The following is a 72089-nucleotide window of genomic DNA, read 5'->3' on the forward strand; positions in this document are numbered from 1 at the left end:
GACAAACTCATTACGGAAACACTTAGTCTAACACAGACATTACATATTAATGCATGACCTAATATTGCCGAAGTGTAGACATTAACACCTAATTCACACTTAAATCGGCAATCTCAGAGTTTGAATAATCCGAAAGCTCAGTGTCAGAGACAAGTTCAGGATCCTCCATGATACCCTTGATAGCCACAACATTTGGTTCTGTTCTGTTCTTCTGGGCATCCTTCTTAACTATGTATAGTTGCATATCGCGTGCTAACCTACGGCGCATTTGAGAAATCTCACGTTGTAGTGTTTCACATAGTCGATCAACATTATCAGGATTTTCCTTTTGGATCTCAACAGAACGTGCTTTTGGCACCTTAAGTTTATTTTCCCGACTTAAGGTTTCTAGCTGTACCCGCTCTATAAACAGTGCGGGCCACTTGAGACGAGCAGCGTCAGATAAACCATATCCTGTTTGATTGTCAGATGAGTCCATACATGAACCTCCTTGAACTGGATAATACTTGGGTATCAAAAAATGTCGCTTCCCAAACCTATCATGGTAACCACAAGCATAATATAAAACAGGTATTGTTGTTTCATCTTCAGCATCGCCACGTCCCCTTCTCCCTTCTCCCTTCTCCTCGTGAACTGTCACCCCTTTGCAAGTTCCTACCACCTCTGCGATTCCCACTCCCTCCCATGAATCGTGTAGCCATGCTAATTTTTTTAAACAAATGAATGATAATTTCGTAGGGCGAAATGAGTTGTAAGGTTGTGTCTTCACCTTTAGTCGTTTAAATAGTTGGTTATGAACGGCTTTAGAAAGATGCCTCTGCATGACAATCCCACATATACGAAGAAGGTATGAGTTGTCACTAGAATGACAGAATAGAGAAAAGCAAATACTGTGTACCAAGTCACGTGACTTGACAATCCATCTGCATATACCGAAAAAATAAGGGTATGCTCACTGTAAGGTAAATCAGTGAATTTACTGTTGTCATGTGACTTTCTGAATTGACAATCCCACATATATCAATAGCAGATGAGTTGACACTGTAATCAGAAAATAGAGAAAGGCAATGCCTGTGCACCAAGTCATGTGACTTGACAATCCATCTGCATATACCGACAACATAAGGGCATGCTCACTGTAAGCTAAATTAGTGAATTCACTGTTGCCATGTGACTTTCTGAATTGACAATCCCACATATATCAATAACAGATGAGTTATCACTGTAATAAAAAAATCGAGAAAACCAAAGCCTGTGCACCAAGTCACATGACTTGACAATCCATCTGCATATACCAACAACATAAGGGCATGCTCACTGTAAGCTAAATCAGTGAATTCACTGTTGCCATGTGACTTTCTAAATTGACAATCCCACATATATCAATAACAGATGAATTGTCATTGTAATCAGAAAATAGAGAAAAGCAATGCCTGTGCACCAAGTCAGATGACTTGACAATCCATCTGCATATACCGACAACATAAGGGCATGCTCACTGTAAGCTAAATTAGTGAATTCACTGTTGCCATATGACTTTCTGAATTGACAATCCCACATATATCAATAACAGATGAGTTATCACTATAATAAAAAAATCGAGAAAACCAAAGCCTGTGCACCAAGTCAAATAGTGATCCTCTAGGTAAAATTTTTTTACAGTTTATTAATTACATATTCAATTGCATATCAGAATTTTCTCATAATTTTTGGGAGTCAAAATCTATATTAACTGGTGCATTCAAATATGTCCAGAAAATTGGTGTTAAATAGTAATTTCGGAAGTGTTGTTCTCTTTGGGTATAAATCTGGAAAATCTCAAATCAGCGTCATTAGAACTACTTAGGTGTCTAGTTTCTTAAATTTTTGGCCTTGCGTTGATGGCTATTCTATACTAAAAGAATCGTCAATTTCTTTAAAGAGGTGCATAACACAATCTGTTTCGGTATAATTAATTGTAAATAAATATTTTGACAAGCAAATCAAGTAAAACCAATTGGGTTTTAAATTTAGTCCCCCAATTGAACCAACCATTTGGCTTTGAGCTTGTTTGTCCAGCCCCAAAGTTTATTTTCTGTCAACCCCCCATTCCTTACCAGAGTCATCATTTTGACTGGACTTCCAAGAATTGGAAGGCGACTCTTTCTTCTTTCCTGATGGAGATTGAAATTCTTTAACTAGCGGATCACTATTTGACGAGCCCCGGTTAAGGGAAGCTTTTCACTGAGCTACTCCCAATCTGTTTTATGTATTGTTGAAGGCGGTAGTTCATTTGTCTGAACTTTATTACTCCCCTAACTGGACCAACCACTTGGCTTTGAGCTTGTTTGTGCAGCCCCCAAGTTTAGTTTTCTGTCAAACCCCCATTCCTTACTAGAGTCATTATTTTGACTGGACTTCCAAGAATTGGAAGGCGACTCTTTCTTCTTTCCTTATGGAGATTGAAATTCTTTACCTAGCAGATCAATATTTGACGAGCCCCAGTTAAAGGAAGCTTTTCACTGAGCTACTCCGAATCTATTTTATGTGTTGTTAAAGGCGGTAGTTCGTTTGTCTGAACTTTATTACTCCCCCAACTAGACCAACCACTTGGCTTTGAGCTTGTTTGTCCAGCCCCCAAGTTTAGTTTTCTGTCAACCCCTCATTCCTTACTAGGGTCATCATGTTGACTGGACTTCCAGGAATTGGAAGGCGACTCTTTCTTCTTTCCTGATGGAGATTGAAATTCTTTACCTAGAGGATCACTATTTGACGAGCCCCGGTTAGGGGAAGCTTTTCACTAAGCTACTCCCAAACTATTTTATGTGTTGTTGAAGGCGGTAGTTCGTTTGTCTGAACTTTATTAGTCCCCTAACTAGACCAACCACTTGGTTTTGAGCTTGTTTGTTCAGCCCCCAAGTTTAGTTTTTTGTCAACCCCCCATTCCTTACCAGAGTCATCTTTTTTACTGGACTTCCAAGAATTGGAAGGCGACTCTTTCTTCTTTCCTGATGGAGATTGAAATTCTTTACCTAGAGGATCACTATTTGACGGGCCCCAGTTAAGGAAAGCTTTTGACTGAGCTACCTGTTCTGTTTTTTGTGCTGTTGAATGTGACAGTTCGTCTGTCGTAACTTTATTAGTCCCCTAATTAGACCAACCACTTGGCTTTGAGATTATTTCTCCAGCTAACAAATTCTGTTTTATCTGTCAAAATGCATTTGGTTTCCTCTCCCTATCATTTTCCATGTTCTATTAGAATAGATGGTGCATTAAGTTTTGTATGTTTGTAATGTGAACTTGTACAATATATTGTTGTTATACAATGCAGCATTGTTGTGATTTTGTGTTTACTTGTATTCATGATATTATATTTCTATTTTAATTTCATTTTGTGGGATAATTAGTAGGGGTAAATTTTCATGACACTCCTAGTGTCTACAATTTTGAAAGCACAAACCTTAATTTTGTTTTCTCTATCTGTCTCTCTCTCTCCCGAGTTGGGTTTCATAAAATACTCTCATAAAAATCATAAAAAAAATTATTACCACAAATTTTTGAAATAAGTTTAAGTTTTTTTAAATGTCTTCATAAACATCTAACATGTAAATATTTGTTTGAAATACTTCAAAATTTTATAAATATGTCAAGAAGATGATTGGTTGATAATTAAATATTATTTGATTATCAACCAACCATCTTCTTCACACATAACTGAATCTATAAAGTGGGTACGAAAAATGGAGTTCTATATCATGTTTGAAAAAAATAAAAATAAATAAAAATAACCTTAAGTATTCACATAATTCAACATACATTAATCCATTCATTAATCCAGAACATTTATTAACTCATTGCAATTCAATAAAGAAAGTCATGAACTAATAAATAAAATACTTATAAATCTAGTTATTTCATAAACTTCAGGTTCATATAACAAATACTTGAAATACATCCGTAAGTTAGATGAACAATGTAACGCCCTCAAAATAATAACATTAAACCCATCAGATAAGACATGCATTTACATATAAACTAACCACATTCCTTTATTTCATTGAGTTTCATTACATAAGTATTACATGTTAACATCAAAACAAAATGCCCTACGGGCTTACAGCTTTCCAAGTCAACACTTGGTTTCAACAAAAGAGTACTAACTCGTTTACACATTAAGCCCTTGGCTTGAAGTTACATGTAATACATCAAAAGTAAAACAACTACACTATGTCCGCCTCTAGCCTCCCAAGCTATGTCCTTGGAGGTGGCATGCTTCCTGCACCTGAAAATGATATTCCCATATAGGGTGAGCCACAGCCCAGTAGAAATACACTAAACCAACCATGGACAATGACTAAAACATTAGCAATTGATAGTTGGTCAACACTGATACAATCACATAAATTACATATTTATGTCAACGACTTACAAGTCCCAATTACTTTTCATTTTCCCTTTAACAACAGATAAGCATACTAGCTCTATCATCATTTCCACAGATATGTATAAAAACTATATCTCACATTCAGATAAGCATAAAAGCTATATCCACATTCTCAACAGATATGTATATCATCAATATCCACAGATAAGCATACAAGCTGTATCCACACTTCACAACAGATATGTATATCAACAATATCCACAGATAAGCATACAAGCTGTATCCACACTTCACTTCACAAAGATAAGCATATGAGCTCTATCTTCACTTCTCTAGACAAGCATATGAGCTCTGTCTACGGAGTTCATCCCCTATCTCCTCCCAATACCTATCCGGTTTAGAGGTACATCCCCTATCTTCCCCTAAACCGCGGAGTACATCCCCTATCTCCTCCTCTACACATAACGTATATAAACACATTGGTTCTATATACAATCACACAATACACACAATTAATGTATTCTATCAACCGTCAAGTTCCATGACACATTCCATTGATTAGTTTCCGTTTACCTAATCATCATGCATTGTCTACAACAATCTCGACTATCCTCCACCGATAGCCCAAAGCAGTTATTTCTAAAACAGAAAATAAATGCACAAATGGATATTCAATCAACATTTCATTTCCTCATTTCTCACCAATTAATTATCCCAATTAATTAAACAATGTAATTAGGCCATTTTCCATAATTACCATTTCAACCCTTAGGTCCCATTTTCATCAATGATTCAACAATCATTCTATTTTTCTATGCCAAACATGCATCTAGGTTTATTATGAATAAAACCCCAACTTTTGTAAAATTACACAAAAGCCCCAAACTTTCACAAAATTACCAAACCAAGCCCAACATCTCAAAATACCAAAATTTAAAGACAAAACCCATAGAGAGGAGTAGGATATCCCTACCTTGAAGTTTAAGCCAAAAAGGAGATGAAGACTCCCAGATCAACTTGCTCCAAATCCAAACTTTTTCAGATTAAATCGAAGCTCTCAACGCCCTCTATCTTTTTAACAAAGGCCCTAGGCTAGATTTACACCTTAGGGAGATCAAATCTTAAAGAGAGTGCAAGTTTAGAGAGAGAGAGTGCCGGATTAAGGGTTTGCTCAAAGAAAAGAAGTGAAAAAGTGATGTTTTAGACGCTGCTGTCCGCTGATATAAAACACTCTCGCTCGAGCGAAGGATTGGTCGCTCGAGCGACCAGACACAGAAAACTCTCGCTCGAGCCAAGAAGTTCTCGATTGAGCGAAGAAAAACCCAGACCGCTCGAGCCACGAAAAGCTCGCTCGAGCCAGAAACTACAACTCTCAGGTCCAGAACCGGGGCAACACTACTCTCGCTCGAGCGACAAACTCCTCGCTCGAGCGAAGGACCAAAAATCTGGGCAGCAACACTAGGCTCCCAAGCACAACAAACCTGTAACAAACCTGCCCAACACATCCCATACTCAATATACAAAGTAAAAAGGATGCAAACAAGATAATAAACAACATCCAACATCCACGGACACATGTCCGGATCACTGTACAACAAGGGTAAACCCGGGATCGCTATAACCTCCCCCCCTTAAAGAATTTCGCCCCCGAAATTAAGCACAAGTTTTCAAAAAAACAGATTTTCCTCCATTTTAAACAATGTTACAATTTAACATTCAACAATTCGACCCATTACCGGTCATCCCATCCCTTTAACAAGAGACATATCACATACATATGTATTATTAACATGCACTAACATTATGCACTAACTTTCCAATGTCAACAATATACTTAACACATATAATGTTACATTCAACTTCCATATGAGGCAAGTTCCAAAACATACTTCCAATAACCAAAACATTTTCAATGTTTCACAACTTAAGACATATATATAAAAGCTCTTAAGTTCAACAAAATGTAAAGTTTTAAATACAAGATTACATATCAACAAACAAGTCCGGATATTTCTCTCGGACTTCCAACTCACGTTCCCAAGTGGCTTCCTCCACTCCGTGATGTTTCCACAAGACTTTCACCAAAGGAATGGTCTTGCCACGCAAGACCTGATCCCGCCTATCCAAGACCCGAACCGGTCTCTCCTCATACGAGGCATCCTCATCTACCTCTAAATCAGTCCAATCCAACACATGTGATGGATCTGGCTCATACTTCCGAAGCATACTCACATGAAACACGTCATGCACTCCGGACAACTGCGGTGGTAAGGCTAATCGATAAGCAACCTCACAAATCCTCTCAAGGATCTCAAAAGGACCAATAAACCGAGGGGATAACTTCCCACTCTTCCCAAACCTCATCAGGCCTCGCCTAGGTGATAATTTCAGAAAGACATGATCACCTACCTCAAACGCCAAAGGCCTCCTCCTACGGTCGGCATAACTCTTTTGTCGACTCTGGGCTGTAACAAGCCTCCTACGGATAAGTTCAACTTTCTCCGTCGTCTCCCTAACCAACTCCGGACCCAACAAAGGTGCATCACCCACCTCGGCCCAACAAACTGGAGACCTACACGGTCGGCCATACAAGGCCTCAAACGGTGCCATACCGATGCTAGACTGAAAACTGTTGTTGTAGGCAAACTCTACCAATGGCAAGTGCCTCTCCCACGTCCCACTGAAGTCCAGGACACAACCCCGAAGCATATCCTCGAGGATCTGAATAGTACGCTCGGACTGCCCGTCAGTCTGAGGATGATAAGCCGTACTAAAGGTCAACTTAGTGCCCAGTGCACTCTGCAAACTCTGCCACAACCTAGCAGTAAAACGAGGATCTCTATCTGAGACAATCGTCACTGGGACCCCGTGCAATCTCACTACGTCCCGAATATACAAGTCGGCAAGATGATCTACCGAATCTCTCACGCGCATAGGAATAAAGTGCGCCGACTTAGTCAACCGGTCTACAACCACCCAAATAGCATCACTACCCCGTTGAGTCCTCGGAAGACCTACAACGAAGTCCATAGTGACATGCTCCCACTTCCACTCGGCAATAGGCAAGGGTTGCAACAAACCCGCTGGCCTCTGATGCTCGGCCTTCACTTGCTGGCAAGTAAGGCATTTCGATACGAAAACAGCCACATCTCTCTTCATACCCCGCCACCAAAACTGGCGACCCAAATCCTGATACATCTTAGTACCTCCCGGATGCACCGCAAGGCGCGAATGGTGAAACTCTCGGAGTACTTCCTCTCGGCAAGACTCCGGTACAAACAAACGGTTTCGGTATCTCACACTCAGGTCGGGATACACCGTCAAACGCTTCTCAACTTTCCCACTGGAGATCTTCTCTCGGAGGGATTCTACCTCAAGGTCACCTCTCTGTGCCTCTAACACTCTAGTCACAAGTGTAGGCTGCGCAACAACAGAAAACAAGGCCGCAGCCTCAACAGATTCGCCCAGTAGCAAATCAAACTCGCCAAGTGCTCCCAACATCTCCCATTCCCGGATGGCTATACAAGCTACATCACTAATGGTTTTCCTACTAAGGGCATCGGCCACAACATTGGCCTTTTCCGGATGATAATGTAACTCAAAATCATAATCCTCGATGAACTCCATCCATCTCCTCTGCCTCAGATTCAAGTCTCTCTGTGTAAACAGATACTTCAAACTCTTATGATCCGAGAATACCTCGAACCTCTCACCATAAAGGTAGTGCCTCCAGATTTTCAAGGCAAAGATCACAGCTGCTAACTCTAGGTCATGTGTGGGGTAATTCTTCTCGTGTATTTTCAACTGACGTGAGCCGTAAGCTACCACTTTCCCCTCTTGCATCAACACACAACCCAAACCCTCTCGTGAGGCATCACAATAAACCGCATAACCCAACCCTCTCTCCGGAATAATCAACACCGGAGCGGTGGTCAATCTAACTTTCAGTTCTTGAAACGACTTTTCACAAGTCTCACTCCACACAAACTTGACTCCTTTCCGAGTCAGTCTAGTCAACGGTGACGCTAACCTGGAGAAATCTTTCACAAACCGACGGTAATACCCAGCTAATCCCAGAAAACTGCGGATCTCAAATACACTCTTAGGCTGTGCCCAATCTTGCACTGCCTCAACCTTGGATGTATCAACAGACACCCCTTCCCCGGATACCACATGGCCTAAGAATTTGACTTCCCCCAGCCAGAACTCACACTTCCCGAACTTGGCATACAGCCTATGAGCTCTAAGCAACTCAAGCACTACTCTCAAGTGTGCCTCGTGCTCCTTCTCAGAAGACGAATAGATAAGGATATCGTCCACGAAAACAACCACAAATCGGTCTAAGAACTCCCGGAAAATCCGGTTCATCAAGTCCATAAAGACTGCCGGTGCATTGGTAAGCCCAAATGGCATCACCAGAAACTCATAATGGCCATACCGCGTACGGAATGCCGTTTTCGGAATATCCTCATCCCTGACCCTCAACTGGTGGTAACCCGATCTCAAGTCTATCTTAGAGAAACAACGGGAACCCTTCAACTGGTCAAACAAATCATCTATACGGGGCATAGGATACTTATTCTTAACCGTAGCCCGATTCAACTTCCGGTAGTCTATACACAATCTCAAGGCACCATCTTTCTTTTTAACAAAGAGGGCCGGTGCTCCCCACGGTGAAACACTAGGGCGAACAAAGCCCTTATCGAGCAATTCCTGGAGCTGAACTTTCAACTCAACCAACTCTGCTGGAGCAAAACGGTAAGGTGCCATAGAAATCGGCGCCGTGCCGGGCACTAAATCAATAGAGAACTCTATCTCTCGGTGAGGTGGCAAACTAACAAGATCTTCGGGAAAAACATCCGAATACTCACAAACCACCCTCGGTAACACAGCCTGGGTCTCACCACTCTCACCACTCTCAAAGCTGACAAGTAGACTACTAAGCTCACTTCGCCCTCGCGAGTCATACCCCGGTGGCAAAACACTACCAACCCGGTCCCCCAAGAAATGGAACCACTCCCCGCTCAAGGTACATAACGTGACCCTCTGGCGGTAGCAATCAATAACAGCCCGGTATGACGATAACCAGTCCATACCCAAAATAACATCAAAACCCTTCATGGGCATGACAACAAACGGAAAAGGAAGCCTATAATCGGCGACCTCTATATCACATCCTCTAACACCCTGTTTCAGGATCAACTCACCACCCAAAGGCGATACCACACAAATAGGAGATGCTAACTGTGCTAACTCCAATTCCAAAACAGATGCAAATGCAGCAGATACAAAAGAATGAGATGCACCCGTGTCTATCAACACACTAGCAACTGAGTTGCAAAACAGAAAAGTACCTCTCACTACTGATGGAGCTGGTACTAAATCCTGCGCGGTAACAGCATACACGCGCCCCGTAGGCCCCTGGTCTACCTGCTCACCTCTCGGAGCAAAAGACTGCTGCACAGACTGGGATGACGAAGCTCCCGGATTGGCCCTCGAGGCCTGCACAGACTGAGCTGGCTGAAAACCCTGCGTCTGCCTAGAACCAAACGCTCCCGAAGTGGCACTCAACTGTGGGCAAAACCTCTTCATGTGCCCAGATTGTCCACACTGATAACAAGTCAAGAGCTGCCCCCTGCCCAAACTCTGACTCGGCGGTCTAGCTGAAGAAGAAGCAGCTTTCTGACCCCCACCCTTCTGCGGGCAGACCGAAACCTTGTGACCCAGCTGGCCACACTTGTAACAAGTGAATTCTCCCTGACTGCCTCTCCCCGAGCCTACACTAGGCACTGGAAAGGTCGATCTAGAGACTGCACCCTGAGACTGCTGAGGGTTATTACCCTTCTGTCTCCTGCCATCACTCTGACTATCCTGGCTCCTCTTGGAGCCTCTCTGACCCTCATCCTCCTCCTGCATCATAAGCTCCATATGAGCTGCAGCATCCACTAGGTGTCTATAGTCTCGAATATAAGACCCACCAACTCTCAACTTGAGGCCCCGCCTCAACTTCCGCTCAAACTCATAGCAACGGCGTTCCTCAGACGCCACCAGTTCAGGTGCAAACCTAGACAGACTGGTAAAAGTAGCCTCAAACTCGGCCACTGACAAGCCCTGCTGATTAAGCCGACTAAACTGATCCCTCAGCTTCTCCCTAGCTGCTGCTGATAAAAACCTCTCCTGAAAAGCATTTATAAACGCCTCCCAAGTACCACCAACACGAGCTTTCTCGTACTTCCACCATTGACCCGCATCTCCCTTCAGCTGGAAGGATGCCAAGGTCACTTTCAGTGCTCCGTCCTCGATGCCAAGCATCTCAAACGTCTTCGTTGTCTGTTCGAGCCATTCATCTGCCTTAAGCGGCTCTTTAGGATCCCCGATAAACTCGTCCGGATTACACCGAAAGAACTCCCTCTTCAAGAAGGAAGGCCCTGTCTCAGCTGCCTGATTCCCAGCTCTAAGAATACCCAAAGCTCCCGCTATCTCTCTGGCCAAGGCACCCATAGCCTGCTGACCCACTGGCTCGGCCACATTGGCCTGCCCAACTCCCTCCTGCACTGCCGGAATCTCACCCTGTGACGGTACTTCCTGCCTTGCAGGTCTACCACGCCTAGCACCTCTTCCTCGTCCTGACATCCTAATAAAGGTGACACAGAACGTTAGCACATTCATAGGTGTGCCGAAACTAAACACTCACGTCCTAATGCGTGGACAACTGTAATTCACTCCACATAAGCACATAAACACATAAGCACTCACGAATTTCATTTCCGGATAATGATAGTCCCGAGGCGTTACTAGAGTTCCGGTTAGAAATAGCATTGATCAAGTGCTTTTCCAACAAGACTCCCAGAAACTCAAGGATCCAATCAACATCCTAGAAATTAAATCCCATACCCACATAGTCACATAAGCATGTTAGCATTTAAGCACATAGCATATGATACTACATCTAAGTCTCTATCAAGCGAGACAAACCCATTGTGATCCTAATCACTTCCCACGTACCCAAAGTATTCGAACCCGGTACGCTCTGATACCAAGTTGTAACGCCCTCAAAATAATAACATTAAACCCATCAGATAAGACATGCATTTACATATAAACTAACCACATTCCTTTATTTCATTGAGTTTCATTACATAAGTATTACATGTTAACATCAAAACAAAATGCCCTACGGGCTTACAGCTTTCCAAGTCAACACTTGGTTTCAACAAAAGAGTACTAACTCGTTTACACATTAAGCCCTTGGCTTGAAGTTACATGTAATACATCAAAAGTAAAACAACTACACTATGTCCGCCTCTAGCCTCCCAAGCTATGTCCTTGGAGGTGGCATGCTTCCTGCACCTGAAAATGATATTCCCATATAGGGTGAGCCACAGCCCAGTAGAAATACACTAAACCAACCATGGACAATGACTAAAACATTAGCAATTGATAGTTGGTCAACACTGATACAATCACATAAATTACATATTTATGTCAACGACTTACAAGTCCCAATTACTTTTCATTTTCCCTTTAACAACAGATAAGCATACTAGCTCTATCATCATTTCCACAGATATGTATAAAAACTATATCTCACATTCAGATAAGCATAAAAGCTATATCCACATTCTCAACAGATATGTATATCATCAATATCCACAGATAAGCATACAAGCTGTATCCACACTTCACAACAGATATGTATATCAACAATATCCACAGATAAGCATACAAGCTGTATCCACACTTCACTTCACAAAGATAAGCATATGAGCTCTATCTTCACTTCTCTAGACAAGCATATGAGCTCTGTCTACGGAGTTCATCCCCTATCTCCTCCCAATACCTATCCGGTTTAGAGGTACATCCCCTATCTTCCCCTAAACCGCGGAGTACATCCCCTATCTCCTCCTCTACACATAACGTATATAAACACATTGGTTCTATATACAATCACACAATACACACAATTAATGTATTCTATCAACCGTCAAGTTCCATGACACATTCCATTGATTAGTTTCCGTTTACCTAATCATCATGCATTGTCTACAACAATCTCGACTATCCTCCACCGATAGCCCAAAGCAGTTATTTCTAAAACAGAAAATAAATGCACAAATGGATATTCAATCAACATTTCATTTCCTCATTTCTCACCAATTAATTATCCCAATTAATTAAACAATGTAATTAGGCCATTTTCCATAATTACCATTTCAACCCTTAGGTCCCATTTTCATCAATGATTCAACAATCATTCTATTTTTCTATGCCAAACATGCATCTAGGTTTATTATGAATAAAACCCCAACTTTTGTAAAATTACACAAAAGCCCCAAACTTTCACAAAATTACCAAACCAAGCCCAACATCTCAAAATACCAAAATTTAAAGACAAAACCCATAGAGAGGAGTAGGATATCCCTACCTTGAAGTTTAAGCCAAAAAGGAGATGAAGACTCCAAGATCAACTTGCTCCAAATCCAAACTTTTTCAGATTAAATCGAAGCTCTCAACGCCCTCTATCTTTTTAACAAAGGCCCTAGGCTAGATTTACACCTTAGGGAGATCAAATCTTAAAGAGAGTGCAAGTTTAGAGAGAGAGAGTGCCGGATTAAGGGTTTGCTCAAAGAAAAGAAGTGAAAAAGTGATGTTTTAGATGCTGCTGTCCGCTGATATAAAACACTCTCGCTCGAGCGAAGGATTGGTCGCTCGAGCGACCAGACACAGAAAACTCTCGCTCGAGCCAAGAAGTTCTCGATTGAGCGAAGAAAAACCCAGACCGCTCGAGCCACGAAAAGCTCGCTCGAGCCAGAAACTACAACTCTCAGGTCCAGAACCGGGGCAACACTACTCTCGCTCGAGCGACAAACTCCTCGCTCGAGCGAAGGACCAAAAATCTGGGCAGCAACACTAGGCTCCCAAGCACAACAAACCTGTAACAAACCTGCCCAACACATCCCATACTCAATATACAAAGTAAAAAGGATGCAAACAAGATAATAAACAACATCCAACATCCACGGACACATGTCCGGATCACTGTACAACAAGGGTAAACCCGGGATCGCTATAAACAACAACATTGTCTTACCCTCCAATAACAAAGATACGACACAACATACGAACATATATGAAAGATAAAGGTGTTTGATTTCTCATTCCTCATCTAACACGTAGTAGTCAGAGAGATATTTTTCATTGTTTAAGACATTATTTCGCTCAATCACTGTCAAATCTCTGTTGCTTGCTTCTGCCATTTCGGGGGCTAACTGAAGCATGAAATGTCGACATCTCCGCATCAACATTTTGTTGTTCTCCTCCTTAATTCTGCTAACTATTTTTTCATAGTCACTCACATTTCGTCTAGCCATGGTCAATGAACGACAATGAGGTACCGGTGCCCCAAAGTTACGTAGATCATTAAACAATCTTTCTTGCTCCGTTACCCTGAACGCCCATTCTGCTTGGATACAAGCATAATAATCCTTCGAACTCAAGTACTTTTCGCTCTTGTAGTCATAAGTAAATGGAGGTAGCAGCCACACTTTCAAATTTCTTTGCCGGCGTGAACTTCCTGCACCCCTTGAAGACATTGTTCATAAAATAAAAAAAAAATTAATAATAATAGTAATTGTAGGTATATTACTATTGTTATGACTTGAACAAATATCATATAGGGGGTAGTGCTATTTATAGACATCATACTGGGGGTTAACTACAGATGATCTGGTGACGATAATTGAGTTGGAGCACTATGGAAGAAGTGATACCCGTGATATTATTTGATCTTGTTCTCCTTCATGCAATCTTGAGTACCTGTGACTTTGTGTACCTGAATTGATGTAGTCACGGACGTGGTTGTCAGATAAAACCATAATTGTAGGCCATCCTTTTCACAATGCAATCCCTTCATATTCAAGCAGTGAGTTGTCAAATTAATCAGTAATGTAGTGAGTTGTCACATCGCCACATGAAACTATTTTTCGTGCTTACATTTTTTAATACAGTAAGTAGTCACTTCGAATTGACGATTTTAGTACAAATTGAGGTTTTCAAAAATTTATAAATGAAATCATAAAATGAAACAGCGGCTTTAATTTTCTTTGTTTTAAAATAATATTGTTCATAAACAACTATGAAACAGAGTGCAATGGTCACCTGATAAAAAGTAACAAGATTGGCACTGCAGCCTATATTTTATGTTATTTTCACTTAATGAACTTCACAGTCATCCCCTTTTCTCCTCTTTTCATTTTCTGCTTCTTTTTATATTCGGTAAATTACACTTAACTCCTTCAGTCCTTTATATAATTGTTTATCAACATTATTTCCATGTGGTCGTATTAATGTGACTTACATGAATTCAGAAATGTGAGGAAAAAACGAAGCATCTAAGTTGCGCTGCACAAAGTCGCATGCATCACGTAATGTGAGGAAAAAATTCACAAAGTATACAAGCATGCCAAAGTCAGAAAGTCATGTTCATCACTGCGTCACTGCATAAAGTGACATGCATCACTGCATCGCTGCACAAAGTCACATGCATCACTGTATCACTGCACAGTGTCACATGCATCACATGCATCACTGCATCGCTGCACAAAGTCACATAGCATCTGAGGGAAAAACAAAGCATACAAATTATTACGTCTGTTCAAGTCACTGACGAGCATCACTGAGAAATGTTGGATGTATTATTGCGCCGAGCTACAATTTATTATCGTACCATACCTACTGTGCCCATGTGAATTATGCAAAAAAATTTGAGGGGGTGTCAAAACAAAATAACAAAACAATTAGACCCTTTGTGTTTAAAAAGCCACCCTATGCAGCGCCAAATAGATTCATAAACGTTGAAGATAAAAAAAATTATACAGTTAGAATGTATTGAAGATTAATTTGTAGTAGAGTTAGAGTAAATGGGTTTTTCGTCATTTCGTAACTTGAAAGTGTTACAAATAAAACCTGGCCTAGTATGCAAATAAGAATAACATCGACTTAAATCAACACATAATTAACTTCAAATTAAATTGGTCAAATTTCTCCAATTAAATTAAATGAAATATGTAAGGTAAAAACTGAAATTAAATATGTTGTCAAGGCAAAATAAATTGAATTATATTTGTAAGCGGAAAAATTAAATTACATTTCCAAGAAGATTTGAACTTTGCTTATAACCTTCAGATATGCACTGAGTAGTAAATAAAAGTCGAACTGACAACTCCTATCAAGTTGATGCATAGTTGTTCAGGTCATAAAAGTTGACGTGACAACTCTGATGCATAGTTGTTTATTATAATTGCACACAAACAGCTACCATGTGTATACATGGTATAAATATCGCATCATACCACAACAAAAGTTTTATAGCTATTTCGAGTGATATCATCATGAGATATACGGTGGTTGATCAATATTCAGCAATGGGTCGCTATTGGATTGCAGATGGAGATGAGTTTCAATACCCATTAAATCCAAATTTGCGTTACTCACATGCCACCGTCAACACTATGAGAGCTGAGTGGGAATTTCGCATAACTCAAGCAAACGTTCTCGTTGAGTTATGTCATGAAGTTAATATTAAATTTCCTCGCTAGTTAGCCATGCGTATGCCAACTGACACTCCACAATTGTTGCAAAGGGCATTGCATCGTATCCGCGACGAAGTTAATTGCATAACCCAACGTTTGCAAAGGTCCTTACTAATGATGACCGCAAATGAGCGAGCCGAAGATGGGTTAATGGATGATGCACGCCAGTACTTCGCCTGGAGCATGGATGTTATATATGAATCAGATATTGAGATGTCAAATGATGATGATAATGAATGAAATTGTTTGGATGAATGACCAAACCATTTATCTTGTAATGGATTTGTAATGCTTATCCACGACTTATCAATGAAGGGAGATATTTCAATTGTTTTTGAAGAGTTCTTGTAATTTTACACACACATAATACCTTTGTTTTTTCTCCGTTATTGTTATTTTGAAGAACGCTTTCAGTACCAGCCACTCTACGTACTCACTCTTCTCTTCTCTCTCTCTCTCTCTCTCTCTCTCTTTCTGACACACAAACACTCATCCCACACACACACACCAAACCCCACACACACACACCAAACCAATATAATTTTTAATATATATAAATTTTATTTTATAAAATTAAGACCAATATTAAATATATATATATATATATATAATAAATTTTATAATAGCAAATAATAATCAACTATATGAAATTAAGACCAATATTTTCAAATAATTTTTTTTCAAATAATTTTTTTAAAAATTAATATTTCTTCAGTTAATCTTTTATTTCAATTATTTTTTTTTCAATTATAATATGTATGATCCCATTGTTACAAATAATAAAAATAAATATAAATATTTTAGGCCTGAACAAACATATTTTTTATTTTACGTTTTTAAATTTTTTTAAACATTTTGTTCAAACCAAACGCATTTGTAATTTATGTTTTTCTAAAAATAAACAAAAACCAGTTTATAAAATTCTTGTAAACATAAACAAAAAACGTAAACGTTACCAAACGCTACCTTAGTATTTAGGGATAAAATTTATTTTTTTTATTTTAGGGTTTAGGGTTTAATTCTTAAAATTTATTTATTTTTATTTTAGGGTTTAGGATTTAGGATTTATTTTTATTTTAGGATTTTTTAGCGTTTAGGATTTATAGTTTAATTCTTAAAATTTATTTTAACTTCAATTTTAAAAAAAATAAATCCTAAACCCTAAAAAATAAATTTTATACATTTTTTTTTTTTCCAGAAAACGTGATTAAGAACCGCGCTTTTAATGAAATCATAAAAACGTCTTTTGAAAACACGTTTTCACTGTTACACTCACTCTTCATTTTCATTCTCACACAAACACTCACACACACACACACACACACACACTCTCTCTCTCTGACACATACACACACACGCACCACACTCTCATTTTTTTAATATATATAAATTTTATTTTATAAATTTGGGACCAATATTAAATATATATAATAATAATCTATAATAGCAAATAATAATCAACTATATAATTTTAATAATTTTTGAATATATAAATCAATTTTATATAATTTTTATTTTTCGAGTGGTTAGAAATAATTTTTTACAAATTAATTTGAAACAACCATACATATATATATATATATATATAACCTGCCCAAAAGTTAAAAAAAATAATTATTTTTTACCCTTAAATTATAATGATTTTTTATTTTTTATTTGTTAACCAAATTAATTTTTAATTTTTTAAAAAAAATTATAAAAATCAAACCATACATAGCCTACAAATGTTTTGATAAGTCATTTCTTACGTTGGTAACTTATTTGATTATTTGTTAATTTGAAGACATTTTTACCAAATTTTAAAAACTATCATGAAAACTTGTTTGATAATTATTTTGGTTTATAAATGATTGTCTCAATTTGTAAATTTCAGGAAAAAACGTAAATTACTATAAATAATGCAGAGACTGCGGAGAATCAGAGAGAGATAGAGATGTGAAAGAGATTTGTGTGATTCATCAAAATAAGTAAGAATAAAAAATTGTGAAATTATATTTTCGAATCAGTAAGCATAACACATTTACATCATCTGTACAAGTTTGATTTACAAAAACTATAACAATTACTACAAATAAAAAAAAAAACTATACACTCCATATCACACCTGCTAATGCCCTAACCTACCCCCAGTCCCACAACCCCGACCGTGGACCTCTCTTCTCGGTCTCCTGCAGTAGACTCTCTGAATATCTGGCACTCCCTCCCCTGCATGTGACCCCCCTCTCCTGCATGTGCTAGCCCTGATCTTGTATCTGGCTGAAGATCGGATACTGCTGTGAGCTGTGAAACTCCCTCATCTGGTGCAACTGTATCATGATCTGCAGCTGGACCTCAACCTCTGCCTCTGTTCGCACCCCGACCTCGGCTGAGACGTTCGCCACGACCATAACCTCGGCCTCTACCTCGCGCTCTAGGGGGGCTCAATATGGGCCTCATCCTCAATGTGGGAGATGTCAGTGAGAACTGCATCATGTGTACTCATGGTCACGGTCGAACTAGTCTCCAGAAAAGCAAGTGGTAACTGGGTGGGTGAGGTAACAACGTCATGCATGTATCGGGGCAGTGTCCAATCAAGGTCAGCATGCTGGGTAGGATGTACGTGTGGGGAATCTGGAGAAATGTATGGGGTAACATGCGGTGGGGTGACTGAAGTCCAAGGACCTGCTATGGCTGGCGCTGACGTGGATGGGACTAATGTGTCTGGAGCAGTTGCTATACTGTGTACACCATAGTGGCCAAAATGCAGACGATCTAGTCGATGGGCATACTGGATCCCCTCGTACAATAACTCTCGGATCTCTTCAAGGGCCTACATCGCATGCTATCCACCACGTCCGAAAAGGGCGTCCTCAACCAAGTGATATGACCTCCCAGCTCGAGCCACCTAAACAAAAATTCAGATGTATTAGGTTATAGTTGACTGAAAGTAAATCAATTATGATCTTAACAATTATCTAACACATACTATGATGCTCACCAATGTCTCGAGAGAAGGCCCAAGTCCCTGATATCCGGACTCAGACAGGTGGCTTGGATTACCGACTAGTAGGTGTGTATGTCGCCGATACCACAACATGTAAGGGTCCGAAGAGGGGAGGACCTCATCGCTCCAGTCAGCCTGTACAATACTGTCGCGACAGGCATCCCACAGCTGTATATATCACATATGAAACAAACTCCAATCAGTGCCGGCTCGGCCACGTCTATCAGTCGCATGCAACCGCCACTCGGTGTCGCACCGATCCGGCACGGACTGGACCCGACCAAACTGTCAGAGGACATGATCAGGGAGATGCCACTCAACCATGTCAAAACAAATGAGTGGCACTCTCCCCATCCATATCTCCTCACCTAGTCGGCAATAGTCTGGAAGTGTACTGAGGACCCCAGCATAAGACTGCCAGATAAACTACAATAACAACAAGTCTATTAAAAATCGCTCATGAACATATACACTCTATATGACAATTAAAATTTAGGTATTTAAATTTCATACCTCGCCCTCTATCATCCGATCAAGCTGGTCTCTATACACGACAACTACGTGGGTCGATACGACCTCGTGGCCCATGTCAACCCTCCATCTGGTACCTCAAGATCCGGCTGGCAACTGCATGTCTCCCTAGCTGATGGGAACCTCACCAGAAGCAACCACTTGCCGCCTAGACGAGGCAATGCGAATCAATCTCTCCCACGCCCAAATCTGCAATAATTTGAACACAATTACAATACTGATATATGTCATACAATATGAATTGACATGTAATAAAATTCTTACTAACCTGTAGCAAGACAAAGGGTCCTCTGATCTCCTTCGCACCCACCCGAGATGCTCGACATAGCATCCTATACAAGCATGCCAAAGCCGCGACGCCCCAGCTATATTGGCCGATCGCATCAATGTCTCTCAACAGTGGCAAGTACATCAGCTTAAGCAGGTTCTGTGACCTATCAGGGAGAAGTACCCCCCCAATAAGCCACAAAATATATGCTCGGGCATGCTGCTGTACTAACTCATCTGGAGCTTGATCTGGAAGATGGCCCTGAAACTGCTCAGACAGCCACCTCACCCTCAGTCTACCTGCCTGTAAGTCTGCAGGTGTAGGTGCTACTCCCAATAGCTCAGCACATAGGGCTATCCACTGCTCCCTCGTCAATGATGGTTCAGCTCTAGTAACTGTTTGCCCATCAATCCAGAGACCATATAAGACAGATACGTCCTGCAATGTAACGATGGCCTCCCCGATCGGGAAATGAAATGTATGAGTCTCTGTGCGCCACCTCTCAACGAAAGCAGTGATGAGTGGGTGGTCCATTCTGATATGGCCTATACGATAGACACCATAGAATCCCGCACGTAGTAGACACTGCAAGACTCTATGGTCCAATGGATGCTCCCACAGGCCAGAATCTCCCCGCCGACATGTCACCACGGTACGTGCCTCGTCCTGCATAACCGAATGACTAGTTTAAATTATAGCATTATCACGTAATATAAAACAAAATGCAGGGTATTTTCATTATAAGCGTAAAGTCCAACAAACGTTATTGCATACCGGATCCTCTCATATACTGTCAGCCCGATTTAGATGACTGAATAGTGGGACCTCATCAGGTAGATGTGCCATAAAGCCTGTACAAGTGAAATAGTAGATCATAACAATAAAAGTCTCATTTAATCATAACAGTTATAACGATCCCGATTTTCCCTTCTTTGTTTAACAGTATTCTGGACTTAGGTTCCGTGGAGTTAGTTATTGTAGATGTCTTGTTGTCATCCTTCAATTTCATATATTGGGCGTATTTCAAACAGGTTGGTTGAGCTTTAGTCCCATTCCTTGTTGCCCAGTTTTTTGGTGGTTCGCTCAAGCGGGTCCCTTTGCGCTCGTGCAGAGTTTACACACTTTCAGCATTTTTTGCCTCTACAAAACTACTGCAGGGTTGTTTTTCACGCTCGAGCGGGTCACGCTCGAGCGGTTACCTTTGCGCTCGAGCGGGTGTTCGACGTCTGTAAAAGTACTAGAGGAGTGTAATCTACGCTCGAGCGGCTTTTCTTTTGCGCTCGAGCGGGTGTGTTTTGTAATTGTGTCTTGGTGCTTGAGCGGGCATTTTTGTGATCTAGCGGATCCAGTTATTTGTGCTTGACGCTCAAGCGTCCTATTCTCCGCTCGAGCGGACTAGTCGTATATCAGTTGGTAGCTGGGTGATTTTAAATCACTTTTTACATTTCTTTCTCTCTCTTACTTTTCAAAAACCCATTTTTGAGAGCTTCTCTCACTACATTTCACCTTCTGTCTAGGGTTTGATCTAGTTTGAGTGATCTCCCACCTTAGTCCCTTTGTAAAAAGTGTAGAGTTTGTTGAGGGCTTCCTATCAATCCGAAAATTTGTGGATTTGGAGCACTTTGGGTTTTGATCATCTTCTTCATTTGAGCTCTTCATTTCGAGGTAGGGATTCCTACTCATCTTTATGAGCTTTAACCTAAATATTGAGCTTTTTGTATAAATGGTTTGATTTGGGAAGTTAGGGTTTGTAATGTGTTATATTGGAAAGAGGGGTTTTTGCTCTTTTGATTCAAACATATGTGTTTTAGGTCTAAAAAGGAGGTTATTGATGTTGTTGATAATATTTGGACCTTTGGGTCAATATTGAGAAAAATGGAAGAAAATGCCATGTTTGGGTATATTTGGGTCATTAGTGTAATTAATGGCAATTGTTATGGAAATGTGAAATTGAGTTGGAAATATTGAAATTGGCTCATTATGCGATGGAATGGTGGAGTTGGATTTATTAATCGCTCACTTTGAAAATGTTGAAATTATATATCTGTTGAGGCATTTATTATCTGTTTAGAAATAGCTGCTTTGGGCTATTGGTGGAGGATAGTCTTGATTGTTATAGACAATGCATGATGATCAGGCAAACTAAAACTAATCAACTGAATATGTCATCGGATATGACGGTTGGAATAATACATCAAATTTATATATTGATTGATTATGTATATGATATGTGTTTATATACATTGCATTGTATACGAGGAGATAGGTGATGTACTCCACGGTTTAGGGGAAGATATGGGGATGGACTCCTAAACCGGATATTGTTTGGGAGGAGATAGGGGATGGACTCCATCAATACAGCAAAAATGTGTATCTATTGAAGTATTGATACAGCAAATCTGTGTATCATGTATGAAGTACGGAAGTGTTTTATTTGAGATTGACACAGCAATTATGTGTATCTAATTTAAAGTATGAAGTGTTTAATTTGAGTTGTTATCTCAATTAAAATGGAAGTACTGTTGATATGAGATGTAATCTCATTTAAATTGTTTGGCCAGGTTCTGAGCCATAGTTATGAATTGAGAAATTGGATAAGAAATGGAAAATGAAATGAAACATGGACACAATTGTCATGTAATTGAAATGGGTTGTGAATTGATTTATGTGAGTTAAACATTTATCAAATGCTAATGTTTTAGTTATTGCTCATATTATGCTTAGCATATCTTTACTGGGCGTTGGCTCACCCTATATGGGACATCATTTTCAGGTACAGGTAGCATGCCACCTCCAAGGACGTAGCTTGGGAGGCTTGAGGCTGTTTAACCTTGTTTTGTCGTTCTTTTTGTTGTATTACATGTATATCAAGCCAAGGGCTTATCTTGTGTAGAGTTAGTACTCTCCTTTTTGTAACCAAGTGTTGACTTGGAAAGTTGTAAGCCTATAGGGCATTTACTTTTGTTGTCAGCATGTAATACATTTTGTAATGAATACTGTGATGAAATGTAATTATGTTTCATTCTCTTATGTTTAAGCATGTCAAGAATGTATGATTTATGGGTTTATTTTGAGGGCGTTACAGTAAAACTGTAATTATTCCATAAATTACGATTTGTAAATGAAAAGTATGCTCAACTATTTACAAATTTATAGTTGTGTGACACCATATATGGAAACAATTCAGTAAAATGTAATTAATTTTTATTTCAAAAAACTGTATTGGTGAGCATGTAATTTAACTATAACAATTAAACTTTAATTATTCCATACATGACGACTTGAAAAACAAATGCGATCGATTATTTTAAAATTATCAATTTCTGTGCCACTAACATGGAAGCAATTCACTAAAATCTAAAAGTATCAATTTTTGTGCCATTAAATATGATAAGCAATTCAACAGAACCTACCATTATCTATACTATAACTAATATAGAAATCTTTTACAAAATAATTTTAGGGTCTCAGTTACATAAGCTTAATAATGAGTATAAACATGTGGATAGTTTTTGTACATAAATATTTGGGAAAAAATTTAATGAGAATTTTTTTTTCAATAAGAGGTTGCTAATTACATTTATGGCATATTTGACAAAACTTCATTATTGATTTTGTAATGGTAAAAGTTCCAATAAAGTATAAAATTTGTAAATTACGTAGATCTGATTGATAAATTGTAAATGTAAAAAATGCTTTCAGCATTCGAAAATATAAAATTTATTCATAAATAATAAATTTTAAAATGGTAGAAGAACTATGTGATTTTCACTAAAATTTTGTAATAGATATTTTCAATCAAGTAGAGAATAAAAAAACTTAGGCCTATGTGGTATAATTAAATGTTTTTGAATACATATTTTTAGTTTAATTTATTTGTTTAGTATGTTAGTTGTAAATTTTTTCAAGGAAATCAAACAATTACAATATATAAAGAATTAAAAATTAGAAATGATCTATTACAAATAAAAAATGATCTATTTAAATGTACGACCCCGTTTACAAATAAAGAATTAAAAAATAAAGAATTAAATGATCTATTACAAATCAAGAATTAAAAAATGATCTATTACAATATGTAAGTATTACATAGTCTTCATCGACCAAGTCACGCCGAACATGTTCGCCTGTCATGACCTGTCTGCTGGCATTCACTGCAACGAGCGGTCAAACGCCTATCTGATATATCCATCTCATTCGGAATACGAGACATAGATGTACGACCTCGTTTTACTTCTCGCAGACGAAGTACATTAGGCATTAAGGTCCACTACGGATCATCCCAATAATCTTCATGCGGTATTGGATTGAATTTAGCTTCCAAAACCCTCATGTATACAGGAAGCCTATATACTAGATCAACGTACTCGAATGGATTGTCACCGCATTCAGACATTACAGCGAGCATATGAGAACATGGATAGTGTCTTATCTCATATTTCCCACAACTGCAGGTGGGTTGATTCATCCGCACAATCTGTGTATTGCGACCTCATCTATGGCGAAAAGATGTTTGCACCTCAAATACGCGACGGGGCCTATCAGACAATATTGATACAAACTAATCAAGTTCATGTTTTTAGGTGTAATTAACTTAACAACATAATAAGAACATTTTAGTTCACATTACAAACTAACCAGTCATACAATATCAACTTGAAAGTATTTTGCCCTTGCGATGCCATCCTCAATAGTTTTTTTCATCTCTCTAGGGTATTGGAACTCATTTCGTACATCTATTTCAGCTTGGGCTCCCATCTCGTCAAAATATTTTACGAGCAGTCGAAATGTAAATTCAACAATAGCTGAGATAGGTAAGTTCCTTGCACCTTTCAAGACGCTATTGAAGCACTCTGCATCATTGCTGGTCAATACCCCCCATCAATATCCACCGTCATATGCAAGGGCCCACTCCACAGGATTCATCTTGTGAACCCAATTGATGGCATCTTGGTTAATAGCCTGTATCTGTTCTAAGTAACCATTACACTTTCGTCGTTGATGAGCACTCCCTGCTTTCCATAGAAGTTGTTTCAGCTCCTTATTTTTGAACCTAGTGTTAAAGTTACTACAAACATGTCGAAGGCAGTGCCGATGATATCCACCAAATTGGAGAAAGGGATTCAGCCAATGCCACCTCACAGCAGCTAAAATACTCTCAGCTCGATTAGATATCAAAGTCACTCCCTGTCGGTCCATGACAATATGTTCCTTGATATTTGAAATGAAGAACGACCAAGACTCTAAACTCTCCCTGTCGACAACAGCGAATGCAAGCGGTAATACTTTGCCATTGGCAGTTACAATCGTTGCTACAAGCAACACACCAGTGTATTTCCCATATAAGAATGTACCATCTATGGTTATAATAGGCCTACAATATCTGAATCCATCGATGACAGGTTTGAAAGACCAGAAAACAAAGTGGAAGATGGGCATAATGGTTGTACCTCCAGTATATCTATGCTTCCATTACACGATGGTGCCAGGATTAGATGTTTGTAATGCATTCATGAATTTAGGCAACAGCCTATATGATTCATCCCAATCCCCGAATACCATTCTAATTGTCTTTGCAAGTGCATGTCACGCCTTCTTGTATGATATACTATAGTTCATGGTCTTTTTGATATCTTCGATGACATTCTCAATTGGCATATCAGGTTCATTCTGCATACGACAATACCTATGAGTCAGATTATTTTGGTGTGCACACTATAAACAAACAAATATATATATATATATATATATGTGTGTGAACATTTATTTTGTATACTCACCACAACTTGTCCCAAAAGATGAGAAGCAATGTAACTTGAGCTAATATTAGTGTGGTCCCTGTTCATTCGTGGGTATAAACAATGGTGAGGACCCCTATACTGCTTTATTTCAAAAAGACCATGTTTCCTACTAAGAGATGCACGTAACCACCAGCTGCAATCGTGCTTGCAAGCACACACCCAAACGTCTTGCTTGGAGGTTACGACTTCATATTCTCGATTATTTGTTGCATGGTACAATTTCACAGCATGTACGAGTTGCTTCTTATCAACGAAAACCATCCCTTTGCCCAACTCTGGATTTTCAGCGTTCCAAATTCGGTTACGGGGAACGACATCGCGGTTACTAATGTCAAAATCACCACCCATGTGGACGTTTTCATAGAAAGGGATTTCAGGTCTAGGTGGAATGGGGGCATTGTCAAGGTCAACGGGAGCGTCGGCATCATCTTCTTCATCATCATCATCTAATCCACCCAATAAATTTTCTTCATCACACGTTTCATTCTCATCATTGTCTAGGGCGACATCAGGACCGTACATGTCACTGTCAGCAAACTACACATAATTCACCATTTCAGCCATATTACCAGCAACTTCAACTAGAGTGGTATGATGGCTGTAGATGGGCACATCTTCTGTGTTATTGTGAAATTCAGTCTCATATCCACCACGTGAACTAGATTCTACACCATGGCCCTGAAATGTCTGTTGTGTGTAGCCCACTGCATAACATTCATTTGATTCATACATAGGAGACTGAAATGCTGTCGTGTCAATCCCATGTGTCAGCAATGTAGTGAACGGATTTGAACTTTCCATCTGTGTCATATTAGGGACATTGTGTACAACCTCTTTATCAATGTACACTTCCAAACAATTTGGTGGTTGGAAACTTCCACCGATACTTAATACGGTGTTCAACGCCTCATCGTCATTGATCGGTAATATTTTGTATTTGCTGGTTGCTTGCCACTGGCAATAAGGATATCTACATTTGAAGATCAACCGGACAGTTTCCCCGTAACTTGCCACCTTGGACATAAACATCTCCTCCAAATTGCTAAGTGTGGTGCCAAGTTGCACCCCATATATCCCTTTTGGCTCAGCATCATATGTCACACTTTCATCAGGATCCCGAATTATGTTTCCCCCCCAGTAGAAGATAATTGGAACAGTTGCCATATACTTGCTTCAACGAAACAATAAACATTAAAATAGTAACAATATACATATATCGAATTTTACTTCTAAAATAATTATATGAATTTTAAATCATTCAATTACAATTACTTGTGAGGCAATAACTTTATTTAAGTAATCAGTAATTGTAATCCAACAATCATTATTCATTTTTTAATTAAAATATGAGTTAAAATAAAGCTTTTGTTTTGGATTTTTTAGCTTTTTTTAAAAAAAAAGCTTACAACACATAAAGAATGTTGGTTTGTTTGGACATAACTATCTATGGAACTCATGTGTTCTGCTTTTTCCATTATTTATTACGATTAACATCATGCTATTGCGCACGGTAAATGTAAATTTTTCTTTTTCCATGTTGTTTCTTCTTTGTTTTGATAACATTTCAGTGTTGATTTGATTTTTGTAAATTAACTTGCTTTTATTTTTATGTTCGTTATTTGAATTTGTTTAGGCAAACACTTTGTGAATTTGTTTATTTGAATTTGAATTTCCATTATTTGGTTTGTTTATTTTCTCATTTTTTTCTCTCATTTTTATTCGTATAAAACAACAGCTGAGATTTCATCTCTACGTAGAGTTTTTATTTACTTCCTATGTGGAGACTCTTATCTTTTCTGCATGAAGGTTCTTTGTTGTCATTGCTCTCTTGTCTTAATTCAAAAAAAACATCAAAACAACTATACTTCTTGTCTTAATTCTTTGTTTTCATTGGTCTTTTTTTATTCTCATTCTTTTTTAGGTTGGATATGCTTTGTTCATATGATCCTTTCTGGAATTCATACACATGTATAGATGTCCTATACAAAAATGTTTATTGAATTAGTGTCGAAAAATAAATTTTGAATCACATAGCAACAATAACTTCAGATTTTGAATAAGTCTAAGAATACAAAAATGGTTGTAGAACTGTACACAAAATGTATATAGATGGATAAAATTTTTAAAAATAGTAACAAACTCTATAAAATTTTATGCGTATATATGTATTTTTAGTCAATTTTATGATCAATTTTGTTTGTTTATGACAAAACTACAAGATTTTTAGCTAGTGACCCATTTTGATTTACAAGATCTATAAAGAGACAATTCCAAATATTACAGTCATGGCAGAGTTTAGAGGAAGATCAGATTTATGCATGCGTATTATTAAGTATTTAAAGAGGTGTGTTTGGTTTGTGTTCTAGAGTGTTTTTTAGATAAAAAGTACGAAAACTTATTTGGTTTGCCTTCTTTCATAAATGGTTGTGGAAAATTGTTTTGGGGGGAGAGTTTTACAAAAAGTGATTAATTTGATGTGTATGAGAGAGAAAGTTATTTTGGAAAGTAGGTAACCAAACAAAATTATAAAAAATTTATTTGGAAAAATTTGTTTAGTTTGATTACTCTTGAAAATTTGTTTGTAGAGAAATTTTCCCAACATTTTATATGAAAAACAAACCAAACAAGCCCATTGTTTCTATGATTTGAATCCATAACACTCGAATTATAATAGATTTATTTTATTTTATTTTATATTATTATCAGCATAATAAAACAACCTTACCATTGTGGCAAGGGCCTCTCTCCCTCAATATGATCAATTTTTAAAAGGCATTCACTCAAAATAAATAAATAAATGATAATAATGACTCTGCACAACCGTTACTTTAGGCAATGATTTAATCGTACGCATGCAAGCGGGACCAATTTTAAAAACACTTATTTTGTTTTCTTTTCATAAATCTTGATCTATTTTTTAGTATTTTGATAAAGTAGACAGATATATCACACATTTAAAAAAACAATTCATTCTATCAAATATTTTTCTTATTCAGTGAGACTGGACAAAATTGGACAAGTCATACAAACATCTTAAATCATAGTGTAAGTTTTGTAGATAATTAAATATTTGTTCCATTGAGTTGAAAAAACTCGATTGATTTGGACAATATACAAATAGAGGTTTCAAACATTGTTCTTAATTTTTTAAAACTGGTGATCCAATTCTTCAGATTTATGGACAATTACAGATAAGTTAATTTGATTTGGTCAAACTTGTGCCATTAGGGACCTTAAGGACAAAGTTATTTCCTATGTGAAATAGTAACCCTCGTCCACTTTTTAGAGGTCATAGAGGCTTTGTTATGAAATTCAATCAAAAAACTCATTTTGGCTCGTTCTGAAAAGTAAGAAAAAAATTTAATTTATTTACTCTTTTTTTTTTTCCTCTTAAACATACAAAAAAAATAAAATAGAGAGAGATAATTTATAATGGCCAAAAATTAGGGAGAAAATTTAAGTTGGTGGTTAAATCTATGTAGTAAATTTTGGATAGTTGTCCATGTGAATCACAGGCTTACCCATTAAAGTGCCATTTTTTTTTATTTTTTTTTTTGTCCTTCTTACTTAGGAAATTTCTATGGACTATTAATTGGAAGGTTTTAAGACTCTTTTCATGCATATATTATAACTAGTGTATGTCCGTGCCTGAAGGCACGGTGCAATTAATAATGATTTCTAATTATATAAATCAAAATAAAATTTATTAAAACATAATGTTAAGATTTTCCTTTTCAATGGTGGTGGACAGTCACAAAGCGGAAGTGACGATAAGTCCCTTCGTTCAATACCCATTTCAAAAACTTTTTCAAATTTTCTTAAGTTTTGTGAGGAAATTTTAAGTTCTACTATAATGCTATTATATGTATTACAAATTCAGCTCATTAAATTTTTTAAAATTTCTATGACAAAATTATAAAATTAGATGTTAGTATTTTATGATAAAATGTCTTCAAATTATTCTAATATCAAATTTAATATTTTTTATAAAAATTATTAATTTTATTGAATGCATATTAAAAATAATACATGATATAGCGGTTTGGTTTGATTTTTTAAATTATTTTTTGATTTTTTTGAAAAAATATAAATAAATTTGACCAAAATAAATTGTTTGGTTTGATTTTCCAAATGATTGTGGATGAATGTGGCACTTCCCAAAATTCAGTTTTTTTTTGTTGGTTAGCTTGGAGGGGCTATAGCGATCCCGGTTGTCCCTTTACTATTCTGTTGTGTTCCAGACTTAGTTCTGTGAAGTTGGTAGTTGTATCTCTCTTGTTGTCGTCCTTTAATTCCGCTTGATTGAGTTTTAGGATGTTTTGGGCAGGGTTGTTACAGGTTGGTTAGGCCTTGGTTTCAATTCCTCGTTGCCCAGTTTTTAGGCGGTCCGCTCGAGCGGGTCTTCTTGCGCTCGAGCGGGGATTGCACACTCCCAGTTTTTCGTGTCCCTGCAAAACTTCTACAGGAGTGATTTTTACGCTCGAGCGGGTTTCTTTACGCTCGAGCGGGTAGTACCTTTTCGGTGTAAGTTCTGGGAGGGGGAAATCTACGCTCGAGCGGACTGGTTTTCGCGCTCAAGCGGATGTGCTTTATTCTTGTGTCTGGACGCTCGAGTAGGTCTTCTTGCGCTCGAGCGGACCTAGTTTTTGTTCTTGACACTCGAGCGTTGTGTTTTCCGCTCGAGCGGGAATGTCGTATATCAGTTGGCTGTGGGACAGTTTTAAATCACTTTTTCTCTTTCTTTCTCTCTCTTACTTTTTTGAAAAAGCCATTTGAGAGCCTCTCTCTCTAAAACTTTTCCTTCTCTCTAGATATTGATCTAGCTAGGTTGTTTTCCTCACCTTTGGCCTTTACAAAAGAGTTGTTGATCGTCGGGGGCTATCTTTTGATCCAAGAAACTCGTGGTTTGGAGCAAGTTCGTTTCCATCATCTTCTTCGTTGAGTCTCATCTTTTGACGTAGGGATTCCTACTCACTCTTATGGTCTTTGACCTAGATTTTTAGTTGTTTTGATAGAGTGTTGAACTTGGTTGATTTTGGGACTTAGGGTTTCAAGATGGGTTAAAGAGGGTTTTGTGATTTTGGGCTCATAATGTGTATTTTGGGTTTCTAAATGATGATATAGTTGTTGGTTGGTGATATTGGAACCTTCGGGTTAATATCGAGAGTTGGGGGTAAAAGCCCTAACTTGTTGTTTAAAATTAATTGGTATAATTAATTTGGGAAAATTGTAAACTTATGGAATTGAGTTGGAAATAATGAAATTGGCTCATTATGTTGTGAAATGATGGAGTTGGATTTATAAATCGCTCGCTTATGAAAACATTGATATTTTATCTGTTGGAGCTTTTATTATCTGTTTAGAAATAATTGCTTGGGCTACCAATGGAGGGTAGTTTTGATTGTTGTAGACAATGCATGATGATTAGGCAAACTAAAACTAATCAATTGGATATGTCATTGAGTATAACGGTTGATAGAATACATTAATGTTATGTATTGATTGATTGCGAATATGACCTTTGTGTATATATGTTGTGTGTGTGAGAGGAGATAGGGGATGTACTCCACGGTTTAGGGGAAGATAGGGGATGGACCTCTAAACCGGATGTTGTTTGGGAGGAGATAGGGGATGGACTCCACTGATACAACTCGTATGCTTATCTTTGGAAGTGTTGATACAGCTCATATGATTGTCATTGGAAGTGTTGATATAGCTAATATGCATATCTGTTGAAATGTGGATACAGCTTGTATGCTTATCTATTGAGATGTGGATACAACTAATATGTTTATCTATTGTAAAATGGAGAATGTTTAATATGAGTCATTGTCTCATATAAGTGGTTGGCCAGGTTTTGAGCCATTGATGTAACATTGTGAAATTGATGAGAAATGAAAATTGAAATGAAACATGAACATAGTGATCATGAAGTGGAAATGGATTATGAATTGGTTTATGAAAGTTGAACATTTATCAATTGCTAACGTCTTAGTCATTGCTTATACTGTGTTTAGCATATCTCTACTGGGCGTTGGCTCACCCTTTATGGGACATTATTTTCAGGTACAGGTAGTATGTCACCCCCAAGGACATAGCTTGGATGAGGATGAGAGTTGAAGACTCCTTCTTTTGTTTATTTTGATGTATTACATGTAAATTCAAGCCAAGGGCTTCATATGTATTGAGTTAGTACTCTTTTTTTTGTAACCAAGTGTTAACTTGGAAAGCTGTAAGCCCTTAGGGCATTTGCTTTTGTTGTTAACATGTAATACAGTTGTAAGAATTACTCTGATGAATGGAAATGGTTGATTTCTTTTGTATCAATGCATGTCTAAAAATGTGGGTTTAATGTTATTATTTTGAGGGCGTTACAGGGGCAGAGTGCAATCCGGTCTTACATACAATTTACAAGTGCTTATGTGCTTATATGCAGACACCTGCAATAAGCTATGTCCTAAAGTATGGATTTAGGTAGTTAACAACTAAGTGGAAACCTTTAGCGAAACCCAAATGAAAATAAATCCTAATAATTTTTTATAATATTTTGGGTGCTTGACCCCAAATACAGTGAAATAAACCAAACAAAACTTTATGTCCCAATCAAGTGGGCTACGATACGTGAATCCTTTTTTCGTCATTTCATACTATTAAAAGCTATATGCTCGGTTAAATTAAATAAATTCGTTTAATTTTTTTACTATCACATCCCAAGTCAATTTACGTCTTCCCCTAACATTTCCTTTTACGGTGATCCTATCAGATTATTCTCTACCATTTCATGAGCTTGTTGTTTCTTAATTGTCCAATATTATATGAACTGCAAAGTATCACTGGTCTTACAATTGTTTTATAAATTAACAACGTCAATTTTGTTAGTATCATTAATCACATAATATGCCAAAGGCACTCCGCTTGAACCTACTTTGATTCTATTACAGGTGGGAATTTTTAACACAACATGAATCGTACACAAAGTTAAGGGTTAGGGTTGAACATTTTCAACACAAACACAAATATGACACTATATAATAACATGATAAATAAATAGGGTTATGTCAAAGCTGCATAATATGAAATTGACACAGATAACCCATTTAATAGATAATTAGTTACAAATTTTAATGTTATTTTCATTAAAGGATGCCAGAAATGTTTAAATCTCTTATGTAACCTACACAATTAAATAAAGAAAATACGTAAAATAGTATTTTCAGGTTAATATAGTCATTTTGTCTTTTATTTGAGAGAACATGATCTTTTCATTTATTATTTTGAAGTCAATAAAAATATTTTTTTTTTTGGATAAAATAGAGTGAAAATTAAATATATTTTTTTTGTATAATTTCATTTAGTAGAGATTAGTTTCATGAAATTTAACTTTGGAAAAAACGTTAATCTTTCCATACACTTAATATTTTTAATTGAAATTCATATTATATTTGTCATTTTTTTGAAAGATAAAATTGACTTTAACCACATTTGCTTTACTCCATGTGTGATTTACCTCTGATATTTGAAAAAAAAGAACATAACTCCCTTATAACCTAGCACATTTTTCACACTTGATGTTAACTTGGATTGAACGTCTAACGGTATACTTCATTTAGTCCACAAACCACAAGAACATTATAGTTATTTCCAAATTATATGGGTAGTTAGCACATGCACATTGAAGTGAAATTTACCCTTTATTAAATATGCACAATGTCTTGAATTGAATAAATACACCTAGAAGGTAAAATAGTATAGTGAAATAAATCAGGTGACAAATACCATTTCGCATATAGTATAATAGGTGGCAGATTCAAGTATACAACCCCACCTTGATATTACTAAGTGAAATACTGAATAAAGGTGTATACATATGTAGTACTATTATAAAAAGAAGTCTTCTCTGGGTGTTTACGTCTCATATTTTGAGTTTTTCAAAAATACTCCTATATCAGTTATATGGCCAGTTATGCACTAATTTCTTTTCTTTTTTTTTTTTTTTTTGCCAAATCTCTCAACTTTTATTTTTTCAGATTCATTTCAATTTTCAGATTTTGAATTCAATCATACAGTTTACAGTCTTATTTTCTGAAACAAAATGATCATATATATGTAAGCATGTGGACCTCGAATTGAAATTGTCAGTCCACCTTAATTCTCAATTCATGAATTTCATAATATGAATTTCAATTCTCAATTCTCAATTATATGAATTTCATAATATGACATTAAAAATTCTCAATTATATGAATTTCAAACCCTAATTTCAATTCAAATTTAATAAGCAAAAAACCATGATTTCCAATTCTATTAATTGAAATCTCAATTCTATTAATTTCAATTCTATTAATATGAATTTCAAATCTCAATTCTATTAAATCTCAATTCTATTAATTTGAATTTCAAATCTCAATTCTATTAATTTCACACCCTAATTTCCTTTTTATTCCTCTTAACAAGCAAAAAAATAAAATTTCCAATTCAACAAATATAGGTTGGTTTATTCATAATTCAAAATTCCAAACCCTAATTTCAAAAAATATAGACAGGATTCACAAGCATAATTTCCAATTTCTAATTCACAAACAAAATTCCAAACCCTAATTCCAAACCCTGATTTTTTATTTCAAAAAATTCCAAACCCTAATTTCTAATTTCAAAAAATTCCAAACCCTAATTTCTGAAACCACAAGCATAATCTCTGATTTCACAATTCAAAACCCTAACATTTTATGATTTCATAATTTCATAACCACACATTTAAAACCCTAATTCAAAACCCTAACACATTAGAACCTTAACACATTTAATAATTGACATTTAAAACCCTAACATTCACATTTTCACAAACACACATTCACATTTTAAACCACACATTCACATTTTCACAAACACAATAAATACATAAAATTCAAATGAGACAGAGAGAGATAGATGCCATACCACGGACAGAGAGAAAGCAGAGACAGAGAGTGAGAGCAGAGAGAGAGTCTGAGAGCAGAGGGAGAGCGAGAGCGACAGTGAGAGTCTGAGAACAGAGGGAGAGCGAGAGTGAGAGTCTGAGAGCAGAGGAAGAGCGAGATTGAGAGTCTGAGAGCAGAGGGAGAGTGAGAGGGAGAGGGAGAGGGAGAGCGAGAGCGAGAGCAAGAGTTGAAAAAACGTAAGTGTAAAAACGTGATTGCAAATGAGGGGGCTTGGGTTTTTTATATAAGTTGTAAAAGCGTGGTTTCAATCCACGCTTTCATTTATCAACAGCGAAAGCGCGATTGAAAATTACGTTTTCTTAAGAAAAGGATATGCACAATGAAAGCGTGGTTTCTTCAGAATAAACAATTATGTAAAAGCATGGTTTGTAACCACGCTTTCTTAATTAAAAGCGTGATTTGTAATAGCGCTTTTACTATTAATCAAATTTCATGCTCCAAATAGTGAAAGCGTGAATGTAATAGCGCTTTAGCCTAGTTTGGGAATTCCGTCCAAACTAGGCCTAATTTGGGAATTAATATAGCAAATTGGCTTAATATGGGAAAAGCCTCAACTAACTCATCAGAAGTTCTATTTTTCAGACAAAATTTGAAGGCCTGAGACGGCCGCCATACTAGACTACCCTCAAGGCCGACGTTAAATATAGCGTAAATATCATTGTCATTTTTTGCTAGTTTTTGGACGCTAACTTACTTCTTTCTTTTCTTTTCTTTTTAATAATTTTTTTAGTTGGTACTATTATAAATAATTAAAGGGGCTATAGATATGATATTTTTAAGCTTTTAAATTTTTCTTTAATTTTTGGTGCTCAAAAACATATCAAACTGTAATTTGTGTTAACTATAAAAATCAAAATTAAAAAGAATATTTGAGAATGTTATTTGATAAGATTATAAATTATAATAGGCAAATTGCACTAACGGTTTCTGTAATTTGAGTGCCACTTTGATCCCTGTCCTTTTGATTGTGATACATTTGATCCTGAATTTTGAATCTCGTTCTAAATAAGGACAATTAAAGACACTGTTGCTCCATTTTAAGGGCAAAATAGTCAATTTGATAAAATATAAACTACTTTAACAAAAATAAATGTCAAAAAAATATTTTTGAATTTTAAAAAATCATTTGTACCCACCAAAGATAAAATTATATAAAAATGATAAATCTTTTACATTTTTACTTTTTTTATCAAATTAACTTTTAGTATGTGTTTGAATGATGATCATGTAATAGGTGGTTATTATTGTTGATGTTTTTGGATTGTTATCATGTAATAGATAGTTATATTTGTTGTTAACAGATAATTTTTTGACGGTTATTATGTAATGAATGATTTTTAAGCTTTTAATGTATAATCGATATATTTAATATATGAAATATTTTTAGTTTTGAACTTTTTGATTTAATGAATTGGTTTAATAATAACATCAAAATTGTCGTCATATTTGTCTTTTGAAAAAAAAGAAACCAATTTAACGAAAATAAATATCAAAAAAAATTTATTTCTACTCCCCAAACATAAAATTATATAAAAAAAAATAATGTGTTTTTAATTATTTTTTTCACTAATTTAATTTTTAGTTTTTTAGAAAAATTTTCAGAAAATAGATTCTAAAATTTAAACTAAATTGAACTTTATAACCAATAAAGTTTCAACACTATTCATTAAAAAAAATGTCATTACATTTCAAACAATATACAAGTTAATCAATACAAAATAAGTTGTATGACGATTTTGCTCTTCAAATAGACCGTTTGTAAAAGAAATATCTTTAAACATTTTTAATTGTCTTTATATAAAACAAAATTTAAAATTCAAAATTAAATGTATCACAATTAAAAAGTTAATAATCAAAATAATATAAGTCTCAAATTATAAAAATCATTAATGTAATCCGTCTAATTATAAATTATAAAGACCACAAATGTCATTTATGAGTAAGTAGAAATTCTCTTTCTTTTCTATTGAAGAAGTAAGAGTCAATAGTCAATATAACTACCACACTAACAACATGCCAATGTTATATAAACACCACATATGTCATTTATTATTAAGTAGGATTTCTCTGTCCTTTTTGGACTATTTTTGAAAGAGGGTTATAATTAATTTTTTGATTAAAAGTTATTTATAAACGATTTATAAGTAACTTTTTTGTGAAAAATTAAATGAATTATAATATGAAAAATAGATTATAACACACCTCTCATATAGCGATCTCGGGTTTACCCTTGTTGTACAGTGATCCGGACATGTGTCCGTGGATGTTGGTTGTTGTTTATTATCGTGTTTGCATCCTTTGTACCTTGTATATCGAGTTATAGGATGTGTTGGGCGGATTTGTTTCAGGTTGGTTGAGTTTAGAAACCAAAACTAATTGCCTAGATTTTTGGCCTGTACGCTCGAGCGGAGGTGTTGGCGCTCGAGCGGATAATACACCCATCCAGTATTTGTTGTGCAGTGTTGTACGCTCGAGCGTGGAGTTGGCCGCTCGAGCGAATCTGTGTGAGTGGCCGCTCGAGCGTAGGGATTGGGAGCTCGAGCGGAAGTCTGTGAGTGGCCGCTCGAGCGGGGTGTTTTACGCTCGAGCGGAAGACTGGGTTTAAATCCCGAAATTGTGACTTTTCAAATCGCTTTTTCACTTTCTCTTCTCTCTCTTACTTTTCCAAAATCACCATTGTTGAGCCTCTCACTCTAGACTCTACCTTCTCTCTAGGTTTTGATCTAGTAGGAGTGATTTACTCACCTTTGGCCTTTACAAAAAAGTTGTTGATCGTCGAGGGCTTCATTTTAATCTGAAAATCTCGGGTTTTGGAGCACGTTGGGTTTTGTCGTCTTCTCCTTTGGGACTCCGAATTTGAGGTAGGGATAACCTACTCCTCTCTATGGGTTTTGTCTTTAAATTTTGGTATTTTGAGATGTTGGGCTTGGTTTGGTAATTTTGTGAAAGTTTGGGGCTTTTGTGTAATTTTACAAAAGTTGGGGTTTTATTCAGAATAAACCTAGATGCATGTTTGGCATAGAAAAATAGAATGATTGTTGAATCATTGATGAAAATGGGACCTAAGGGTTGAAATGGTAATTATGGAAAATGGCCTAATTACATTGTTTAATTAATTGGGATAATTAATTGGTGAGAAATGAGGAAATAAAATGTTGATTGAATATCCATTTGTGCATTTATTTTCTGTTTTAGAAATAACTGCTTTGGGCTATCGGTGGAGGATAGTCGAGATTGTTGTAGACAATGCATGATGATTAGGTAAACGGAAACTAATCAAATGGAATGTGTCATGGAACTTGACGGTTGATAGAATACATTAATTGTGTGTATTGTGTGATTGTATATAGAACCAATGTGTTTATATACGTTATGTGTAGAGGAGGAGATAGGGGATGTACTCCGCGGTTTAGGGGAAGATAGGGGATGTACCTCTAAACCGGATAGGTATTGGGAGGAGATAGGGGATGAACTCCGTAGACAGAGCTCATATGCTTGTCTAGAGAAGTGAAGATAGAGCTCATATGCTTATCTTTGTGAAGTGTGGATACAGCTTGTATGCTTATCTGTGGATATTGTTGATATACATATCTGTTGTAGAATGTGGATACAGCTTGTGTGCTTATCTGTGGATATTGTTGATATACATATCTGTTGAGAATGTGGATATAGCTTTTATGCTTATCTGAATGTGAGATATAGTTTTTATACATATCTGTGGAAATAATGATGGAGCTAGCATGCTTATCTGTTGAAAAAAAGAAAATGAAAAGTAATTGGGACTTGTAAGTCGTTGACATAAATATGTAATTTATGTGATTGTATCAGTGTTGACCAACTATCAATTGCTAATGTTTTAGTCATTATCGATGGTTGGTTTAGTGTATTTCTACTGGGCTGTGGCTCACCCTATATGGGAATATCATTTTCAGGTGCAGGAAGCATGCCACCTCCAAGGACATAGCTGGGAGGCTAGTGGCGGGCATAGTTTTGTCGTTTTACTTTTGATGTATTACATGTAATTTCAAGCCAAGGGCTTAATGTGTAAACGAGTTAGAACTCTTTGTTGTAACCAAGTGTTAACTTGGAAAGCTGTAAGCCCGTAGGGCATTTTGTTATGAGGTTAACATGTAATACTTATGTCTTGGAATTCTAATGAATGAAAGGAATGCGGTTAGTTTAAATGTAAATTCATGTCTTATCTGATGGATTTATTGTTATTATTTTGAGGGCGTTACAACTTGGTATCAGAGCGTACCGGGTTCGAATACTTTGGGTACGTGGGAAGTGATTAGTATCACAATGGGTTTGTCTCGCTTGATAGAGACGTAGAAGTAGTACCATATGCTATGTGTTTATTTGATAACATGCTTATGTGACTATGTGGGTATGGGATTTAATTTCTAGGATGTTGATTGGATCCTTGAGTTTCTGGGAGTCTTGTTGGAAAAGCACTTGATCAACGCTGTTTCTAACCGGAACTCTAGTAACGTCTCGGGACTATCATTATCCGGAAATGAAGTTCGTAAGTGCTTATGTGTTTATGTGCTTATGTGGAGTGAATTACAGTTGTCCATGCATTAGGACGTGAGTGTTTAGTTTCGGCACATTTATGAATGTGCTAACGTTCTGTGTTGCCTTTATTAGGATGTCAGGACGAGGAAGAGGTGCTAGGCGTGGTAGACCTGCGAGGCAGGAAGTACCGTTACAGGGTGAGATTCCGGCAGTGCAGGAGGGAGTTGGGCAGGCCAATGTGGCCGAGCCAGTAGGTCAGCAGGCTATGGGTGCCTTGGCCAGAGAGATAGCAGGAGCTTTAGGTATTCTTAGAGCTGGGAATCAGGCAGCTGAGACAGGGCCTTCCTTCTTGAAGAGGGAGTTCTTTCGGTGTAATCCGGACGAGTTTATCGGGGATCCTAAAGAGCCGCTTAAGGCAGATGAATGGCTCGAACAGACAACGAAGACGTTTGAGATGCTTGGCATCGAGGACGGAGCACTGAAAGTGACCTTGGCATCCTTCCAACTGAAGGGAGATGCGGGTCAATGGTGGAAGTACGAGAAAGCTCGTGTTGGTGGTACTTGGGAGGCGTTTGTGAATGCTTTTCAGGAGAGGTTTTTATCAGCAGCAGCTAGGGAGAAGCTGAGGGATCAGTTTAGCCGGCTTAATCTGCAGAGCTTGTCAGTGGCCGAGTTTGAGGCTACTTTTACCAGTCTGTCTAGGTTTGCACCTGAACTGGTGGCGTCTGAGGAACGCCGTTGCTATGAGTTTGAGCGGAAGTTGAGGCGGGGCCTCAAGTTGAGAATTGGTGGGTCTTATATTCGAGAGTATAGACACCTAGTGGACGCTGCAGCTCATATGGAGCTCATGATGCAGGAGGAGGATGAGGGGCAGAGAGGCTCCAAGAGGAGCCAGGATAGTCAGAGTGATGGCAGGAGGCAGAGGGGTTCTAACCCTCAGCAGTCGCAGGGTGGTGTTGCTAGATCGACCTTCCCAGTGCCGAGTGCAGGCTCCGGGAGAGGTGGTCAGGGGGATTTCACCTGTTACAAGTGTGGCCAGCTGGGTCACAAGGTATCTGTTTGCCCGCAGAAGGGTGGGGGTCAGAAAGCTGCTTCTTCTTCAGCTAGACCGCAGAGTCAGAGTTTAGGCAGGGGGCAGCTCTTGACTTGTTTTCAGTGTGGACAACCTGGGCACATGAAGAGGTTTTGTCCGCAGTTGAGTGCCACTTCGGGAGCGTCTGGTTCTAGACAGACGCAGGGTTTTCAGCCAGCTCAGTCTGTGCAGGCCTCGAGGGCCAATCCGGGAGCTTCGTCATCCCAGTCTGTGCAGCAGTCTTTTGCTCCGAGAGGTGAGCAGGTAGACCAGGGGCCTACGGGGCGCGTGTATGCTGTTACCGCGCAGGATTTAGTACCGGCTCCATCAGTAGTGAGAGGTACTTTTCTGTTTTGCAACTCAGTTGCTAATGTGTTGATAGACACGGGTGCATCTCATTCTTTTGTATCTGCTGCATTTGCATCTGTTTTGGAATTGGAGTTAGCACAGTTAGCATCTCCTATTTGTGTAGTATCGCCTTTGGGTGGTGAGTTGATTCTAAAACAGGGTGTTAGAGGATGTGATATTGAGGTCGCCGATTATAGGCTTCCTTTTCCGTTTGTTGTCATGCCCATGAAGGGTTTTGATGTTATTTTAGGTATGGACTGGCTATCGTCATACCGGGCTGTTATTGATTGTTACCGCCAGAGGGTCACGTTATGTACCTTGAGCGGGGAGTGGTTCCATTTCTTGGGAGACCGGGTTGGTAGTGTTTTGCCACCGGGGTATGATTCGCGAGGGCGAAGTGAGCTTAGTAGTCTACTTGCTAGCTTTGAGAGTGGTGGGAGTGGTGAGACCCAGCATGTATTGCCGAGGGTGGTTTGTGAGTATTCGGATGTTTTTCCCGAAGATCTTGTTAGTTTGCCACCTCACCGAGAGATAGAGTTCTCTATTGATTTAGTGCCTGGTACGGCACCGATTTCTATGGCACCTTACCGTTTTGCTCCAGCAGAGTTGGTTGAGTTGAAAGTTCAGCTCCAGGAATTGCTCGATAAGGGCTTTGTTCGCCCTAGTGTTTCACCGTGGGGAGCACCGGCACTCTTTGTTAAAAAGAAATATGGTGCCTTGAGATTGTGTATAGACTACCGGAAGTTGAATCGGGCTACGGTTAAGAATAAGTATCCTATGCCCCGTATAGATGATTTGTTTGACCAATTGAAGGGTTCCCGTTGTTTCTCTAAGATAGACTTGAGATCGGGTTACCATCAGTTGAGGGTCAGGGAGGGAGATATTCCTAAGACGGCATTCCGTACGCGGTATGGCCATTACGAGTTTCTGGTGATGCCATTCGGGCTTACCAATGCACCGGCAGTCTTTATGGACTTGATGAACCGGATTTTCCGGGAGTTCTTAGACCGATTTGTAGTTGTCTTCGTGGACGACATCCTTATCTATTCGTCTTCTGAGGAGGAGCACGAGGCACACTTGAAAGTGGTGCTTGAGCTACTTAGAGCCCATAGGCTGTATGCCAAGTTTGGGAAGTGTGAGTTCTGGCTGAGGGAAGTCAAATTCTTAGGCCACGTGGTATCCGGGGAAGGGGTGTCTGTTGATACATCCAAGGTTGAGGCAGTGCAAGATTGGGCACAGCCTAAGAGTGTGTTTGAGATCCGCAGTTTTCTGGGATTGGCTGGGTATTACCGTCGGTTTGTGAAAGATTTCTCCAGGTTAGCGTCACCGTTGACTAGACTAACTCGGAAGGGAGTCAAGTTTGTGTGGAGTGAGACTTGTGAAAAGTCGTTCCAAGAGCTGAAAGTTAGATTGACCACCGCTCCGGTATTGATTATTCCGGAGAGAGGGTTGGGTTATGCAGTTTATTGTGATGCCTCACGAGAGGGTTTGGGTTGTGTGTTGATGCAAGAGGGAAAAGTGGTAGCTTATGGCTCACGTCAGTTGAAAATACACGAGAAGAATTACCCCACACACGACCTAGAGTTAGCAGCTGTGATCTTTGCCTTGAAAATCTGGAGCCACTACCTTTATGGTGAGAGGTTCGAGGTATTCTCGGATCACAAGAGTTTGAAGTATCTGTTTACACAGAGAGACTTGAATCTGAGGCAGAGGAGGTGGATGGAGTTCATCGAAGACTATGATTTTGAGTTACATTATCATCCGGGAAAGGCCAACGTTGTGGCCGATGCCCTTAGTAGGAAATCCATTAGTGATGTTGCTAGTATAGCCATCCGGGAATGGGAGATGTTGGGAGCACTTGGCGAGTTTGATTTGCTACTGGGCGAATCTGTCGAGGCTGCGGCCTTGTTTTCTGTTGTTGCGCAGCCTACACTTGTGATTAGAGTGTTAGAGGCACAGAGAGGTGACCTTGAGGTAGAATCCCTCCGAGAAAAGATCTCCAGTGGGAAAGTTGAGAAGGGTTTGACGGTGTATCCCGACCTGAGTGTGAGATACCGAGACCGTTTGTTTGTACCGGAGGCTTGCCGAGAGGAGGTACTCCGAGAGTTTCACCATTCGCGCCTTGCGGTGCATCCGGGAGGTACTAAGATGTATCAGGATTTGGGTCGCCAGTTTTGGTGGCGGGGTATGAAAAGAGATGTGGCTGTTTTCGTATCGAAGTGCCTTACTTGCCAGCAAGTGAAGGCCGAGCATCAGAGGCCAGCGGGTTTGTTGCAACCCTTGCCTATTGCCGAGTGGAAGTGGGAGCATGTCACTATGGACTTCGTTGTAAGTCTTCCGAAGACTCAGCGGGATAGTGATGCTATTTGGGTGGTTGTAGACCGGTTGACTAAGTCGGCGCACTTTATTCCTATGCGCGTGAGAGATTCGGTAGATCATCTTGCCGATTTGTATATTCGGGACATAGTGAGATTGCACGGGGTCCCAGTGACGATCGTCTCAGATAGAGATCCTCGTTTTACTGCTAGGTTGTGGCAGAGTTTGCAGAGTGCCTTGGGCACTAAGTTGACCTTTAGTACGGCTTATCATCCTCAGACTGATGGACAGTCCGAGCGTACTATTCAGATCCTCGAGGATATGCTTCGGGGTTGTGTCCTGGACTTCAGTGGGACGTGGGAGAGGCACTTGCCATTGGTAGAGTTTGCCTACAACAATAGTTTTCAGTCTAGCATCGGTATGGCACCGTTTGAGGCCTTGTATGGCCGACCGTGTAGGTCTCCAGTTTGTTGGGCCGAGGTGGGTGATGCACCTTTGTTGGGTCCGGAGTTGGTTAGGGAGACGACGGAGAAAGTTGAGCTTATCCGTAGGAGGCTTGTTACAGCCCAGAGTCGACAAAAGAGTTATGCCGACCGTAGGAGGAGGCCTTTGGCGTTTGAGGTAGGTGATCATGTCTTTCTGAAGATATCACCTAGGCGAGGTCTGATGAGGTTTGGGAAGAGTGGGAAGTTATCCCCTCGGTTTATTGGTCCTTTTGAGATCCTTGAGAGGATTGGTGAGGTTGCTTATCGATTAGCCTTACCACCGCAGTTGTCCGGAGTGCATGACGTGTTTCATGTGAGTATGCTTCGGAAGTATGAGCCAGATCCATCACATGTGTTGGATTGGACTGATTTAGAGGTAGATGAGGATGCCTCGTATGAGGAGAGACCGGTTCGGGTCTTGGATAGGCGGGATCAGGTCCTGCGTGGCAAGACCATTCCTTTGGTGAAAGTCTTGTGGAAACATCACGGAGTGGAGGAAGCCACTTGGGAACGTGAGTTGGAAGTCCGAGAGAAATATCCGGACTTGTTTGTTGATATGTAATCTTATATTTAAATTTTACATTTTTGTTGAACTTAAGAGCTTTTATATATGTCTTAAGTTGTGAAACATTGAAAATGTTTTGATTATTGGAAGTATGTTTTGGAACTTGCCTCATATGGAAGTTGAATGTAACATTATATGTGTTAAGTATATTGTTGAAATTGGAAAGATAGTGCATAATGTTGATGCATGTTGAAAATACATATGTTGTTTACACATTGTGATATGTCTCTTGTTAAAGGGATGGGATGACCGGTAATGGGTCGAATTGTTGAATGTTCAAGTGTAACATTGTCTAAATTGGAGAAAAACTTGTTTTTGAAAACTTGTGCTTAATTTCGGGGGCGAAATTCTTTAAGGGGGGGAGGTTATAGCGATCTCGGGTTTACCCTTGTTGTACAGTGATCCGGACATGTGTCCGTGGATGTTGGTTGTTGTTTATTATCGTGTTTGCATCCTTTGTACCTTGTATATCGAGTTATAGGATGTGTTGGGCGGATTTGTTTCAGGTTGGTTGAGTTTAGAAACCAAAACTAATTGCCCAGATTTTTGGCCTGTACGCTCGAGCGGAGGTGTTGGCACTCGAGCGGATAATACACCCATCCAGTATTTGTTGTGCAGTGTTGTACGCTCGAGCGTGGAGTTGGCCGCTCGAGCGAATCTGTGTGAGTGGCCGCTCGAGCGTAGGGATTGGGAGCTCGAGCGGAGGCCTGGTTCTGCAAAAGTGCTGGGCGAGTGCATTCTGCGCTCGAGCGGGAGGTTGGCCGCTCGAGCGGAAGTCTGTGAGTGGCCGCTCGAGCGGGGTGTTTTACGCTCGAGCGGAAGACTGGGTTTAAATCCCGAAATTGTGACTTTTCAAATCACTTTTCACTTTCTCTTCTCTCTCTTACTTTTCCAAAATCACCATTGTTGAGCCTCTCACTCTAGACTCTACCTTCTCTCTAGGTTTTGATCTAGTAGGAGTGATTTACTCACCTTTGGCCTTTACAAAAAAGTTGTTGATCGTCGAGGGCTTCATTTTAATCTGAAAATCTCGGGTTTTGGAGCACGTTGGGTTTTGTCGTCTTCTCCTTTGGGACTCCGAATTTGAGGTAGGGATAACCTACTCCTCTCTATGGGTTTTGTCTTTAAATTTTGGTATTTTGAGATGTTGGGCTTGGTTTGGTAATTTTGTGAAAGTTTGGGGCTTTTGTGTAATTTTACAAAAGTTGGGGTTTTATTCAGAATAAACGTAGATGCATGTTTGGCATAGAAAAATAGAATGATTGTTGAATCATTGATGAAAATGGGACCTAAGGGTTGAAATGGTAATTATGGAAAATGGCCTAATTACATTGTTTAATTAATTGGGATAATTAATTGGTGAGAAATGAGGAAATAAAATGTTGATTGAATATCCATTTGTGCATTTATTTTCTGTTTTAGAAATAACTGCTTTGGGCTATCGGTGGAGGATAGTCGAGATTGTTGTAGACAATGCATGATGATTAGGTAAACGGAAACTAATCAAATGGAATGTGTCATGGAACTTGACGGTTGATAGAATACATTAATTGTGTGTATTGTGTGATTGTATATAGAACCAATGTGTTTATATACGTTATGTGTAGAGGAGGAGATAGGGGATGTACTCCGCGGTTTAGGGGAAGATAGGGGATGTACCTCTAAACCGGATAGGTATTGGGAGGAGATAGGGGATGAACTCCGTAGACAGAGCTCATATGCTTGTCTAGAGAAGTGAAGATAGAGCTCATATGCTTATCTTTGTGAAGTGTGGATACAGCTTGTATGCTTATCTGTGGATATTGTTGATATACATATCTGTTGTAGAATGTGGATACAGCTTGTGTGCTTATCTGTGGATATTGTTGATATACATATCTGTTGAGAATGTGGATATAGCTTTTATGCTTATCTGAATGTGAGATATAGTTTTTATACATATCTGTGGAAATAATGATGGAGCTAGCATGCTTATCTGTTGAAAAAAAGAAAATGAAAAGTAATTGGGACTTGTAAGTCGTTGACATAAATATGTAATTTATGTGATTGTATCAGTGTTGACCAACTATCAATTGCTAATGTTTTAGTCATTATCCATGGTTGGTTTAGTGTATTTCTACTGGGCTGTGGCTCACCCTATATGGGAATATCATTTTCAGGTGCAGGAAGCATGCCACCTCCAAGGACATAGCTGGGAGGCTAGTGGCGGGCATAGTTTTGTCGTTTTACTTTTGATGTATTACATGTAATTTCAAGCCAAGGGCTTAATGTGTAAACGAGTTAGAACTCTTTGTTGTAACCAAGTGTTAACTTGGAAAGCTGTAAGCCCGTAGGGCATTTTGTTATGAGGTTAACATGTAATACTTATGTCTTGGAATTCTAATGAATGAAAGGAATGCGGTTAGTTTAAATGTAAATTCATGTCTTATCTGATGGATTTATTGTTATTATTTTGAGGGCGTTACATCTCAAAAGAGACATTGAAGAAGTAAGAGTCAGTAGTCAATATAAAAACCTCACGGACAACATGCCACAAATGTAACGAAACAATCCCATTCCGTTAATGGGTCTCGTATCAAGGCTCGCGACCATTGATTTGTTATATGTCAGTCAACTTTTTATATTATGATAGTCGAGATTTGATCACGTGTGGACTATGTAATTTATGCTTAGATTTTGTTTGTCATAACTTTAAAAAGTTTAAAAAATTAAAAAATTACTATCATATTTAAGTCACATAATCTTATTTAAGTCACATCATTTCTCTATCACGTCACTTCAAACCTAATCTATACCCAATTCATATTTCATAAAAAATCAAAAAATACACTTATTTAAATCATTTCAAATCACCTCTTAAAATTCTATGAAAAACTTGGGCCGCGTGTTCAAAGAGGTCATGAGGGAATCTTCTCGGATCTTTCCCATGCAGTGTGAATTTGTTCACGCGGCGAAAATAAAATACACTCTCTTATTAGTTAATTTCACATTATTTGTGGACTACTCTGTTAGTTCAACATCCTATTGATCAATTTTAACTTATTTATAAAATTATTTTTTTAATTTAACCCATTAAAAAGTGTGTGTGATTTTCTAATCGCACTGCCCGCCTAGTAATCAGTTGGAGAGCACCGGCAAAATAGATGGCTTCTAGCTAACCTGCAACAGAAAGAGAAGTCTCCGGCGGTGGTTCGACCACCCGGGGCACTCCGATGATCAAGTCAGTATATCTCTCAAAGATAATCAAGTGCTTAATTCACTGCTCAAAGCATAAACTGCGTACCTTAGACCCACGGGGGTGCCTCTCTTTTATAGTTAACTCAATCCTAGTCCCAATAGAAGTCTGACTTCTATGGACTCCTGTATAGTACTTACTTTGGACTCCTCAAGGGATAAAGATAAACTCCCTAAAAGCTTTATCCTTATCTTGGCTAAGTCTCCTCTTTATTCTAGGACTCTTGTCCCCTATCTTCTTATCTCGAATTCTGATTTCTTCGGAGACGACCTCGGCCTAGCTGAGATTATCTCGGCATCACGACCAAGCCACGTGGCACCTCAGCTGACACGTCGGCGTCACCTTGACCACACGTTGGTACTCGGAAAATATATCCCCACAAAAAATATGTTTTATTTACATTGTTTAAATAAATTCACGCTCCTTTATCATGTGGAGGACAACGCAAGCCATAGTTGTTGGATTCAAAACTTGAAGATTCGTTTTTATGAATCTCTAATAAATTATAATTTTATATGTACGACTAATAAATTATAAATTAAATTATGAACTATACCTAAGACAAGGTGAATTACAATATCAACACGAATCACACATCTATTTATCTATCTATATATTATATAAGGATTGACAATTTTTAGTGAAAAACCTTATAAGAGTTTCAATATCTCATACTAATTTTTTTTTTTTAAATTTTAAACTATTAAGAAATTCTCCATTGACTAACTTAATAATCCCACATCGGGATAAGAAGAAAAAAAAATGAGTTGTTTTACTCATATAAAGTGAATATTATACTCTCATTCCATTTAGTGAGGAGCCTTATAAGAGTTTCAATATCTCATACTAGTTTTTTTTATAACAACTAAGAAAATCTTCATTGGTTAACTTTTATTTAATAACCCCATATCAGGAAAAGAATGAAAAAATAAGTTGTTTTACTTATATAAAGTGAATCTTATACTCCTATCCTATTTAATATTGTGTGCATATTTTAATTCAATATAATTTAAATTTTAAAAATTTTAATTAATTAATTATGACCTAACCAATTAGGCTAAATCATTTTGATTTTATTGATTTGTTAGTTTAATCATGATTTTATCAAAATATATTAATTAGGTTTGTTTGATTCGCAATAAACTAAAGATTGATCTGATTAAAAATTGAAAGACTAAGATTGCTTGATTAGAAATAAACTTTTCATCCAAATAATTATCAACTTTTATTTTATAATCCCACATCAGAAGGGAAAAAAAAAGTGAATTATTTCACTTATATAAAGTGAATCTTAATAATGTAGTATTATGTACACTTCAATTCAAGACAGATTAAATTTTAAATTAAAATAACAGTTAAAAGTTTTAATTAATTAATTTTTGTATAAGTTGGTTGGTCATTTGACCTAACCAATTAGGCTGAATTATTTTGGGTTTGACCGATTTACCGGTTTAATCGCAATTTCTCATACTGATTTTATTAATTTTACACAATTAAAAAAAATTTCCATTGACTAACTTCCATTTAACCATATAAAAATAAAACTCTAAGTAGTTTATGATTTATTTTATAATCCCATATCAGGAAAAGAAGAAAAATCAAAGTTTGTTTCACAATCTATATATATATATATATATATAATATAAGGAAAATGAAGTTTTTAGGTAGAAGCTTTTTAGGAGCTCCAAACTCTTATTCTAAAATTATTGAATTTTCTTAATTTTAAATAATTAAGAAAATTCTCATTGGTTAACTTCCATTTACCTTTTATTTTACAATCCAATATCAAAAAAAAAAAAAAAAAAAGTGAATTGTTTCATTTACATAAAATGAATCTTATGCTCCCATTTATATAAGGAAAATGAGATTTTTTAATGAGAAGCTCTATGATCAATATCTCATACTCATTATTTTGATTTTCTTAATTTTAAACAATTAAGAAAATCCTCATTAGCTAGTTTCCAGTTAATTTGTATTTTACAATCTCACATAAACATTTTTATTTTAAAAATAATTTTGTATGAAATTTCGAAACTCTCATAATATTTAATTTCAAAATAATTACAATCCCACATCTCGAAGAAAAAAAATTTGAGTTGTTTCACTTATATAAGTGTTACAATCCCAAATCAGGAAAAGAAAGAAAAAGTGAGTTGTTTCGCTTATATAAATGAATCTTATAAAGGAAGTTTTGAGGGGAGAAGCCTTCTAGAAGCTCCAAATTCTCATTCTAAAATTATTGAATTTTCTTAATTTTAAACAATTAAGAAAATTCTCATTAACTAGCTTCCATTTACCTTTTATTTAACAATCCTACATCGAAAAAAAAAGGTGAATTGTTTTATTTACGTAAAGTGAATTTTATGCTCCAATTTTTATAAATTATTGAACTTTCTTACTTTTAAACAACTAAGAAAATCCCTATTAACTAGCTTCCATTTAACTTTTATTTTATAATCTCACATTGGGGGGGGGGGGGAGGGAATTTGTTTCACTTATATAAAATGAATCTTATGTTCTCATTTATATAAGTAAGATGAGATTTTTTTTTGTGAGAAGCCCTATAATCAATATCAATTTTTTTTTATTTTCTTAATTGTTTAAAATTAATAAAATCTCCATTTGTGGGGCCAATTAGCTCAGTCCCAATAGAAAGTTGGGGGAAATCATAAACATTTCATTTCCGCCGAGCAAAATCAGTTCGGCGTACATTGGAATTACCAATGTCCCAATGTGGCCGAGCAAAATCAGCTCGGCCTAGCGTTGGACAGGACGCCAACGTTGCCTCCGTCCAAGCAAAACCAGCTTGGATCTTGTAAGTTTGGCAATTCACCAACGTTTCGATCTTTCCGAGCTAAATCAGCTCGGCCAATGGATTGGACAGAACGTCAATATTTCCACCTTCGAGCAAAGTCAACTCGGCTATTATTAGTTGGGCAATTCACCAACATATCGTTCGGCCGATCAAAGTCATCTCGGCCTTAACATTGGGTAAAACACCAATATTCCATTTAAGTTGGTCAGGACGCCAACACCCAGTTGGGCGAGCAAGATTCAGCTCGGCCCCTAAGCTAATATACCAATTACTTCGCAAGCCAATCTTCCTAACGGTTTGCGCGGTATGCCTCATGCCAGCCAGAGAAAGTCAGTCCGGTTCCATTCAGATCGGTCTATTTGCCCTTGGCATCTATAATTGCCTTGCGTCCTTGCGATGTCATTGTACAAAGATGTAATATCAAACAACAAGAGGGCTATTTTTCATTACAAAAGCATTGCTATCTTTTACATCAAGCGCCAGAAGGCTAAAGGTCTAGAAAAGCTAAACGACACAAGCAAATTACATCTTAAAAGTAAAAGACCTTAAGGTTGGCTGCATTCCATGGTCAGGGGACAGCCTTGCCATCTAAATCTTCCAGATGGTATGCCTCTTTACCAGCAAGACCGATCACCTTGTATGGTCCTTCCCAATTTGCACCGAGCTTTCCTTCGCTAGGGACCACTATGTCGCCAAGCACCTTTCTTAATACCCAGTCCCCAATCTTGAACAGCCTGGGGTGCACAGCCTTGTTGTACTTTTTGGAGAGTTCTTGTTGATAAGCCGCTATGTAGATCAATGCTCGCTCCCTCCTTTCTTCAGCAAGGTCCAACTCCAATGCCACTGCTTCATTATTCAGATCTGGCCGGAAACTTTCAGAGCGGATGGTTGGCATGCCAATTTCCAACGGAATGATGGCCTCCATGCCATAGGCCAAAGCAAATGGTGTTTCCCCGGTTGACCGCCTTGGCGTAGTGCGGTATGCCCAGAGCACATTAGGGAGTTCTTCAACCCACTTGCCCTTAGCCTTCTCAAGCCATTTTTTCAGCCCGTCCAGGATGGTCTTGTTTGAGGCCTCTGCTTGACCATTTGACTGAGGATAGGCCGGTGTCGAATTGTAGAACTCGATCTTCAACTCTTCGCAAAATCCGCGAAAGAGTTTACCATCAAATTGAGTGCCATTATCCGAGATGAGGGCCTTGGATATACCGAAACGGGTGATGACGTTTTGCCATACAAACTTCTTCACGTCCTTTTCCTTTATGGTCGCTAGTGGCTCGGCCTCAACCCACTTGGTGAAATAGTTGGTGGCGGTGACGAAGAACTTGCGATTGCCCGGTGCTGCTGGGAGTGGTCCAACAATATCCAATCCCCAAAGCACGAACGGCCAAGGACTTGAAAGTGGGAGCAAATCTCTAGCTGGCTGCTGGATCTGGTGAGCGAATTTCTGACACTTTTCACACCGGCGAACGTATTTCTGCGCATCCGCCTGCATGCACGGCCACCAATAACCTTGGGAAATTGCTCGGTAAGCCAAGGACCTGCCTCCAGTATGGCTTCCATAGATGCCCTCGTGTATCTCATAGAGGAAAGCCTCCACCTTGGTGGGGTGGACACATTTCAAATACGGCCCGGTGAAAGATTTCTTGTACAAGGCCCCGGAAGGGGAGAGCCAAAACCGCTCTGACTTTGCCCGGATCTTGTGTGCCGCCTTCTTTTCTTCTGGTAGAATTCTATCTTTCAGGAAGGCAATGATAGGATCCATCCAAGAAGGGCCCAAGTCGGTGCAAAGTACCTCGGCCACTTCCGGTTCTTCTATACTTGGCCGCGGTAAAAATTCTATCATCAAGGGGTTGGGAAAAACTGTCTGAGTAGAAACGAGCCCGGCCAACTCATCAGCCATGTTGTTTCCTTCGCGGTTGATCTGCTCTACACTTATGGCATCGAACTTTTTGATCTCTGCATGCATCAGCGCCTGATACTTGGCCATTCTTTCATCCCTAGCCTCATACTCCCCTCAGACTTGATTGACCACCAGCTTGGAATTGCTGAACACCATCAGGGCTGACGTTTTCATTCTTAGTGTGCTTTTTAGCCTAGCAATGAGAGCTTCATGCTCAGCCACGTTGTTGGATGCTGGGAAGCCGAGTGTAATTGCCTGCTCGACGACCAGCCCGTCCGGTGAGTTCAGCACGATGCCCAGCCCGGCCCCATGTCTGTTGGATGCCCCATCAACGAAAAGCTTCCACATCTCGCCAATAAACAGCTTCCAGCAATTAGAGGGGTTCTGGGAGCTTCTCAATTCCAAGTCTTTGATCGGTTCGTTCTGGTCTCTTTCCTTGTCTTGGTTGGGTTCACCATCGCCGGACTTTGTTAGTTCGGTCGTGCTCGTCCCTTTTCCTACTTGCGAACCAACACTTGTTTTCGTTGCCAGAACCATGGGTTGTGCTAAATCCGCATCAACCAAATCAATCGGGCATGCTGGATGCATCCTAAGGGCAAATTCCGCCACAAAGTCAGCAAGTGCTTGAGCCTTGATTGCGGTGCGTGGTCGGAACTTGATGTCATATTGTCTTAATTCCACGGCCCATTTCAAAATTCTCCCAGTGAAGTCTGCCTTTTCAAAAAGCACCTTGAGCGGGAACTTAGTTAACACAACTATTGTATGGGCATGAAAATAGTGTGCCAGCTTTCTTGACGCCGTCATTAGGGCCAACGCCAATTTTTCCAAGGGAAGATATCTCGTTTCAGCTGGGAGCAGAGTCTCGCTTACATAACAGATCGGTAGGTGCTGGATGCCTTTAGCACGGACCAATACCGCGCTGACCGCGTGTTGAGAGACAGCCAAGTAGAGGTACAACTCTTCGCCCGGCTGAGGCGTGACCAAAATAGGGGCTGAGAAAAGATATGCTTTCAGGTCTGCTAGTGCGCGGTCGCACTCATCATCCCAGAAGAACTTGGACTTCAAGGTTTTAAAGAAGGGTCTGCAACGATCCGAAGACCGGCTGATAAATCTGTTCGACGCGGCTGCCATCCCGGCAAGATGTTGCATGTCCTTCGTGGAGTTAGGACGCTCCAGCTCTTGTATTGCCTTGATTTGTGATGGGTCGGCTTCGATTCCCCGGTTGGTAACCAGAAAACCCAAGAACTTCCCAGTGCCAACTCCGAACGCGCATTTGGAGGCGTTCAGACGAAGCTTGTGGTGCTTTAGGATGGTAAACATTTCTGCTAGGTCAGCGAGGTGTTGAGACTTCTCCCTACTCTTCACCACCATGTCGTCGATGTAGGCCTCCATGGTGCGGCCCAGCATTGGGGCGAACATCTTTGTCACCATCCGTTGAAAAGTCGCCTCGGCGTTCTTTAGTCCGAATGGCATGACTTTGTAACAATATAAGCCTCTGGGGGTTGTGAACGACGTGATCTCTCGGTCCGGTTTATACATGGCTACCTGGTGGTAGCCGCGATATGCGTCCAGGAAGCTAAACCTCTAATGGCCAGCGGTTAAGTCCACCAGTTGGTCAATTCGTGGGAGGGGAAAGCTATCCTTGGGGCAAGCTCGATTGACAGTCTTGTAGTCAACGCAGACTCGCCACTTGCCGTTCTTCTTCGGAACAACCACCGTGTTGGATATCCACCGAGGGTATTGCACCTCCTCTATGGCCCCAGCTTCCAACAAGTTCTTCACTTCTTCCGCTACCACCTTAGCATGGTGCAAGGCTGAGCGGCGTGTCCTTTGGATGACGGGCCGTGCATCAGGGAAGACATTCAACTGATGGCAAATGAAGCTTGGGTCAACGCCAGGCATATCGTAAGGCGTCCACGCAAAGGCCTCCAAATTAGAAGTCAAGAATTTGACGTAATCTAATCGCTCGGCGTTCGACAAAGATGATCCTAAGAGGAAGAACTTAGTCGGGTCGTTCTCGTCGATGCGCACTTCAACCAAATCCTCTACCGATTTTTCCTCAGCCTTCCTTCCTACGTCTTCAAGGACCTCTTCAACCAAATCCTCGTCGTTCTCGTCGATGCGCACTTCAACCAAAGAATTTAATAAGTGTTTTTTTAAAAAAATAAAAATTTATATTGAAAGAATTTAATAAGTTTTTAAAAATTATATTGAAAGAATTTAATAAGTGTTTTTTTAAAAAAATTATATTGAAAGAATTTAATAAGAGAGAAAAAAATTATATTTAAAGAATTTAATAAGTGTTTAAAAATTATATTGAAAGAATTTAATAAGTGTTTTTTTTAAAAAATAAAAAATTATATTGAAAGAATTTAATAAGTGTTTAAAAATTATATTGAAAGAATTTAATAAGTGTTTTTTTAAAAAAATTATATTGAAAGAATTTAATAAGTGTTTTTTTTTAATTTTCAAAAGAATTTATTATTTTAATTTTATTGACACCATGATTACATTCAGAAAAAAAAACAAAAAAATTAAGAGAGAAAAAAATTATATTGAAAGAATTTAATAAGTGTTTTGGTCTCTTGGGGTCTCTCTCTCTCACATTTGATTTATTGAAGCAAAAGTGGTGGCGTGGCCTCTCTCTCTCTCATTTCATTTATTGTTTTATTTCCCCACCCTCTAAGCAATCCCAATATTATATTGAAAGAATTTAATAAGTGTTATTTTTTTTTCAAAAAAAAACAAAAAAATTAAGAGAGAAAAAAATTAAGAGCCATTGCCACCATGATTACATTCAGAAAAAAAAAAACAAAAAAATTAAGAGAGAAAAAAATTATATTGAAAGAATTTAATAAGTGTTTAAAAATTATATTGAAAGAATTTAATAAGTGTTTTTTTAAAAAAATTATATTGAAAGAATTTAATAAGTATTTTTTTTTTCAAAAAACAAAACAAAAAAATTAAGAGAGAAAAAAATTAAGAGCCATTGACACCATGATTACATTCAGAAAAAAAAAAATTAAGAGAGAATTTAATAAGTGTTTTGGTCTCCTCCATTTATCAATAGTGTAATTATAATCTTTGAACCAATCACCAAGCAACCCCAATATTATATTGGAACTCCACAAAAATTTATGGGTTAAAAATAGATATAAATTTTTTTGCATCCCCAAGAGACCCATGTAACTATTGTGTAAATGGCTCTTAATTTTTTTCCCTCTTAATTTTTTTGTTTTATTTTTTGAAAAAAAAAAGACACTTATTAAATTCTTTCAAACCTTTATAACTTCTCCAATACACATATTTTTCTTAACTTTTCACATACTTTTTGTAAACAGTGATTTTCTTTTTTGCTTTCTCCTTGAGTTCTCACTTTCATACTTTCAACTTCAGTGACTACGTATGCAAACAGTAAGTGTTATTTTTGTTTTTCCCTTCTTAACTTTTTCTTTTGTTTACTGTTTTAATATTAACAATGATTTTCCTTTTTGCTTTCTCCTTCTTTAGTTCTCACTTCTATACTTCCAACTTCAGTGACTACGTATGCAAACAGTAAGTGTTATTTTTGTTTTCTCCTTACCTTTTAATGTTATTTAATCTTTTTATAAACCCTCACAAAAAGAAAAATGTGATTATAATTTCTCCTTCTTAACTATTTCTTTTGTTTATGGTTTTAATATTGTTCAATGGTTTTTTTGATTTTATTTTTGAATCTTTTTATTTATTATTTTAATTTTATTTTTAATTTTTTAATATGATTAAAGTTGGATAAATATAAACTCTCACAAAAAGAAAAATGTTATTATAATTAGTTGAATGATTCTTTTTTTTAATGTGATTGTAGTTAGTTTAGTAGTTAAAAAAATGTGATTAACTAATTTTTAATGTTATTTAATCTTTTTATTGACTGTTTTAATTTTATTTTTAAAAATATGATTATAATTAGTTGAATGATTCCTTTTTTTTAATGTGATTGTAGTTAGTTTAATAGTTAAAAAAATGTGATTAACTAATTTTTAATGTTATTTAATCTTTTTATTTACTATTTTAATTTTATTTTTAATTTTTCAATTTTTTAATATGATTAAAGTTAGATAAATATAAACTCTCACAAAAATAAAAATGTGATTGTAATTAGTTGAATGATTCTTTTTTTTAATGTGATTGTAGTTAGTTTAATAGTTAAAAAAATGTGATTAACTAATTTTTAATGTTATTTAATCTTTTTATTTACTGTTTTAATTTTATTTTAAAAATATGATTATAATTAGTTGAATGATTTTTTTTTTAATGTGATTTTAGTTAGTTTCATAGTTAAAAAAATGTGATTAACTAATTTTTAATGTTGTTTAATCTTTTTATTTACTATTTTAATTTTATTTTTAATTTTTCAATTTTTTAATATGATTACAGTTAGATAAATATAAACTCTCACAAAAATAAAAATGTGATTGTAATTAGTTGAATGATTCTTTTTTTTAATGTGATTGTAGTTAGTTTAATAGTTAAAAAAAATGTGATTAACTAATTTTTAATGTTATTTAATCTTTTTATTTACCGTTTTAATTTTATTTTTAAAATATGATTATAATTAATTGAATGATTCTTTTTTTAATGTGATTGTAGTTAGTTTAATAGTTAAAAAATGTGATTAACTAATTTTTAATGTTATTTAATCTTTTTATTTACTATTTTAATTTTATTTTTAATTTTTTTAATATGATTAAAGTTAGATAAATATAAACTCTCACAAAAATAAAAATGTGATTGTAATTAGTTGAATGATTCTTTTTTTAATGTGATTGTAGTTAGTTTAATAGTTAAAAAAAATGTGATTAACTAATTTTTAACGTTATTTAATCTTTTTATTTACTATTTTAATTTTATTTTTAATTTTTTAATATGATTAAAGTTAGATAAATATAAACTCTTACAAAAATAAAAATGTGATTGTAATTAGTTGAATGATTCTTTTTTTAATGTGATTGTAGTTAGTTTAATAGTTAAAAAAATGTGATTAACTAATTTTTAATGTTATTTAATATTTTTATTTACTATTTTAATTTTATTTTTAATTTTTTAATTTTTTAATATGATTAAAGTTAGATAAATATAAACTCTCACAAAAATAAAAATGTGATTGTAATTAGTTGAATGATTAAAGTTAATTGTAAATAATTGTAAATATATAGATAATTGTATACATTAAGAACAAGCATAAAATTTTTGGATTCTCAATTTCACAGTCATTGATAATATCAAATGCCAAAAGAATTCGAATACGTGATTTTGCACCCATGCCAAAGGTAATAATTGTTATCATCCCAATTAATGAAAATTAAACGATATGTATATAATTTGTTTATAAAGAGATTAATTTATGTTTTTTCAAATATTTTGTAGGTCTCATATTTTCGAATACTTGGGTACATCAAACAAATTGATGTTGACAACCTTTGGATTGATTTGTACAAAAGTTGCTATCAAAAAGTTGAATATTATTGTGGTCACATTGTTTGTCGTCACTGCCTACATGATGATATTGATATTATAACAAGGTAATTTTCTTTAGGTAAATAATTACTATGTACAATAATAATTCAAACTTAATTAGTGTTTTAATTTTTTATTAGGTACAATATTTCCTTTTAACAAGCGTCCTTTTTTTTTTTGGTTGATAAGATACAATGTTAACCTTGTGGTCAAAGACAGTACTGGTTCAATAAATCTCACTGTTCAAGATAAACGGGCAAAGTTTATTTTGCGATGTCAACCATCATATTTGAAGAATATGAGATCAAAGGTAGGAAGTTATAAAATTTATTATAAATAACTTATTCTTACTTTTTCAAACACAAACTTATAATTCCAAAATTTTATAGGATAATGGTGTTAGAATGATTAAAAATTATATTGCGTTATGCCAAGACCGTGCCTATGCATTTATCATACCTGTACCAACAATGCCACGTCAACTAGATTGTGCACCGTGCGTCACCTTTGTTTTACATATAGATTGGTCTGAAGAATGTCTATATCCTTCAGAAAGTAAAAAAAAAAAATGTAAGTATAACTTTTTTACTTTATAACATTTTATAAATACATAATATATGTATTGTTCATTAATTATGATACTAACTATCATGTTGACAATGCAGGAATGCTGATGGAAGGCCCACAACAATTTAGATTTTAGTTATTTTTTGTTTTACTTATTCAGTGAATTTCGAACAAATATAATAAATTCTTATTTTTATTACTTTAATTATGCAATGTCAATATTTTCTTTTAAAATTACATATATTTTATGCTAACAATTTAAAAATATGTTTAACATAACTATGAATGGTTTTTTTTTTTTTTTTTTTTTTTAAATTTAATCCCGTGCATAGCACGGGTGATATGCTAGTATTATATAAAGAAAATGAGGTTTTTAACCCACAAATTGTGGGAGCTCTAATATCTCAATCTTAATTTTCTAATTTTTTAATTAAAAAAAAAAACCTCAATATTTATTGATTTCTCCAACCTATAAGTCTTTTTGTCTTCTCCCATACCTATTGTTACACTATTTTCAACTTCACCCATACACTATGGTTAGTGATGGGATTATTAAATTATTTTTATAAAAATTCTAAAAAAATAATTTGTATATTAAAAAAATATCTAAAACAAATATAAATTCTTATTAAATCTATCTATATATATCTATATATATATTATAATGGAAAATGGAGTTTCTAGTGAAAACGTTTGTGAGAACTCTAAAATAAAAAACAACCTAAAATTTTGAATTACAAGTTTCTAAAATCTCTCATAATATTTATCTCCTTCCTAAATTTTATCTCATAACAAAGTAACTATATAACAAATATTATACATTAAAAAAAAAAAAAACACACAAATCTCATTTCATAACAAAATAATTATATATTTTACAAAAAAAAAACATTATAGATTAAAAAAAAACATAAAATCACAATTGTTAATTTTGTAATTTTAAAATCGTAAATTACATATGCAATAATATACATATGCAATGTATTTATAAACATAATTATATATAGAGTACATCCCCTTTTTCCTCCCAAATAAACATATATATACAATGTATTTATAACATGGTCATATATGAAGTACATCCTCTTTCTTCTCCCAATAAACATACATATGCAATGTATTTATAACATGGTCATATTCAATGACAACCAACAATAGATTAGCATTATATCGCCTAATCCTCATACAATTTCTACAACAATCATAGCTATCCTCCACCGATAGCCCAATACATTTATTTCCAATTTATGTTCAATATCGGAATAAATAGTTTATTCAAAATTTCCGTAGGTGAGATAATACATATCCAATATCACCATCTATATCAATAACCATTCAATTCAACATATTCAATGTTAATTCCAATTATTTATATAAAATAACCATTTTATCAAATTAGGGCAAAAATCTCCCTTTTTCCATTATTGACCCAAACACCCAAAATCAACTATTTTGGTACACCAAGATCTTATATTCAAACTCCACACTCATTTATCTCTTATACATCAAAAACCTTCCTTTTCATTTCACACCCAAATCTTAGACTTGTCCAAACCACAATCAAATCTCATCATCTATACACAATAGCAAATAACTAAGTTAAAAACTATATTAGAGTGTAGAAAATCCCTACTTATTAAATATTATCATTTTGATCAAAATTCTCATTTTTCATTTCAATATAATTTCTAATACAATTCCAAAAGATAATACAACCATATCCATATTCATATAGTCTCCACATGTTAATCAACATTCCAAATTTAGTCATTTCAAGACAAATTTATAACATGTTATATATCGAACTGCCAAAGTTTCATCATTTCTCATCCTTCCAAGAAATCCCTCATTTAAATGCAACATAGTAAATTTTCACCGATAGCCAAAATAGTTATCTCTAACATATTAATTAAAAGATAATAACATGGATATACAATCCAACATATAACTATAACTTGGAATCTTTCATGATTCCCAACATTTGAAACAAATCATATTCCACATTTTATCAAATATGAACAACTACACTAGTTTTCATATCACAATCACGTTTAGTAACCTCTCAAGGTCCATTTCTAACCGTGCTGGTTTTATTCCAACAAATACATTAAGTAAAATAATGCCGTTAATGCCCAAGTAAACATCATTTTCTTTCCAAACTCATTCTCTGAGCATTATTCAACTATGGCATTCTATTTTGATCGAAAGCCCCAAAAGTTAAACGTAATTCCTTTATTTTCTTTAAAAATGCTCTTTTGGCCACAAACCGGTAAAAATTTCAAAACCAATCGAATCGAAATCCGTTTTTGTTCAAATTTAAAACATAACTCTTTCATAACCTTACAAACATATTCCAAGTTTACACTTTCGCAATTTGGGCATCAACTTTTTATTTTTCTCAAAATTTCTCTTTTAAGCAAATAAAACACAAATTTTTTAAAAATTCTAATTAAATTATATACAACTCTAAACTCCATATAATCAAGCAAAAGTGCATAAAGAAGTGTAAGAAAAATCTCTACTTAACAATTTATACAATATTCCTCAATATCAATTTATTTTTCTTAAAAATAAATTCCAAAACTCAAGGATGAGATAAATATTTCAACATTAATTTCTCAAAATAAATTCTCTAACCATAATATGATGTAGATATAATCCACACAACCATTAAATTCTATTTTTAGATTTCTTTTACAAAATTAACAACACAAAATGATTTTTTTTTTTAAAATCAATCTCAAAATGCCAACATTCTTAACATTTCAACATAATTTTTATTTCAAAAATTACCAAACAAAAATCTGAAAATATATTTATATGCAATACCTCTTATAATGATATATTTTTTTAAAATAACCCTAACATAGCTTTAATATAAAAATATAAAGAAAGTCCCTACCTCAAATAATGAAGAAAAGCAAATCTAGAAGGAAAATCTTGCCCGATCATGAATCCGAGACTACCACTGCGAAGATCACGATGAGCTCTCCAACTTTCGTTTATAACACTTTTACAAAATCTCACTCTAAAGACTCCTATTTCAAGCTTAAAGCTTGAGCAAAAATGGTGAACATGGAGAGAGAGAGAGAGAGAGAGAGAGTTCAGCAAAATGAAAAGCAAAAAGGTGGGGAAGGCAAAGGCATGGGGGAGACAACCCCATGTGGGTTTGGTGACTTTCCAAAAAAAAAAAAAATGATTTTCCAAAAAATATTGTAATTTTTGTAATAATATTTTCAAATTTTATAATATAAATTATAAAATAACATAATTTTTCTCATTACAAAATATGATATTTTTGTACACTACAAAATATAATATTTTGCTCACCACGAAATGTACACTCATTTTATTCACTACAAAATATATATTTTTTTTTATCATATGGTACACACCATAAAATCAATTATTAAATATTTATTATAATCCCATATAATAAATAATAACAACTCCCAAGGTGGTTACTACCAATCACATAATTAAAAAGGCCTAAACAGTTAAACACGAGTCATTAAACAAACTCAATTTAAATTAATTCTAAGTCAGGGTCTTGAATTTAAATTTCCACTCATAAGCCAAACATCACCTAATTACATATCAAATTAGACCTAACAAATCTATCCAAATCATGATCTAAACATTAAAAATTAAATAACAAAATTTTGTTATAAATTAAACTGAACACCAATCAGTCCGTGGATTTTCATAAAATAAATACTTATCATTTAATTCTGAAATTTTTATCCAACGTGCTAGACTCATATGGGAACAACATTGAAAAATTTCATAATTTTCTGAAATCGGTAACTATTTTTAAAAAATACAAAATCGAACTGTTTTCACACAGAATTTACACAGCACTCAAATTTGAAAATTTGCTCAATTAAATTATGCACTAGCTATTTAAAAAAAAAATTCTGGGTCACTACACTAAATCTCATAATCTATCTATCTATACTATATATTATACCAAAGTGCCTTTTCATCTTAGAGGCCTTAAGTGTTTCAAAACCTTAAATCTAATTTTTTGAATTTTTGATTTTTATAAAAAAAAAATTAAAACATCTATTGGTTATTCCAATGAATATTAACCTTTAAAATTATTTAATGCAAATATATTACTGATAAAAAGAAAGAAAGAAAGAAAGAAAGAAAGAAAACACACACACACACACACAATTCTCAACCTCCTGCTCATTTTCAAAATGAATCAAGTTTTTATTTAAAAAGAATATAAATCTCATACAACCTTCTCTTTTCTAAAATAAATTTAATGAAAAGGAAACTCTCTCACCTCCTATAAAATGTATAATATTAATATATTTCACAACTAATCTAATTTATATAAATATAAAATTAAACCTAACATGAAATAAAAAGTAAACATTATATCTAGATTCCCTCTTTATTCCATAATATATTATGATATTTAAAAAAAAAAATTATATACAATATAGATATGCTTAATTATCTCTCTCTCACTCTTTGTTCTCAAACCCCTCCCCCCAATACCTTCCCTATCTCTCTCTCTGTTCTCAACTTGAACAGAACAAAAAAACCCACGCTCTGCATCGACAACTTCTTCTTCTCACCCTTTGCGTCACCTCCTCTTCATCAACACCACCCTCTTCGCTACCGACGCTCCTCCTCCTCCTCCACCTACGCCTCTGTCACGCTAAAGGTTCTAAATCGCGGTATCGGGTAACGTAACGGTATCGATCGCGGAGTATCGGTATCGGTAGTATCGATCGGTACGTATCAGGAATCGGGTGTCGCGGTGGTGAAATTTTAAAAATCATTTCAAAGGTATTCCAACTTTTTCTTTCCCGTACCGGTTCGAACCGGTGAGTATCGGCCCGTCGCGGCTTGTGTAACGGCTTGTGTAACGCTTACAGGCTGATACGTACCGGGACTCGGCCGGTACTCCTGTGATTTTCAATCTCAGTGGTATATCGGCCTGTATCCGTCGCGGTACCCCATTTTTCCGATACGTATCGGCCGATACGTAGCGTATCGGCCGATATTTAGAACTATGTCACGCTCCTCTTCATCAACCCTTCGATTTCAACTCGTATATATATATATATATATATATGAGTATATGGCGAAGAAGAAAAACAGATAAGCGGTATGCACTTGCCTAGAAGCTGAAAAAAAGCAAGCCATCATGGCATCCTTACCACAACCAACCCAAATGCAATTGCAACCACTGCTCATCACCATGCTACTACTAAAAGTAGTAGTAGTGGTGGTGGTGGTGGAATTGTCATCATCAACAACAACAACAATTGCAGCACCAACAGAAAAAGATTTGAAGAATATTGGCTGCGTCAACCATTGTGGGAATTTAAGCATCTCATACCTATTCAGCTTGAAAGAGCATTGTTATCGCGATGCTTTCTTCCTCATTACTTATAATGGTTCCCATCCATATTTGATGAATAGCAATCTGCCTGTTACAAATATATCACTCGAGGAGGGTGAGTAACGCATCATTCAGCTCACATCGAGTGATTGTTACGATTGGTACACCATTGCAAAGCACCGTCAATGCATCGTTGACCATGGGCAAGTTCTCCATATCTAGTACCAAGAACAAGTTCACCGCTATTGGTTGTGACACATATGTGTATCTCCTAATTTATGAAAACAATGATTCCATTTCTTCAACTGGTTGTGTGTCACAATGTACCAACATCTACTGCGCTTCTAATGAAACTTGCCCTGGAATTGGTTGCTGCCAGACCTCCATCCTGAAAGGTGTCGGCGATATCAACATTGCTGCGCATAGCTTTTAAAATCATACAAATGTATCGGATTTCAACCCCTACAGCTATGCCTTTGTTGTTGAAGATGCTGCGTTTAATTTCTCCACAACTTACCTTCAAGATTTTAAAGAAAATAGGGTGCCGCTGGTGCTTGACTGGGGAATAAGGGATGGTGAGACATGCGAAGAAGCTAAAAGAAATGAGACAAGTTATGCATGTGGAAAAAATAGCGATTGTCATAAAGCAACAAATGTTGGTGGGTGTATCTGCAAGTGCTTGTCTGGTTACAAAGGGAACCCCTACCTCTCAGATGGTTGCCGAGGTTCATATACTATCCATTACCTATACCTATAGCTTCTTCATTCATCATGTTTGGATTCAATTACTTTTCATTATATGTATTTCTTGTGATGCTTTTTCCTGATAGGGGAGGGCACTTTCCTCTCTGTTTCGTGTTTTGATTGTTTTGCACACATAGATGAGTGTGCAGATAAGGATCATTCCGTTATTGGAACTAAATGGGTTTTTCGAAACAAAATGGATGAATCCGAGGTTGTTATCTGAAACAAAGCTAGACTTGTAGCCCAAGGTTATAACCAAGAAGAAGGCATTGATTTTGATGAAACATTTGCACCCGTTGCACGCCTTGAAGCCATTCGCATGTTGCTTGCATTTGTTTGTTTTAGAAATTTTAAACTTTACCAAATGGATGTGAAAAGTGCCTTTTTAAATGTGTATATTTTGAAGGAAGTGTATGTTGAATAACCTCTTGATTTTGAAAACCACAATCACCTAGACCACGTTTACAAACTTTCAAAAGCCTTGTATGGTTTGAAACAAGCCCCTAGAGCTTGGTATGAACGCTTGAGCAATTTTCTTATTGAAAAAGGTTTCTCTCGTGGGAAAATTGATACCACTCTTTTCATAAAAATAAAAAATGATGATATGCTTGTTGTTCAAATTTATGTTGATATCATATTCGGAGCTACTAATGAAATATGCAGGGCGAATTTGAAATGAGTATGATGGGAGAGTTAACATACTTTCTCAGATTGCAAATAAAACAAACCCAAGATGACATTCATCTATCTCAAGCCAAATATATCAAAGATCTCCTCAAAAGGTTTGAAATGGATTTGTCCAAACCTGCAGCAACTCCTATGAGCACATCGATTAAAATCGACAAAGATGCGCAAGGTAAACCGGTAGACGAAAAAAAATATTGAGGTATGATTGGTTCCTTAGGCCCCGTTTGGGGACTTACTTTTTTAGCCAATTAGCCAAAAAGTTACTAAATTAGCCAAAAAGCCAACAACTCATACCAAAAAGTCAAAGATTTTCTTTTCTCTCTACTTTTTGCACATCTTTTCGTAATTAGCCAAAAAGTCATCCCAAATATACAAGTTTTTTTTACCTACCTTTTTAGCCAAATAGCCAAAAAATTACTAAATTAGCCTGTTCCCAAACGAGGCCTTACTCTATCTAACAGTTAGTAGACCTGATATCATGTTTAGTGTTTGTATGTGTGCTCGTTTTCAATCATTTGCAAAAGAATCACATGTCACCGCAGTAAAATGCATTTTTAGATATCTCGTTGGCACTCCACTTTTGGGGCTTTGGTATCCTAAAACAAATGCTTTTGATTTTTATGGTTATTCGGATGCAGACTTTATTGGATGTAGACTTGACCGAAAAAGCACTAGTGGCACTTGTCATTTTCTTGGAAATTCACTCACATCATGGTTTTGTAAAAAAAAAAAATTATGTGGCCTTATCTACAGCTGAGGCGGAATACATAGCCGCCGCTCGTTGTTGTGCTCAAATGCTTTGGATGAAACAACAACTTCTTGATTTTGGACTTCACATTGATCAAGTACCTATTAAATGCGATAACACTAGTGTCATTAATCTTTCAAAAAATCCTATACAACACTTGCACACTAAACACATTGAAATAAGGCATCACTTTCTACAAGATCATGTACTTAAAGGTGACATTGAACTCGAATTTGTGCCTATAAGTTAACAATTGGCCAATATCTTTACCAAGCCTCTCAATGAGAAACAATTCTACTTTATTCGAACTGATCTTGGCATGTTAAATATTCCTATGTGATGTTAAACTATGTCTTACTATGCTTCATTGTGATATTCGCTGAGAAAAACACTAGTTTTTGCCTTCCAGGACCCTTAAGGGTCGACCCCTTGCTCTCTAGGGTCGACACCTTGTGAACCAACCTTGTGCTTTTTATTGTTAAGGGTTGACACCTTTACTTGCTGGTGTCGACACTAGGTAATCTTTGGTTTACTGCTTTTTAGGGTCGACACCTCTTTCTAAGGGTGTTGACACCTGTTGTGTTTGAAGACACTGCTTTTTAGTGTTGACCCCCTTTTCTCTAAGGATCGACACCTGCCTTTTGGGTAAGGTTTTTGCCGCGCAGTCTTTTCAAATTCGAAGGGTTGACACCTCTCTTCCCAAGGGTCGATACCTTCTCAAGAGTATTAATATACAACGTGACCCTTCATTCTCTCTTGTGACACCCATCAAATCCCTAGCCCTAGCTCACTTTCTTATTCCGATGATTTTCTTCGACGATCCACATTCCGATTCTCTTCCTTCTATTTCTCGTGATCTCTATTCTTCATAGCCATGGATTCTCAAGCCCCTCCTCCTATTGCAACAAGGAAGCAACCACGAACCTCCTCCACTTCCACTGCCATTGCTACTTCTTCTCTCGCTCTTTAATTCAAGAACCCTGAGTGTCGATCTGCCTTCAACAAGGACTTCAATCTTCAAAAGGTAATCTATGGATGTACAATAGATCTCGCATTTTTTGGAAAACATTATATTCTCGTAAAAGCCTGGTTCTATAACCAAAAGTGGTCATCTCTTTTAAAACTCGACTGTGACATTTACCTAACACTCATCAAAGAGTTTTTTGTAAATCTATTTTTTGATGAGGACACTTCTCCTCATACCCTCGACTGTTTTGTAAAGGGTGTCCCATTCACTCTGACATCCTCTGTCATTAACTCCATTATGAAAACCTCCAATGATGGACACCGGGTCAGTCCATCTGCAACTCTTAAACCACCATAATACTCTCATCTCACTGGTCTTCGTCTCCTCACAAACAACCCTATCTTAAATCACGTGGTCGCAATCTCTGGGAAAGATCTCTCCCTAGAACTAAGACTGTTACATCACACCATCACTCACAACATCATTCTACGTTCCAACAGCTTTGATGCTGTCACATACGACCACACTTACCTCATTTGGGCCTTATCCACTAGTTTTCCCACTGATTTTGGATTTTTGGTTATTTACTGTATCAAAAATGCCCACAAACAAAATAATCAAACCCTCCATTTCGGAATGATTTTCACTAAAATCTTCAAGCATTTCAAGATTGATCTAAAGGGGGAAGAAAAAGTCCCTCAAGACCCCTCGTGTTATGGAGCTGAAACTCTTAGAAACATGGGATATTCATTGGTCAACCACATTTGGACCAAGACCAAGAAAACTATGTCTTCCCCTGGTCTCTCTACTCCTGGCTCTTCTCTTCCCAGTCATGCACTTCCTTTCTCCACCCCTGGTCCCTCCTCTCTACCACCTTCTTCTAACCTCTACTCTCTCTCTCTCAAAAAATCAAGCATCTTGACTTTATGGTTTAGGGTCCCCTGATGGATGAGATTACTTCAATCAATTCTAGGCTTAACAATTTAAACCTAGATTCCTAATCCATCCCTGCCTCTGACATTCCCTCATCCTCTCACACTGTCCCTGCTTCATTCTCCTCTACCTTGAAATAAAAAGTGGATGAGTTGGCCTTATTGGTTCTTCAACTTGTCTCTGAATAGACTGCAATGCAGCATGACATTGATTGCATGAAGCTACGGCAAGCCAAAGTCATTGTCACTGCTAAAGAAAGTGTAGAAAGTATGGTGATCGTTGTCTACAGGATCAAGGACTCCAACGAAGAATTTCGTCAAATCTTTCAACAGTGCTGGGACGATGATTTGGGGAAACAAATTAGGAAATTTATGTTGTGGTTTGCTTAAGGCTGGCGCGAAGCTGCTCGTCATTGGCCGTGCTCTTCTCCACCTTTCCGCTAGATGTTGTCCCTCTTTTTGATGATGATGAAAGGGGAGAAAGTTGTAGTTGATGTAGTTGTTTTACTTAGCTGTCTTACTTGTACTTGGCTAATTATTAACTATAGCTTTTTTAGACGTGGATGCTTAGAAACAATTACTTTTTGAACACACACACACATTTGAGAAACACTTACTTGTTGGGAAACTGACGTTCTTAATATTTTGGAAACACAAATATATTATGGTATGAAAACATTTTGTTATTAATTGCGATTGGTTATGAATGCTTGTGATGTGTTGTGAATATCTATACTTGGAGCATTATGGAATTTGTTTTAAATGCTTGTGATTTCATTCAATGAAAATAAACTAAAGAAATTAGTTTTACTAATGAATAGGTCAGTACATTTTGATAGGGGGAGCTTACTCTATTATGGTATCTTTTGAAAATCTCCATGACATACATACTTCTCATTATCCTTGTTTTGGCCTTGAAGCCCTTTTTAAAGAGGGAGTTTTTTGATCTCATTTTTTCAAAATCCTCTATTTACAAAACTCCATGAAAAACACTTCTTAATGCTCTCCTTTTGAAACTTTTACTTTGAAAACTTTAAATATTTGTTATCATCAAAAAGGGGGAGATTGTTAGCCCTAAGGTTATTTAAATTTAAGTTCATATTGATTTTGAATATTGACAAATATTTTGATTTCATTTTGTCATTCAAAGTTTTCAAAATAAAAGTATACAAATTGTGCTTCAATGGTTACAAAAGTTATATGATTCTAGAGCATTGTTTTTTCAAACAAGGAATTAGCACTTGCATGCAAAACAATATTCTTTCTTAAAACAGATACAAGGGTCGATACCAAAGCAAAAAGGGTTGACACCAAAAATGAAGCTCAAAATGCCTAAGTATTCCAGCTGTAAGGGTCGACACCAAAATAGCAAGGGTCGACACCAAAATTCAGTGTGCAATCCAGCAGCAAGGGTCAACACCAAATTTCAGAATGCAATCTAGCAGTAAGGGTCGACACCAAAAACAGCAAGGGTTGACGCCAAGAATGATAATGGTTGACACCTAGAACACCTGAAACTCAACTCAGAGAAGAAAGAAAGCAAAGGGTCGACACCCAATCTGTAGGGGTCGACACCTATAAATCTGGGTTTAAAAAATCCCACCTTCCAAATCAAATCCAGACTATTGCAGATCATTTCTCAGCCACTTTTTTAGATTTGTGTGCAGAATACGTCATATCTTCTGACCACTAAGCAGATCCTCTAGCATCATATCTTCTCCAAGAAGTTGACTTATGAGGTTGAGCATTAAATAAAAAGCTTATGCATTTAATGAATCCTATCTTCCCAAGACCTGCCTACAGTCTGCCTTCTTCTTGCTCTGATCAAACATAGCTGGAGCAAATCCTTCATGATCTTCTTCAACGAATAGGAGATTCAGATCTCCTTTCTCTCTAACAGCTAGAAGCTATCAATATTATAAATATAGAGGTCTCCTTGTTCATTTAATACACTTCTTAAATACAACATACCCAAAGCATTTAAGAGCAATCAAGAGCATTTAATATACTTCATTTATACTTCAACTTTCATATCTGAGTGAGTTATTTGTGAGCTTACACTTTCATATTCATCTCTTGAAAGAGAGAATATTTGTTAAAGAGGACAGTTGTACCTCTTGTTATTGTTCCTTATTTTTTGAGTGAAAAACTTGTAAAGTGAGGCATTTAGTTGAGAGGTCCTCAACAGATTGAAGTAAGTCCTTTGTAAAAATCCACAAGCTAGGAGAAGCTTGGTGGTGCATTGATTCTTAGTGAATAAATTCTCAAGGTGGTCTCTTGAGTAGTGGATGTAGGCCGGTGAGCCGAACCACTATAAATCCTTGTGTCAAGCTCTTCTTTCCTTTCCTTTATTTTTTGTGTACTTATTATTCTCTGCTGCGTTTAATCTCTTAGTCTTTGAAATCTATTTTCTAGCCAAATTTTTTAATACCCAATTCACCCTCCCTCTTGGGTTGCTTTCTTGTATAACAAACATAATACTCCAAGGGAACACTCCAAAAAAAACTTCTTAGTATATTTTTTTCAAACGTAACACTCCAACACTCCAACGTAACACTCTAAAAAGCTATTTAATGTTCTTTTTCCAAACGTAACACTCTAACGTAACACTTCAACACTAAAAGACTTCTTAATGTACTTTTCCCAAACATAACACTCTAATAACATAATACTCCAATGTAACACTCAAAAAACGTGGCACACTAAAAAACTCCTTAGTATATTTTTTTCCAAATATAATACTCGAACGTAACTTCTCAAATGTAACACTCCAATGTGATGGGAAAATGAGTCATTACAAATTCAAAAGGACTAAATAGATTATAATAAAAAATATAGGACTATATGGATCATAAATCCAAAAAATGGGACTTATTGGTCAATTTCTCTTAAAAATATGATGTAGAAAGTGCATTTGAATGTATATAAATATTTTGAAAATTGCATAAATTCTATTAAGGTTTTAAATATTTTGATATTTTGTGTTTTTTATTAATCATTTTTAAAATTGTCATTTGTATGATCATATTTTTATTTATATATAGAAAATTTATTAATAATGTTAAAAAAGATAGTAACAAATGTAACCTCGATGCCAATAATTCAACAATAGATTAAAAATTTAATTTAGAAAGTAGCTTTTATTTATTTCTATTAGAAATTACTTTAAATCAATGTTTACCATATTGAGTGCTCAAGTGATAAATCTAAATTTGAATTTTTTTTACCCAAAAGTCCATGGGCGAAAATACTATGTCTATAAGGACAAGCTTCTGCGAAATGACCAAACTACCGTATTCTCCAATTGCGGTAGCTGGAGTCACGTCTATTACCTATGCATAGGATTCCTTCTTATCTGTACGAATTCATTTCTTTGTCTCTCTATTCAACAAACCCACTTCTCTCTTCTTTTTACCCATCTCCCTCTCTCACTCTTCATTTTTCTCTTTCTCTCTCTCAATTTTCAAAGCTTGAAACCTTTTTCACCTACAACAACCTTCAACTCTCGTCTCTTTCCCATTTTCTCTTTCTCACATCTTCTCTTTCTCTCTCTCTCTCTCTTTGTCCAATGACCAATTTCAAACCCTAATCTCTCCCTTTCTGATCAGCGATGGTAATATCAGCGTTCAAATCAACCATAAAAATAATGTTGATTAGCTCTCCATCAAACACCATCGCTGAATCCAGTTCCTTCACCAGACCTCACCGTCGGCCAAGGAATAATGTCCACCGCCAACACCTTGTGTGGTGTCTTCGTTATGAGTTTCTCGCAAAGATGCAAACCTATGAAGAATATCAGATTGATAAAGGAGTCCAGATCTGATGTAGGTTTGATGATTGGGGGGCGTCGAAAAGTTTGTTTCTAGTAATGGTATTGAGAGAAGTGAGAGAGAAGTGAGAGAGAAGATAGATGAAGGTTTTTTGGGTCTAAGTATAGGGCTAATGATTCAGAGAGTTGGGTATTGAAAGAGCGCGATCGTTAAGTTGGGTTAAACAAATAGTAACCTAGAAAAATCTCTGTTTGTCAAAGTCAAACAATTGTTAGATCTGAAATCTATACACACACACACATATATATATAGAGGGATGAAAGAGAGGAAGAAGAATGTGTTGTGGCTTGTTCTTTATTTTCAACATTGTTTTTCTCATCGGAATCATTCGAATGTACAACGATGGTGTGTTCATACGCTGCCTAGAGACACCATCAAAGTAAGAGAATTCAGAAATGGGTGAAACCGGTGTGGGAGAGAAAGAGGATTTTGTTTCAGCGAGACTTGGAACGGTGGTGCTTGATGATTAAAACGATAGTATAAACTAGGATTTGGACTGGCAGTGGCAACAGAGAAAGTGGTGATTGAGGAGAGAGAGAGACAATTATCCATGTGTGTATAATGTGATTGATAGATAAAGAAACAAACAGATAGAGAGAGAAATGGATGAGATGAGAGATAGAAAATTTGAACAGATAGATAATTTCAACAGATAGATTTTAAAAAAAAAGGTAATTTAAATAGATAGAATTTCAATAAATAGATATATTTTGAACAGATAATTTCAACTGATAGGAATTTTGAATAGATAATTTCAACAGGTAGAAATTTTAATAGATAGATTTTTTGGAATAATTTGAACAGATAGGTTAAAAAAAATTCAGCATAAAAGGGTAAAACTGGAAAGAAAATGTCCATAAAAATAACTAAAGGGACTTCTTACCATATTATTTCACACAATGTGCCCTTTTTACCAAAAACAATTATCCAGTGGACCTTACGCCTTACATAATCTTTAGATTGGATTTATCAGCAATTTTCTTT

The 72089-nt window shown here is 36.6% G+C and overlaps 1 protein-coding gene across 1 annotated transcript; it reads right to left on the reverse strand.

The window, feature by feature from the left end:
- Window positions 1-19225: 19225 nt before the first annotated feature.
- On the reverse strand, window positions 19226-50791 carry LOC114294489 (serine/threonine-protein phosphatase 7 long form homolog). Its single transcript, XM_082918551.1, has 5 exons — window positions 50485-50791; window positions 20562-20587; window positions 19737-20402; window positions 19592-19657; window positions 19226-19363 (listed from the first exon to the last, which is right to left on the reverse strand). Exons 1-5 carry the CDS (start codon window positions 50789-50791, stop codon window positions 19226-19228), a joined length of 1203 nt encoding a protein of 400 aa, XP_082774677.1.
- Between the last annotated feature and the right edge of the window lie 21298 nt (window positions 50792-72089).

The sequence above is a fragment of the Camellia sinensis genome, chromosome 3 (assembly GCF_055761805.1).
Source record: "Camellia sinensis isolate YWXY chromosome 3, ASM5576180v1, whole genome shotgun sequence".
In the NCBI taxonomy this organism is placed as follows: Eukaryota; Viridiplantae; Streptophyta; class Magnoliopsida; order Ericales; family Theaceae; genus Camellia; species Camellia sinensis.

Coding starts and splice junctions, on each gene's coding strand:
- LOC114294489 (XM_082918551.1), bottom strand. CDS start 50,791: ATGGAGGCCATCATTCCGTTGGAAATTGGCATGCCAACCATCCGCTCT. Junction 20,588..50,484: donor CAAGGTGATCGGTCTTGCTG/GTAAAGAGGCAT, acceptor TCACTTGTACAG/GCTTTATGGCACATCTACCT. Junction 19,658..19,736: donor GACCCTTTGTCTTGCTACAG/GTTAGTAAGAAT, acceptor AAATTATTGCAG/ATTTGGGCGTGGGAGAGATT.